Source organism: Chlorocebus sabaeus, chromosome 20 (assembly GCF_047675955.1).
Source record: "Chlorocebus sabaeus isolate Y175 chromosome 20, mChlSab1.0.hap1, whole genome shotgun sequence".
NCBI classification, from domain to species: domain Eukaryota; kingdom Metazoa; phylum Chordata; class Mammalia; order Primates; family Cercopithecidae; genus Chlorocebus; species Chlorocebus sabaeus.
In genome coordinates this window covers 24,299,467-24,371,555 of record NC_132923.1, presented here as the reverse complement: position 1 = coordinate 24,371,555, position 72,089 = coordinate 24,299,467, and positions in this window count along the sequence as shown.

Below are 72,089 nucleotides of genomic sequence, written 5' to 3'. Positions count from 1 at the left end.
TGGGACACACACTCAGGGAGGTGCTCTCACATACAGAACCACTTGCTTTCCTGCTCCACAGTGGAGGAGAAGGGCCCAGAGCTGTGGTGCTGAGCAACACAGGTGGTTACTTGCTACCCAGAGGCCTGTGGCTTTGGTTTGGGGGAGTGGGAACAGCGGGAGAGAGAACAGCCCCAAGCGCTCATTCTGAGCAGGGAGCAGAGACTCCCTCTCCCAGAGCCGATATGTCCGGTCTATTTATTCATTCAACAGGATGTCGGCAGCCCCTATCATGGTCAGGCACTAGGGATACAGCCATAAACAAAACAAATGTAAATCCCATGCCCTTATGAAATAAAATGTTCTATTGGAAGAAGGGTGAAGAACAAATAAAAAGCAAAATGAGTAGGTAAAATATAAAGTGTGCAACATAGTGATAATCACAAGGAAAATAAAACAAAGAAGGGAAATAAGTGTACCAGGAGGTATGTTACTAAACTGGAGGTAGAGGGTAGAGAAGAACTCACTGAGAAAGCGGCATTCGAGCACAGAGCTGAAGGAGGCAAAGGAGGGTGCGATGCAGGTGTGTAGAGGAAGAGCATTTCAGGCAAAGGGAAAGCCTATGCACAGAGCTGGAGGTGGAAGCGTGCCTGGCATGATGGATGCACAAAGAAGGGACCAGTGTGACTAGGCGGAGTGAGAGAGAAGGAACTAGAGATAACAGGATCAGAGAAATAATGGGTGTGGCTGGGAGGCACATTTTACCTTTGGCCACATAGAAAGGGAAATGGGTTGTCACTGAAGAGTTTGGGGCACAGAAATGACATGACCTGACATGCATTTTAAAAAGCTCACCATAGGCCAGGCGCGGTGGCTCACACCTGTAATCCCAGCACTTTGGGATCCCGAGGCGGGTGGATCACCAAGTCAGGAGATCGAGACCATCCTGGCTAACACGGTGAAACCCTGTCTCTACTGAAAATACAAAAAATTAGCTGGGCGTGGTGGCACGCGCCTGTGATCTCATCTACTCGGGAGACTGAGGCAGGAGAATCCCTTGAACCTGGGGGGCGGAGGTTGCAGTGAGCCGAGATGGCGCTACTGCACTCCAGCCTGGGCGACAGAGTGAGACTTAGTCTCAAAAAAAAAAAAAAAAAAAAAAAAAAAAACACCTCACCCTGGCTGCTGGAACTGACTTGACTGTAGGGGGCGTGACTGATGCTAGGAGACTATTATAGTAACCCAGGCAGAGATAATGGTGGCTTCCACCAGAGTGAAACAGTGGTAAGATTTGGAGCATGTTTTGAAATAGAGCCAAAATGATTTAATAATGAATGGAATGTGGATTGATAGAAAGAAAAGTGTCCAGAATGATTACAAGATTTCGAGCCTGAGCAATAGGAATGCGAGAATTATCATCAACTCAGATAAGGACTACCACGAAAGGCCGGTTTGGGAGATGGGGAAACAGTAGAGGAAAACCCACTGACACGGGTAGGGTTCTGTGCCTACATTGAGAGGAATCACTGCACAAGATGGATGAATGGGGTACTCTGGTTGGCCAGTCTGTGTCAAGTGCCCTCCAATGTAGCAGGCAAAGCCTCATGTTTGACAGCCCCATGGGATGGGAAATCTGTAATTCCTCAAAGGAAAAGTATACCTTTCACGCAGATAGAGAAGCCACAGATAGAAGCTAGGTGGCTTGTCCAGAGTCACACAATTTCTAGGAAATAGGAAATTTCTCTCCTGCCTCTCTTTACCCACATGCACAAAATCTGACTGACTGCAGGCTGAGTCCCATCACCTGATATCAGTAAAAGCCTGTGTGGTACACATTAGAATGAGCTCAAGTTGGCAAAATACACCCACAGGCACTAAACAGGGCCACCACCCATCAGAAGCAACAGCCGTGTCTGAATCCTCAGGGTCTGGCACAGTGGTAGACACATAGTAGGTGCTCCAGAAACATTTACAAATGAATGAACAAAGCGATGGAAGCCCCACCGGGCTAGCCACTGGAAAAGAGTTTCTTTCACTCAACTTCTTCCTAGGCTACAAAGAGATATATGCTATGGCCCTACGCTGGCCCCTCCCCTGCCCACTCCCTGGCAAAATTCTCTTTGAGCAAAATCTGTAGACATATAGAACCGCTTGCTTTCCTGCTCCATAGTGGAGGAGAAGGGCCCAGAGCTGTGGTGCTGAGCAACACAGGTGGTTACTTGCTACCCAGAGGCCTGTGGCTTTGGTTTGGGGGAGTGGGAAGCTGAGCAGAGAGCCTGACCACTCAGGCTGCCACACACTCTGGCTTGTGGCAACTTCCCACCCCTGGCTCAGAAGCTACCCCTGGCTCTGGGCTGGTCCAGGGCTGGCCTAACAGCCAAGGTTCTTTCAGTGGGTCAGAAGAAGGGAAAGGAAGGCTGGGAAGGAGGAGATGAGAGAAGCAGTGCCTGGGTGCCCAGAGTCAGAGGGACAAGTGAGGCCTGTAAAATTTGGAGTCTAAATGGAGGGCAAGAGAAAAGAAGAGCAAGAAGGAAGGAGGGAAAAAGGAAGGGAGAGGGAGAGATTGATTCCTCCAAATCAGGCCAAGTCCCCAGGCTCTGGCTGCTCCTAGAATCGTCCTCCAGCAGAGGAGAAGTGAAAGGCCTCCTGCCAGTGGTCAGTGGACGTGGACAGGAGAGACAGAAAGGACCATATCCTGACCCCTCTCCCCATCCTTTCTCCACCCTTCAGGCCCCAAGAGGCTGACACCAGAGGACTGTGTCACCAGTCTCCCTTGCTGTGCATCCAGTAGAGTTTGTGGGGGAGCGGAGGGGTGGGGGGCGGCAAAGCAGGAACAGCTGCCAGAGTTCAGAATATGGGAGGAGAGAAGTCAGGGCATTTCTTCCCCATGCCCTGCCTGTTTCAGGGCCACATCTCTGGCTCTATCCCTGCATGGCTGTAGCTTCTGCAGGGTGGCCTCCTTTTCACACTTGCTCCAGGGCGCCATTCTCTACCTCACTTCAGTCCCATCTCTCCAGCCTTAGGGATAGTGCAGCTTGTCTCTGGGTGTCTCGCCATTTCCTGTTTTCCCTCCATGCTGCCCGCACTTCTGTAAATCACCCCTTCGTTAAGTCCTCTTCATTTCAACCATCTGAGATGAACCATCTGGGATGAACCTATTTTCTTTTGGCGACTGTGGCTAACGCAGGCCCCAAGCCTCCCTGAGAAATCCTGAGCACCAAACAGTGACGAAGGGGCAAATTCGCTCATCTAGAACATGGTTGCTAAAGGTCTGCTCTGGGCCAGACACAGTGAAAGGCCCAGAAATGATTCCGATTTGGCGTCCACTGTCCGGGAGCACATTGTCTAGCCAGCGCTGAGGCTGCAGAGACTTGGGATCCCCAGCTGCCTGGGGACTCCTTAGCACACCCAGCCCCTCACTGCAACCGAAGGCTGGGGCTGCTGTCTCCCTGCCCACACCCACCTCAGGCTGCTGCTGTGTGATCACTTTCCCCGTCAAGGTTGCCCTGGATCTTTGATTCTCCTTGACTTCTGGAAAAGGATGGAGTTGGGTTGAGGGTACAGGAGAGAGGAGAGGTCCCCAGTGGGCTTTGTGTTGCTTCCATGCCTCTTAACGCTTAGGCCAGGGCCAGCACAGGGTGTGTAGCCAAAATGCACTTATCAAAGAAGCAAATGCTCCTTCTGAGTAGAGGGGCAAGCATGCAAGGTCCCTGCAAGGTGCAGCACTGGGCTGCACACAGGGAGAAGGAAAAGCCAAGGCCCTGGTCCTGCACGGCTCCATCTTCAATCCAACAGCTGCCTTCAGACAGAAATGCTAAGTGCAGAGTAAAACAGCCAAGCAAGGGACCCCAGCTGAAGGGTCACACCCAACAGAATACACCACCAAAGGAGAGCAAGAAACTTGTGCCCTGAGTGATACAAAGCTGCGGAAGACTTTATTTAAGCATGATTAAGAACACAGACTCTGGAATCACACTGCCCAAGTTCAAATCCCACTTCTGCCGCTTACTTGCTGCATGACCTTGAAGTTACTCAACGGCTCTGTGCTTCACTTTCCTCACCTGTAAATTCTGTACATTGAGGATGATGATAGTATCTATCTCATGAGTTTGTGGTGGAGACTAAGTTAGTTATGAAGCTAGTACGTTATAAAGCAAGTGCTCTTAGAACAGTCAGCCACAGGCACATAACAAGTGCTATATATGTGTTTGCTATTAGTATTTGCTATTACAAAAGAACAAAGCTGCATGGGCACAAGGGCAGACTACAAGCTGTGGAGACATGATAGTATGGAAAATTATCAGCCAAGTGACACCAAAGCACTTTTTACTTTTTGTATTTTCTACATGACAAAAGTTTTTTGACTTTTCTTGTACCATGCAACTTTGAAGCACAACCACACCTTATGCTTCAAAGTTGCACAGCTAATTTCATCTTCTTTTGAAGATGGTTTTATAATGTTTCTGATACAATTTTCTTCACTTCTCTGAAGTGGAGGGGCACCTGCCAGTCCAATCCAAGAAAAGAGGAATCACAGTTTTGCCTGGAGTTGGATCTAAAGGGAGCCCTTGCCTCCCAAATGAAGACCAAATGGCAGGTGCAGAGAAGTGGTGCCCTGCAGAAATAAAGAACAGGGATTCTGGCGTTGCATTGGAGTTCAAATCCCAAATAGACCACTGACAAGCTGCGTGACCTTGGGAAAGTGGCAACCTCCCCAAGCTTCAGTTTCTTCACCCATAGTTTGGAGAGATCGCTGCCTCTTCCAGGAGCTGTAAAAAGATCAATTAAGTAAATCAAGGTCTACAGGATGCCAAATACCAAGTCTGCTTTGGCATAGGTGCCCATCGCACTTTCCACTTTCTTTTTTCCTGGAGAAATGGCCCTATTACCCACAGGCTGCCTGGGCTCAAGGAAACGACAGCAGGTGGCCAGGCCCTCCTGATGTGGTCTCACGCCAGGGAGCTCTGCCTGAAGGATAGGCTGCTGGTTTGATCCCAGCTGCTCAGAGGCCCCCCTGAGCTGATCCCATTTCCAGAATTGGCTGAGGGCTCCTCAAATAAACAAATGCCTCTAGGAGAATGAAAGGAAGGCTCATGCAAAGCTTTGAAGCCTGCAATAATGCTGGACCAGCTCCTCCTCCCTGCTCAGGACATCTCCTGAAGGAGGAGATACAAAGAGAATCTGTGATGAGCAAATGAGGGACAGCCGAGGGCCAGGATTTGTATCAACAGCTTAAGTCTCTGCTTTCTTGTCAGCCCTGATGGCTGGCAGCGAGGATAATTCTAAATGAAGAATGGTTTTCAAGGAGGAGCAAGAGTCTCTCATCTGAAACAATTTGTTGTCTAAAATTGTACTGCAGAAGTTGTTTAGAAGGTGCAGATTAAGTTGTGCATAAAAATATAGTCAGCTCTTGATTATCCACATTGATGGATAATCCAAAAACAACACATATCTCAAAGTGATTTCTCTTTGGTTTCATAACACAGGATTATTTTTCCTTCAACATTTTTAGCTTTCTTCATTTAACTGTCTTCAGGATATAACCAAGGAGATAGGGGATCTATAACCTTCTGTTAATTATAAAATAACCGAGGTTTCAGCACCATGCCCTCCAAGGCGGGAGTTGCCTAGATGGAATTTGTAGATAAAAATACTATTTAGGAAAATGGTGAAAAAGAAGAAAAACTATTCAACATTTGTACTTTCTACACATAGACAAAGAAGAGGCAATTAAGAGCATAGACTCTGGAGTCAGACTGCCCAAATTCAAATCCCAGCTCTATCTTTGAGTACTTTATTTAACCTCTGGTGGCCTCGGTTTTCTCATCTGTAAACTGGGGTTAATAACAATAGCAATATTAGAAGGCTGTTGTGAGGATTAAATGAGATCATCTATGTAATATGTTTAGCATGGGGCCTGGCACACAAGAAGTATTCAATGGACGTAAATTAATACCAGTAAATGTTAGTTACAACCAGCTCTCAGCAAACTGGGCAGCTCATCTCCTGAAATTGCGCTCAGTAATGTCTTGTGGAATTCACTGAAGGACCCCAGGGACTGTGGACCGTTTGCCACCCCTCCCCCAATCCCTCAGGATGGGGGAATGATGCCAGGTTTCATGGGGAGAGAAGCAGCTGCAGCTGTGGACAGATACGGGGTTCTCTGGAGAGCCAGCACAGCTGTTGATTCCTGTGTGTGCTGAGCAAACGGCCCACCATCCTATCTTAATTATCCTGCCTAATGGGGTAAGGCGATTATGATTCATGGAAAATTGGCTATTGGCAGCTTGGCTTAGGAAAGCAGACAGCCCTCAATGGCACAGCACAAACAGCAGGTCAGGAGAAAGACTCAAGTGAGCCCAGCGCGAGGCAGCTGCCATGTGTGAAAGTGGAGGTCAGAAGGCCTTCAGCCCACTCAGATATGGCTCTGAGAGATGGGGACGTGGAAGTAGGGGGTATAGAACTACCCGAGTAGAGTTGAGTGCAGACACCAGGAGAACTGCTCTGAAGCTCAAAGGTCCAGAGTTCGTCTCAATCCTCGCCCTTCCTCTAAGGAACCCAAAAGAGCTCATGCCGAGGTGAAGTTACAGAATAGCACTTACCTGGAGTAAGGTGGCCTGAATTCTAGGTCTGGCTCTGCTAGGAACTTCATAATAATAATAGTAGTAGTAGCAGTAGTATTAACAGACTCTTATTATAGAATGGGATACTGTGCTAAGCTCTTTACATAGATGATCCATTTAATCCTCACAACAGCTTTATGAGGAGGATATTAGTCTTGTCCTCATTTTTCAGATGAGAGGATGAGTCTCCAATTATAAAAAAAATCGCCTTAAGTCACCCAGCTAATAAGTGTGTGATCTGGGATTCACACCAAAGTCCCTGTGACTCCCAAGTCCCTGCTTTTAACCAATCCCCTGAGACACTCATTTCAGTGGGACAAGCTCAGTTGCTTCATCTGTAAAGGGATATCCAGCCCAAAATTTTGAAGGAAACCCCAGAACGAAAACTGTCAGAGATAGGAGCTGCTGCCTTCTGCATTCAGCCTAAGGGCATGGGGCCAACATGCTGGAGGGAGAGAGAAGGGCTCAGGAGTCCAGGCTTGAAGGTTAACAATGGTGATTTTCTTTTCCCATAGTTTATAGCAAGGGCTGTGAAGTGTCTCCCAGTGTTTTCACACACACCCTTTGAGGCCCCTCCAGACCAGGCGTTGGATCATAGAAAGCCAAGTGTCCACAGATGCCTTGGGTCAGGTGCACCACTGACACTAGGCTCAAGCCCATCCCGCAGCCTCTGCTCGGCCTCTGCCTCTGAACCTAGTCTCTGTCTGCCTCAGGCTGCCCTGCCACAGGCCGCCCATGGACAATCAGTAGGCTTTATGTCTGGAGCCCGCTTGAAGCTGCCCTAGACCCCAAAAGAAGAAGGACACTGAGGTACTGCTTCTGAAAGGGTTTCTGACTCTCCTCCTGTCCTTTTCTCGACCCTCACTCCCCACAGCACATCCAGATCCAGGAGCATGAGCTGGAGAGGGACAGCTCAGACAGCTCTGCCTGGGTCTGAATGAAGCTGGGCCTCCTCTTCTAGTTTGAGAGATCTAGCACCGGGCTGATCGGCACTCAGGTCACAATGGGACTCACCACCCTTCCCCTGCTGTCCTCTCAGCCCTCCAAGAGCCTCAGCTGCAGAGCCAGCATCACGCGCTCAGCAGACTGTTTTTTCTGAGTCGGTGCACAGTCCTCAACCCTCAATCCATGATCTCTACCACATCTAGCCCATCTCTTCGTACTCTCTGTCTCCGATTTCTCTCTGCATTTACCCTGGCTGTCAACCACCAGGCTGTCCTCCATCCCCTCCCATGTGGCAAAGAGTTGGAGAGAAGGGTGTCTGTGATGGAAGGGACCTTACAGATTGTGTGGTGCAAACCTTTCATTTTATAGGTGAGGAACTGAGGCCAGAAGGCCAGCTGGACCAACGTCGTGTGGTTGGTTCGAGGCAAAACTCTGGCTGGACCCAGGGCTCTTGCATTCCTATCAAGGGATGCCTGTCAAGTTCTGGGAGCAAGTACCAAGCCCAGTGCCCAGGGCAGGGCTGGGCACCCAGGAGCCTCTCAACAAGGGGCTAACGGGCAGGCTGTCTTGTCTCTCCACTTGCTCTCCCTCTGGCTTGGCAGGAGGGAAATGGATTAAACAATGACTGCTGGCCTCATTGAGCCCTGCGATCCAGCGATCGCTTCTACTCAGTCTCTCCCCAATATAAAGAAATGCTCGTGAGACGCAAGTATAGATCAGGAGATGGGCTTTGTAGCCAGTGAAGAACTTTAGCCCAAAGAAACAGGTCATATGTAATTAGCCGCAGTTCCCAGAGACTGCTTCATCACCCCCTCTCCTACCTCCACTTCCACCCCTACCCCCACTCTTACCCGCCGCCCCCACCCTCAGCTCTCTGGCCTTGGCTGTCTGAGCATTTGGATCTCTGAGCCAAGAATTTGCTTCTCAGAGAGTAATTGCCCCTGGCTCCCCCTCACTTCTAATCAACAAGCCAAGGTATTAGTTCCTGGGAGCATGATTGATTTTCAGGGACTTGGAACTTAATTACATTTTAGCAAAAGTCTGTTTGGAATCCTCAGAGAAGCGAGACACTTTCAGTTCTTTGAACTTGCCATGTAGGAGGGCTTCCAGCATCTCAAATATTCAATTCATCCTTCCTGGGGCCAAAGGAGGGGCATTCTATGGCTGTCAGTTTTAATTTTTTCTTACCCAAGATCTCCACCCTCTAGAGCCTGGCCAGAGGAACTTGGCTGTCTCATGCTGAAGAATTCCTCACGTGGTCCTCCCCACACTAGCAGCCTCCCCATCATGCCCAGGGAACCATGAATCCCATCTGGGATCCAGGTCTGTGTGCTGCTTCCTGGTCTGCAGGCAAAACCAGCAACCCACCAGCTGCATCAAGCTGGTCCCAGCCTCTGGCTCCCATCTCAACCTCAGGAGGTATTCTTTTTATTATTCTAACCATCGCCATCTTCATCATTATTAAAAAATACCATGATTGAGCACGCACTGTGAGCTGGGCACTGTAAGATACTTTACATACACCAGCTTGTTCCATAAAGCCCAATGAAGTAGATGTTAATCTGTTTGCTTACCAGTGAGGAAATAATGGCTCAGAGAGGTTTAGCACTTTATTCAAGATCACAGAGCTGGAATTGGACATGTTGATCTTTCAGTGATCCCATCCCTCTGGAAAATTGCCTCAGTGGCCAGTTCAGCACATTTTCTGCTACTCTGCTGACCTGCCCTGTCCCCTGTCTCTCCAGGACCACTTTGCCTCTGATCACATGACCCTTCCACCCCCCAAACACCTCCCTCCTTTATAAAATAGTGTAGACCAATGGGTGAGTTCAAATCTAGTTGCTGAGTATCCATGTCAGTGAAAAATGCTGTTTCATGAAAAGAGAGAGATAGTGTGGACCGCCTTGAGGATGCACAATTTGGGGAGAAGTGTGGACACTGCCATATAAATGGGCCAGCCTGTGACCTCTTCCACCCGTTTCCTGAGCCTGGGCCTGAGAGTTAGAGTGTTGCCCTTGGCTTTCAAGAGTACCTAATAACATCATGAAACAAATGGGTCAAAATGAAAACAACTGGTAAATCTAGGTACAGGCTAAACAGGAGTTCTTTGTGGCATTCTTGTAACTTTTCTGTAAGTATGAAATATCAAAATTAAAAGCCTTAAAAAATAGAGTTCTGGTTCAATTTATGGATCTATTTATAGTTGTTTTTGCAATCCCAGTCTATACTGGGCATTTCACATTAATGATTTAAAGCTCAAGAACAATTTTAATAACATCTATACAATAAAGCCACATGAGATTGCTTTTGAGATGACAGAGTGTTATAAATAAATAAATACTGTAAGAAACAACTTAGGGAAATATACTTGATGACAACCACATGCTTGTCTGGCCTCCAAGAATCACATGAGCTGGATTCCTTGTCCTTGCGTGAAACCCACCTCTCAGGAGGCCTCTCACTGGAGCTGTCCCCTCCCTTGCCCTACACCCTCACCCATGCGGACTTCTGGATGAAGCCACGGCTTCCTGCCTCCGGTACTTACTCACAGCAGCTGTTTCCTCCAGATGTGCCCCTCCCCACAAATGGGTCTAGTTCAGTGTCTGCCCAAGCCTACAGGGTCGCACTATGTCCCAAGATGTGGCTCAAGCCCTGAACCATTGAGAGTAGCTCAGACCTGGACCCAGGCAAATCTACTGTCTTGCCCCATTGCACTCTGCCTTCCTTCACCGGCCCAGATCTGTATTACCAAACAAGATGCCAGTTCATTTGGAGGTTCTTGTTTGCAGACTCAGATTTTTGACCCTTGGATGGATTTTAGTGGTGTTTCAAATCTGGGAGCTTCCCAGGGGTTGTGGATCTGGTTAGATTGGCACAACTCTTGAGGACATATTGGGGAAGAAGCCTAATGTTTTTAGAAATAAATTTACAAACTCAGATCTTTATAGAATAGTGCAGACCAATGGGTGAGTTCAAATCTAGTTCCTGAGTATCCATGTCAGTGAAACATGCTGTTTCATTAAACAAAAAAAAACAAAAAGCAAAGATAGTGCAGACAGCCCTGAGGATGTTTGCATATCTAAGCAGCACAATCTGGGGAGAAGTGTGGACACTGCCATATAAATGGGCCAGGCTGTGACCTCCTCCACCCATTTCCATAGCCAGTGTAGACACAGTGCCAAACAAGAACCCTCTGTCTTCAGATATTCCCAAAGGACTGGTAAGCCAGCTTCCAAGAGCTTGATTCACCATCATGCAAATATGTTGCTCCACCCCAGCCCTGCACAGGGCACCCCTGCCTCTTCCCCTGACCCTGGCTGGGATCCAAGTCAAAGCACACATCAGGGGGTACCCTGGCTCACCAACATCCGGAGTCCCTGCAAGAGCATACTCTAGAGATCGTAAGATGCCAAACTCCTCTAGCTGTAGGCATCCCTGAAGACATTTGTTCTTTTGAGAGCCACCAAGTCATTGCTGGAAGTGGAGGAACAGAGAGGAAATGACAACGAAGAAAGCAAGCTGAGGACTGAGGTGGAAAAGGGAGGAGAATCCATGACTGTGGAATTTCCAAACCTTTCAGTGAGGGTAAGGGAGAGCCACCTTCTTATCTCATCCCCGCCCTCCCTGCCGGCCACTTGCCACCCCCATTTACATGGACCCATTTGTCAAATGGCCCAGAAATGTCCACAGACAGCCAGATCTGACCTTCCCCAGAGAGCAGTGAAGGTCAGGCCTGCTCAAAAGCAAAGCCCAGCTCCAATCACCCCAGGTATAAAAGTGAAGAAGGGAAATAGCACATGGCACAAGAATGTGGCAGAGAGAAGTGAGCCTCTGAGCCTACGCCCAAGAGGGAAATCACATAAAGAGATTTTCAGGAAATCACATAAAGAGAGCACAGCCAGGGCCACCTTGAAGCCCCGCTGTGGGAGATAATGATGAAGGCCTGGTGCTTGGAGCCAGACACTCTGCAGGACGAGTACCCTTGGAAAATATGAAAGCGAGGTCAATTCCTAGCAAGACAGAAGTCAGAGCAATTTACAATATTAGGAGCAAAACTTACTGGAAGGAGGTGGGGGCTGGCAGAGGCACCCCCAAAAGGAAAGGGTATGGGAAGAAGAGACCTTGGAATCGGGCCCAGTTGCTTTGCACTGTCCAGAGATTGGGTCTGGCTGTTCTCTCATCACTCTGTTCTCTATGATCCTTTTCTGTTTCAATGCTTAGCTGCAGATTCTGATAGCTTTTTCTTATTTCCAAGTAACTGAGCAACAGTGCTTACCATCTTTACCATACCCTCTCTCTATCGCATACACACACATACTCATTTCAAAACAGTGACTCTGGGCCTCTCCTTCCTTTTGAATAAGCTGATCTTTTTCTCTATCTTGCCGCTGTCCACAGAGCCCAGCCTTCCCCCTTCACTCTTGAGACCTCTTCCTCCTAACCTTCTTCCCAGGAGGTCTTCCTGTAACTGGGAACTGGAAACTACCGGAAAGAGACTAGGAAACAAAAGACTGTGGAGGAAACCCATGAGTTTGAGCTCAGGAGCTGCAGGCTTTCTATGACTGGCCTGAAATGACAAAGAAGACAACCCAGCAGCTGCTGCAAATGAAGCCCAGCCCCAAAGCTGAGGAAAGGGCCAGGGACAAGTGAGAGGGAGTGAGCTGATATGACAAATATCATCATCATTAAAAATACTCCCTCTTTGGTATTTACTATGTGCTAGGTACATGGCTAAACTCCCTATCCCATTTAACCTTCAAACAGCCTTTAGGTAGGAATTTTCTCCATTTACAAGTGCAAAATCCAACTTAGATAGTGATGTAATTTGCCCAAGGCCACAACACAAATAAGACCAAGATTAGAGAAATCTGAAGCTAAGATTGTCATTGTCTGGTCCCAGTGACAATCTTAGCTTCACTACTCGTCTCCCACCTCTCACCAGCAGGCGAGAGAAGATAGGTGTGGAGGAGGAGCTGTGCAGAAACCTCGAAAGGACTCCGTCCCCTGACTCCATCACCAACTGAGGTAAGGGCTCCTCCCCAGTCCTGTGTCTGGGTCCAGGCTCCTCACCTGACAGCACCTGAGATCAATTCCAGGTATATTTTTAACTTTTCCACAGCACAGATGGCCCCCTGGGCTGAGACTCAGGAACCCACCTCAACATCTGGTTCTTCTCACTGCCTCTTACCGTGATTTTTTTTTTCTTCTCCTGGCCTCATTTTATCCACCATAAAGTGGCTGACAGTTACAAGCTTTTCCTTCTGTTCTACAGAACTACCTGAGAAAGCATCGAAGATTAAAAAGAAAAGATTGACTCTCTTAAGAAGAATGATGTTAGTTGTTGTTGATATTAATATTTTACCTGAACAATAGGAGATTCCTATCCAGATCCCCTGCCCCCTCAGCTGTGGGAGTGCCATGGGGAAGACTGAGAATCAATCAAGGAGCTCAAAAGTTGTAGGACTCAGAAATGGGTCAGGTGCCCTGAAAGAGCACAACCCGAGAGTGCTTTTTTCCACTAGAGCAGGTCAAGACGCCAAAGGTCTGTCCAAAGCCAAGTGCAGGCAGAGGAGGTCTGTCATTTGGTAGAAAAATAAAAAGAATAAAATACAGAGGAGGAAGGGAGAAAGGATCTTGTTTCCTATATCTAAAAATGCACCGAAATGATCAAGCTTAAAAAGCTGTGTGAGCTGTTCAAAACAGACAAAAACTGCCTAGCCGTGTTGGGCTGGGCTGGGCTAAGAAGACACATTTCTAAAACATCAAAAGGAACATACCAGTAACTGCTCACAGCCCTCAGACCCACCTTCTCTAGGAATGTCTTTCTAGGGGGTATTTCTAGGGTCTCAGGCATGGGAAAGCCAGGGTTGGAGATTCACTTGGTCAACCACCCTAGTTACCTCAATAACTAATTATCATCACCCCTGAGGGAGGTAGGAAGGATTGAGAGCCTCGGAGACGAGAGGTTTTAATTAGCCAGCTATATGTTTTTGCACATATACAATGATGAACATCCAATCCTTCAACTAATATTTATTAATTACTTTGTACCAGACGTTGCTCTATACTTCTGTGTGGGTGAGAGGTGGTTAATATGTGGTCCCTGTTCCCCAGGAATTCTTGACGAGTTGAAGAGACAGACGCACTAACAACTAGCCACAAGTGCACATGATGCTGAGTGCAGTCATGGAGAGATGAAAAAAGTGCTAGAGGAACATACAGGCAGGATCCAAGGAGTCTTCACAGAAGATATGACATTTGATCTGGTTATCAAAGGATGAGTAAGAATTCTCCAAGGAGACAAGAAGTATGAGAATCTTCTAGCAGAGAGAACAGCTGCAGCCAATGCAAAATGATATAAACAAGTATGAGTGATTTGGTTTGATGGGAATGTGGAATACATAGGGCCTGGTGTGGTGGGTGATGAGAAAGCATCATGAAAAAACATTTATTGGGCACTGGGCATGGGGCAGAAGGACCATTATGCTCTGTCCCTAGGGACAAACAAAATGTCCCTAATCACAGCCCCTCCAGAGGGTAGTCATGTTGGAAAGAGTACCCAGTGTTTCACTGGATTCCTAAAAGGATCATTGGGATATTTTACCAAAGTTTCCACTTCCTTCCTGAAGCTATTCTAAAATCAGAGAGATTTTACTAGCATTTGAGCAAAAAAGATCCCGGACTCCTTCCCCAATCCCTGAACTGAGGCTGTGCTGGTACTGGACCTGTTTACCCTCAGATACATTCCTCACCCTTCCTTTGCTCTATTCTGTGTTATGGTGAGAACAGGGGAAACTGGGCCATGCAAGTTACATCTCCCAGATTTCTGGCTGGATTCAGCCAGTGGGAGGTACTTTCAGAGGGCTAGAGGTGAGGACGAAAGCAGAAGTCAGGGTATTTCTTCCTCTCCCTCTTTGTTTCAACTAGCGCCTCTTCAGCAGCTGTGACTCCTCCATGTCCCACTAGGCACATCTACCCTGGTTCAAGTTCACACTGAACACTTCCGCCATGGTTCCAGTTTCCACCTAATGACCTCAACCTCTGGGCTCTGGTAACATCTCTCTCTCCCTTTGTCTCCCCAACCTAAGGTGGTAGCATCTTCCAATGGTTGCCGATTTCTGCATTCCCATACCATTTCCTGTTTGGCTTCCCAAATCTTCTATTACTAGTTTCTTATATTAAATTCTCTCTGTTATAAATACTTAAAGTGATCTCTGTCTTCTGATTTTTACCCTGATTAACACAGAAACTGCATTTTAGTGGTCTTTGGGTCTTCCACAGCACCTAATACAGTGATTTTATGTGCTAATTTGTTAGATGAATGGATGGGTGGGTGGGTGGATAGATGATGGATGGATGGATGGATGGATGGATGGATGGATGGATGGATGGACAGGTGGATAAACAGATGGTTAATTAAATAGATGAGCAGTGGTATGACTGGATGGATGAGAGTTGAATGGATATTCATAATTTAATGAGGATGTTTTAATTTCATAAAAATAAAGGAGTGAATTCTAAAAGAACTATGCAGAAAGTGATTCCGAGACATACAAAAATGGCCAGAAATTTAGAACAGCTGTGCTGCCACAAGTCAAGCCCAAAAAGAATCCAGCTGCTGGAAAAGCACAAGAAGAGAAGGAGACTTTGTGAAATTTATTTCTTGTTGCATCTGAATTGAGTCACTCATTTCTTCATTCTTTTTCTGGATCTCTTCCTATAATGGCAGAGGGTGGCAGGGGGAAGGTGTGTTTATGGCAAATAGTCCTAATTTTCATCTGGCAGACGTTTCCATCCCATTTATTATGGCTAAGCCTCTGCAAAATGAAGGAGATTTAATGGAAAGAACCTCATCACCATTGATTCGTAGTCATGTACACTTGAAGAAGATGCCAAATGGCTACAGTCCTGAGCTGGAAAGAACCTGATTGGCCAGACAACTATAGTCTGTAGGGTTCTTAGGGACTTTTAACAATTACATTCTCAGAATCCTGCATCCTTTTTCTGAGTATATTGCCTTGAATAATTAACAACATAGAGACCAAGCCCTTCTAAAGCCATTTTGTTCATTCTCCTCATTAGCAGGGTTGTACTGAAAGATATTCAATAAAAGATGTTTCTATCTTAGCCACTGACACTGGCATATGAGAGCATTGAGCATCCAAGTTCCTGGATCTGCCACTTATCTGCTGAGTACCACAGCAAAGGCAGCACCTTTCCATGAGCTTAAGATTCTTTGCCCTCTCCTTCACCAAATGTTTATGAATACCAGATAAGATGATTGTGAAAGACAGTTGAAAACCATAAAACTCAATACCATGATGTCATCTGTTTTATGGTCAATCAGTTGCCTACACAGATCTAACCTATTAATAAAAGCCTCTAGTTGAACTGTAATCCCAGGTCATCTTGTTATGTCATCTAGAATGGATCTTCCTACTGACAAATCAGAAAACAATAGGTCATATTAAGAGTAAGAAAGAAACAAAAGTTTACTTAATAAAAGGGACTCCCACCAATCAGATTTGTATTGATAAAAAATTACCGAAATCAGTGGAGTGTGCCTTGGCTTCCTCACCTCCTGGTACTCTCCTCCTTACCCCAAGAAAAATTCCTCATCTAAGGTTCCCTCCAAAGACCACTGCTCTGAGTCTACCAAATGCTGTTCATTCTTCTCATTTCCCTGCATCAGCCTCGTCCTCTTCCAGTGCTGCTGATCTCCTCTCATTGTCATAATTCAAAAGTGTTCATTGGGGCCGGGTGTGGTCTCACACCTGTAATTCCAGCACTTTGGGAGGTTGAGGCGGGCTGGATCACCTGAGATCGGGAGTTCGAGACCAGCCTGGCCAACGTGGTGAAACCCAGTCTCTACTAAAAATAAAAATAAAAATAAAAATAAAAAAATAGCCGCGCGTAGTGGCAGGCACCTGTAATCCTAGCTACTCAGGAGGCTGAAGCAGGAGAAATGCTTGAACCCGGGAGGCAATGGTTGCAGTGAGCCGAGATCACGCCATTGCACTCCAGCCTGGGTGACAGCAAGGCTCCATCTCAAAAAAAAAAAAAAAAGGTTGCCAGTCAGGTCAAATCACACTAAGATATAGTACAATGCAGTGATACTTCTGCACTCCTCTCATGTGTGGAGCCCTAACCTTCTAAAGGCTGAACATTAGTCACAATGTCTTCAGATAATGTTTCAGACAGAGCAGAGGAGATATTTGGAGAGTGGAAAGTGGAAGCGAAGGCCTTTAAGAAAGCCCCAGTTACACTTCTAGGAACAAATTATTCAGACTCAAAGTAAGCCCAAGTGGTACTGAGGAGAATCTTTCCTTCCTTCTACTCTCCTTTCTCCCAGCCCAATTCAAAGTTGTAAGTCAGAAGTAAATTTCTCTAGAAGATTTTCACCCTCTCATATCTAAGGGGGTACAGATGTAGGTTCTTTGTGTTGACAGCTCTTGGAAGGGGAGCAATTTCCTCCCTATCCAAGACCAGTTTGTAGTCAACTCCCAGGCGTTCTCATGAGGACGAACCATTTTATAAAACTTCTCTGAGTTCATGCCAGGCTGGCCTCCCCTGTCATATTGGCTGTGCCCTTGCTTCCTCTCTGCACCATGGGTTAGTGATTGTTCAGAGCATAAAACTACTTTTCGGATTAGCTACAACAAGGCATGAGGAAATAAGGATGTCTGTTGGCACTGACTCATACAATGTATTGCAGAGCCAATTTAAATGATCAAGTCAATCAATAGTTACTTATTGAGCATCAGCCAGCTATTCTTTGCTCAGAATATGCACTCCTCACTTCCCCTTCACAGCCCTTTTTGAGACCCTCCCCTTACTGACCCCACCACCACCATTATCACTATCACTAATAATCAATTTGACACCCCTCCAGGAGCTGCCCAGAATTTCAGCACTGCATGTAAAACTAAGTGGGGGTGAGGGTGGGGGTTAACTGGCTTCCTTTTTCTCCCTTCGCCAGAAGCAGATGGGAAAGGTGGGAGGAAAGGGATTGCTTATTTTCTAATCTTGCCCAAAGCCATCTCTATTTTGAGGGTCAGTTCCCTCCATCCTCATCCCAGGCCCAACATTAACTTGACTGACAGTGGCCCCCATCTCAGCATAGTTCCAAGAGGCTCTAACTGACCTTGTTTACATTGCATGGAAATGCCTCTGCACTGCAGAACTTTCAGTTTCAGGATTTTGCAAATTTTATGAGAATTTTCAGACAAGCTGATTTTTAGCTCCCCCTTTCCCCTCCAGCTAAAATCAAGATCTTTCATCCAGCTCTGATCTCAGAGGGACTTTTTTCTCAGCACTTAGGACATGATTAAATAACAGGCACGCGTGCACATACCAGCCCAAAACCCTTTTATTTCCCAGATCTTTCTTCAGTAACGAAGCCTGAAATGGAAAACTACTGTGCAAAGAAACTGTAGCTGCAAGAGGAAGAGGAATAATCAACATGCCAGCCCGGCTCCTTCTGGAGAGCGAGGTGAGAAGTTTGCTCCCGAAACAAGGGCAAATAAAATGTATGTATCAAATGAAAGCCTTTCCAAGGAGAACTTTGGGAGGTTTAGTGATTACTAGTTGGGGGTCTATTAGCTGTAGATAAGGGGGAGTCAGGAAACATCTATCTTCCATACTCTCCAGAGAGCCTGAAAGGGTAAGAAGAGCACTGGCTGCCAGGAGCATTGTTTTCATTGTCCAGTTGATGTGATCATTAACTCTTCCAATTATGGCAATATAAAGAAATCATTAAAATGCAATTATTACAGTTGTATAAGTTTATAGCTGCGTAACTACATCAAAAGGCCACCTTTGCAGGTCTTTATGTGCTCCATAAACCTGAATAAATTGCAGCAAAGAGAAAAAGATTACTTCAATATGAATCAAAAAGCAAATTCAAAAGTTTTGTGCTACTCTGTGGAGATAGCAGCAATGAATGGCTTGGGTCCTTCATGACCCCTGGCCTGCTAGGTGCCTACAAGAGTTTTCTCTTTGCTCTAGGTTTGCATCTGCCATGACCTGTCTTTGGTCAACCTGAGCCAAACAAATGAAAGCCAATTAAGTGCTTTAAAAAAAAGTTATCACTACCTCATACATTTATATAATGTTGTATAGTTCTCACATTTAACAACTTCATGGCACGATAAGATAATTAGCCCCATTAAATAAATTTAAAGCTAATAATCAAATAATTTTTAAGGAATTTGTCTAAGGTCACATGGTGGGCTGGATACCGTCAGTTTGTCCCCCACTACCCCATCCCAGATCCACTCTCCGCCCTTCTCCACCCTGCTCTGTGCCCTAGGAGGCTGACTTCTAGGGAGTGCATCCATAGGTCCCCTACCCTCTGATTTATAGTTGGATTAGGCCAGTGGGAGGCAATAGCAAGAAAACAGAGAGTGGGAGAAGGGAGAAATTGGGATTTTTACTCCCCTCACCCCTCCTTGTGGGGTCGTAGTCGGGCAGTGACCATGCTCCTCTGTCTACAGCCTCAGGGGCTGTCAGGCAGCCCTCTCTCAGTGATAGCCAGGGGCCTCTCCAGGTTCTGACCATCGGTTCCTCCCTTTGTTCCTGCAGGCCTAGAGATGGTAGCAGTGTCCCTGATATTGCTGGTCCCAGAGAGCATCACCATTCCTGGTTGATTTCCCTTCCCCCCGATGCATATCCCTTCTTCAAACCCTCTTCATTGTTTCTTTTGAATGTGCTCATTGTTTCCTGCGAGGTCTCTGACTGCGACACACAACTAATGAGTGCTGGGACCTGGACTAGAACCCAAATCATCAAAAACCCTAGGAGTCCAGGCCTCAATAATTTAGAAAATTTAATTTGCTCCAGACTCAGACATGCTAATTGTCATCACCATCAAAGTTCTACTTATTTTACTTGGCACTGTGCTGGGCCACTTACAGAGAGAATTATAAGAAGAAAAACCCTGCCATCCAGGAATCTTCATGCTGAGTCAAGCACACTGAGATAAACGACTACGTATAGTACATGCGTGGGACAGAGACATCCCAAACTACTGCCTGGGTAGACAGTGATGGGTTGAGAGGTCATTGTGTGGAGTGAGGGTAAATGCATTGAGAGTCGAGGACTGAATATCTAGAAAAGCAATGTTCTGTTTCCAAACTGGGTAGACGAGAGCAATTGGTCAGATCATTCAAAATTGCAAATGATCCTGAAACATTTCTATTTGGCCTAGACACGTATAATTAGACAATATGTCATTGATTTGTTTGGGGATTTCTGCTGCAGATATGCCTACCTAATTAATTTTTATTAGACTAATAGTGAAGAGAGTTAATATTCTTGAAGTTCACACACACCACTGCCACCTGGGAGGTAGAAACAAAGGAATTTGGCCTCCAGTGCTCCTGAAAGTGGGCTAAAGAGCAGATTACCGGTACATAGCCCACCATAGTCCACTGCCCACTTTTACGTAGGCCTGACGACATTTTCACTCTGTAAGACCTGAGATCACGGGTTGTGGAATGCAGTTCAGCTTCTCAGGACACAGCAGGCCTTTGCTGATCTACATGGCTCTGTACTCCTTCCTCTGAGGATTCAAATGCCTCAGAATAGCAACTTGGATCATAGACAGAGGCAGCAGTAAAAACCTGGTGTGGCTGGAGGTCAGAAGACCCTGGTTCTTGTCCATCTAAGTTAGGTCTCTCTGAGGAAGTCTCTAAGTTTTGCTGAATTTTAGTGTTCTATGTTTTAAGATGGAGAAAATAATACTTACATCAAGAGTTCAAGTGAGACACTGTGCCTGGCCTTTAGAGCACTCGCAATGATGAGCAAATGCTTTGTAAATGCTAACTTCTATATGTCAGCAATATTAGTATAGACTTTTAGTGTTGGAATCAGTCTTGCTCAGTTTGCGGGTAAGTTATACTGAATTCCAGCCATTGTAAGTTAATAGTGCTCTGATTTTTTCTTTTACAAATAATGACAGCTAATAGTTCTATGGTGCTTACTATCCACCAGACTATATTCTAAGCACTTTACAAAGATAAAACCATTTAATCCTTGCAATTACCCTCACAAAATAGGTACTATAATGGTCTCCATTCTAGAGATGAAAAACCCAGACTCAGAGAGGTCACATAGCTAATAAGTAGCAGTGCTGGGTTTCAAATTCTGGGTCTGGTTCCAGAATCTGTGCTCTTTACCACAGTACCCTCCTGCCACAAGAATTGCTGGGCAGCAAGGGAAAACCTAGTGTGCCAGAAAAATAATACAAATTATATGGTATCAGAGAGCTTTCTGGCTGAAGTGATGGAAGAAATTGTGCACAGAGAGATGAGATGGAAGAGGAACAGAGTAAGCAAAGGCATAGAGGTGGGAAGCTGCAGGATATATATTAAAAAAAAAACAGCAAGTAGTTCCATCTGGGGTCATGAAGAGGCTCATGAGAGACAAGATGTAACGTTTTGAAGATGGGTTACAGTGAGGCAACCCCAGAATTTTCGGCTAAGCTACATAGATTTTTTTCCTCCCTAGAGGGAATGGGGAGCTGCTAAAAGTGTTTGGGCAAGAGTTCAACAGGATCAGAATTGTGTCCGAGAAAGAGTTAATGTGACAGCTGTGTGTAGGATGGTGCCAAAGGCAGAGACTGCAGGCAGGCAGACCACGTGTCCCAACCATCTAATGGGCTGCTCTCCACCCACTGAGATAAATAAAGACTTGTTGACTGACTGACAGATAGGCTGATTGACACACTGCCTCCAAATCATAAACCATCACCATCAGAGAACCCCTCCTTCATCATCAACCCACAATGGCAGCTCTGCCTGAAAGTAGGCAAGGACTCTGAGGCTAAAGTGATTGGACAGAGCCACAATGCCGTATTTGTAAACGGAGAAGGGCCAAAAACTAGGAGACTCATTCCCCACCAAAGACACCTCGAAGGAGGGAGACCGATAGCAAGAGAAACACCCCCCAGTGAACGGAACGTAACCCCAATTCTTTTTCCTTTTTTCTTGTATTCCTCCATCATGAAGGGAAAATGCACGGCAGCTGCGTAAAAAATGATGGTTTTATTTCCACATGTGAGGTTGTCAGGGAATTTGGCTATAACCTTTTATTAGACATTAATAATTTAGAAAAGGAAGAAGCATTCCCCAGTCAAATCTAATCTCGCACAAATAAATACTTTGCAGGGGAACGAAAGCGTCACATTCATCCTGGGATGAGCAGGTGATTATCAAGCCTCCGCACGTTGCCGGCATCCATCAGCTAGGCCATTCACTCTGGTTAATGGCAATTGCATTACTTTCCTTGGGTCTGTTTTCAGCAGTTAGATTCGTAGTTCTGGGTGAATCTCTCCTATACTGACTCTCCAAGGCTTCCTCTATGTGTCTGTGAGGATCTATGTTCTCTGTGTGTTTGTGTGCCGCAATAGTTATATAGAGGAAATAGTCTGGAGGGCTTGATGTTCATCAAGGCTAACGTCCAGCATTAACCTAAGAGGCCCCCTGCAGCTTCATGGTCAATTAAGGCCAAAACATTCACTTTAGAGTGCAGAAGCAACTTTCACTTCATGCTCACAAGGAGGGGCACCAGTGTGCAAAAAGCCCTGGTTGACTAGATGCATTTGAGTATTTGCTTCACGAATTAGGCATTTTTTGTCCCACGGTTCACATTTACAACTGGACATGAGTCAGCTCTTTGCAGCACTGTGCATATTGTCAGCTATTAGCCTGCTCTTACATGTTAGTCATAACATTTTAGACATTCTTATATTGAGGTTTCTGATTGCAAAGGCACCCCTTCCCTTAGTAAAAGAAAGTGGGCATTAAAGAAGCAAGGATGCAGTAGATAATATAACCAAGAGAGGAATGTGTTGACTAGCAAGTATAACTGAGCTAATTTTTTCACTGTAAACAAACGTAGTCACTGTGATACATTTTCCCACTGTCCTGGGTCCATGGACCAGATAAGAAGCTTGGCCACAGCTCTGCCTCACTTGGCAGAATGAAGGTTTATTCTCATTCACTTTTCTACTACTCTCTTAATGTCAACCTTCCCACCCTCAGGTGAAGCAATTCTCCTCAACCAGGCCAGGTCCCTGGACAAAGCCATAAGGATCTCAGGCAGCTACCACTCTCCCTACAAAGTGCCCAAAAATGAGGATAGCTCAGTAACCTACTGGTAAACCAGTTCTCCAAGTGGGCAGGAAACACAAACGCTGAGTTACAGTATTTGCCCATTTCCATGATGTAAATACGCCCACTACAGCCAATTTCAAGGAATCAACAGTTTAACAGCCAGCTTTTAACATTCCTGAACATTTAACAATCCGCCAGTGAGAGTCAACTTCAGCACAGCACTACCAGATATCCATGCCCCGCATTGTCCCTGAAGGCCTCCGGGCTTAGACAGGTGGTGGGATGCCCTATGCACTTGTTGTTCAGCCCCTGCAGTTTGTGCAACAGCAGAACCCAACATGCTTCCTAATCAACATCTTGTTCAGAAAGTGTCACTTGCCATAAATATAGGCTTTTAACCTGTCTCCTTGGCAGCCACCTCTGGGAGTAGGGACAGGGAATTCATCATAAATTTCAGAGCTGGTAGATTTCAAGGGAGCAGGAGAGGCTCTTCATCCACAGGAACTGTGGAGGGAGCATGTCTCCCAATCCCCATCACAGAGGAGAAGGACAACTATCCAGCCTTTTCAGTGTCTGTCACTGTTCTGAGAGTCCAGGCCAGAGAGAAAAACAGCCTGGATTTTGTTTACATAAAGTACAAGAGGGAGAGTAAGGGAATACTGACCTCAGTGGTTTGGAGATTGGAGATCTGCACGGGTTCAGAGTTGGAAACCCATCAACAGTTATTAAGAGGATTACAGGAAACATTTTGTAAGCATAAAAGCTGTTGCCAGAGGCTAGAGAGAGGAAACAAACAAAACACAGAAACAGGGAGCTGGGAACTGAGACAGGGTCAGAGACAGAAATGAAAGGGGAGAGAGACAGGAACAGATGGATAGAGATGGTACTGAACCAGAGCCTGTTAAACTTAAAAAGCCTGAGATGGACATATTTCTTTATTGATTCCAAGCTCTTGGGTGCAGTTCAAACCCCATTCAACCGATGCTCCCTATCGCCTACCTCAATTCATGGTTTAATTTTTCATCAGATCTGACAACATACCCTCCACTTTGTTCAGACTCATAGGCCCTAACAAAATGCTCTAACCCGACTCTGTGGCTTTCTGTAGGGCATTTCCCTTCTAGAAACATTGTCTTCCCTTCCAAATGACTTTATCTTTCCCCAAACTCATTCTAACCCTCACTTCGTCCAGACTTTCCTGGTTAACTGCCCTGGCTTTGAGCACTTTATTTCTCTCTTGCTCCCTTACCACTTAGGTGCTCAGTTTGGACGAACCTTTATCCTGGTGATCGAATACAATCCTGCAACTATTCAGTGATGTGACTGACCTTAGACAAGTCGGGTCCCTCCTTGTACCTCCATCTCTTCAGCTGTTTGAGGAAATATCTGACTGGATGACTCAGTTTCTTTGCAGCTCTGACATTTATCAACTGTAAGCGACAGGGTCCACAAAGAACAAGATCAACGAATGGAGAAATGTGCCAATGAGAGAGGGACAGATTTATTTATGGGTGGCCAAACGAGGTCTGAGAGGGATTGATGGCAACAGTGTGTCCATGATGTCTAGTTGTCCCAGTAGCCTCTCTTCTCCTCTCCCACAATAACAGCTGTCTACCCAGAGTAAAGGCTATATATCCCAGCTTAATTTAATGTACTTGACTAAGTACTGGCCTAACAGACACAAACAAAAATGATTCATAGCAGCTTCTAGGACCCTGTCTTATAAAATAGCTCATGCTCATCCTTTGTTCCCCTTTCTTCTTTAGTCCTTTCTCCATCTTGCTGTCTGGAATGTGGATGCGATGGCTGGGGCACTAGCCTCCCTCTTGGTCTATTAGGATGAGAACTACAAGGAGTTGGAAGGATCCTGCATCTGGGAAGACGTCACAGAACAGAACCTCCCTTCCAGTTCCAAACTAGATCCCTCTGGACTTTTCCTGAGAAAGCGATAAACTTTCTTGTTTAAGCCACAGTTATTTGGGGTGTCTGCTACTTAAAGCACAATGTAATCTTAAATGATTCAAAGGGCATTCTAAGGTTGAGGAGGAATTACCAAGAAGCCCAGTCAGATGGTGAAAGGTGACTGGTGTCTGTGGTTAATGGACCACAGATTACAAGAAACAGGGTAAGAGCTGGCAACAAGGGCAGTGTAATCTCCTAGTTTCTTCACTACCAGTCTCAGACATTTGTGAGCAGTTTACAAGGCCCATCTTTAAAGCCTGTCTCCAGCAAACCTCTTTTTGTCCAGCCCAGCACCTTCAGGACTTCCTGTCCTCAGAGCTCCTGGGACACTCTATATTACTTATTTGGCACTTGCCAACATGCCTGATACTGTCTTTTTGAGTGTTTCCAACTTCCAATCCCAGCTAGATTATATGCTCCTTGAGAAAAGAGATTTTTCTTGCTTTTCCCCACAGACGCAATGATGACATCTCAAGTTCTCTGGGCAGACTAGATTTCAAATATTCTGTCCTGGTGCTCCCTAAATTTAAAAAAACATCAATGTTTAAACTACATCTGCAAAACAATCTTTTTTAACCTAATACCAGAATTAAAATCCCAATTTGGGACTCAGAAAATCTGATTCCCATATTCACAGACCTTCCTAGATGCTAAGTTAAAAAAAAAAAAAAATCATTGATTTTTTTTTCCCCTTGATGGATTGAAAGTGTCTTGACAAGGGCCCAAGGGCATCTAAGTGGAGAGAATGATGTACAGGAATAGGGAAGGTTATGAAGCATGACGGGTGGAGGGAGTGTGATTGACAGGGTATCATCAGGACTGGGAGAAGATTCTGGGCCTAGACAGTGACCAATGGGCCATCACACAGGGAGAATAGCAGCTTTCCTGATAACGCATAAAGCCTGTGCTAGGCATCTGGGGCCTTGCTTAGTGGGAAACTGGGAAGGGTCTTTTTTTAAGCGATAAAATTCAATGGCCAGACTTCCTGTTAAAGGTAGTGAACTGAAGACACACATCTAATTTCACTCCCTCCCCAAGCCTCACTAAAATTACAGCAAAGGGATTGTTTACAAAGGTGTAAACCCACAAGGACAAGGCAAAATGGGAAAGGAGAAAATAGCAATAAAACTTTGGAAGCTGCAAAGTGGATGGGCAAAGGATAATGAACTTGACAGATTTGAGAAATCTAAGTGAGGAAAGCTGAAAGTCAACCTGATGTATACCACAGAATCCTCAAAATGCCCTGGCATTGGCAGCACAAAATATTTCTGGAAGTAGAGGTGAAGAGAAGTTGTCAAAATAAGGAGAACAGGTAGAAAGCTGTTTCAGCAGCAGCAGCTCTCAAACCTCCTCCATTCCAGCACCGGGCAGCGCCCATCCCCCATGCTGGCAAGAGACTGCAAGTTTACTGTCTGCAGGGGGTGAACCCGGGGGCTCCTAGGTGCCACTGTGGCAGGTTCACTCTACCAGAACAGAGAGGCCAAACTCTGGCTTTCCAAGTGCTTTTCCAACATTATGAGACATTGAACAACAGCTCATGTAAGAATTAGAAAATAGAGACCAAAAGAAAGAGAACAAAGCAACTAAAAATGTCTGAAGCTATGAAGAAGACCACTTTATAACTAGACCTCATTAGAAAGTGCCAGCAGTTCACATCCTTGGCTCCATCGGCCCTTCACTTGCCTCTCTGTGCCTGGGAAAACCAACAGCACACAGCCATGAATGTCAGTTTGAGGGGCCTTACACCATGTCTGTCCAATTGTTCTCACACTTAGCTCTGGGGAACCTGGGCTTCCAAGAGCCCTTCAAGGGCCATGGTAAGGGGAGGAGAGAGGCTGAGCAGGCAGGACTCTGGCTCCTGTCCTGCTTCAACCAATACAGCTTTTTTTGACTGGTTTTAAAACCAGAGTTTCTCGTAAATTCTTGTTTAAAAGGTAGTTCTCTTGTTTTTAAAAAAATTATTTTAAATGCTATAAGTGACAGATCAAATTCAGGCCCTATTTTTGGAGATGAGGAAACCTAGGAGCTTGTTATGAGTCAGCCTCCTGCCAGAGTTAATGCTGGCTGTGCAGTGGCCCCAGCAGATGCCAGGGCTGTCAGATAGCCAAACAAAGTCTCTGGGGCCCAGACCATGAGCTCTCTCTCCCTGGAGACCAATGACCCTTCAGCCTGGTGGCTGGCCTCCTGCTGTCCTCTTCCTCCTGTTGATGCTCTAGGGAAGTCCCCCCAGCCCTGAGGCCTGACAGCCCTACTGCTCTGCCCATTCTGCCAGAGACACTCCCCTGTACCCCTGACAAAACCTGAGTCTGGCTGGTGCTGGAATATAAGACACTGGGCAGTCTGGTCGCGGTGGCTCACGCCTGTAATTCCAGCACTTTGGGAGGCCAAGGTGGGCGAATCACCTGAGGTCGGGAGTTCAAGACCAGCCTGACCCACACGGAGAAACCCCATCTCTACTAAAAGTACAAAATTAGCTGGGCTTGGTGGTGCATGCCTACAATCCCAGCTACTTGGGAAGGCTGAGGCAGGAGAATCGCTTGAAGCTGGGAGGTGGAGGTTGCAGTGAGCCGAGATCGTGCCACTGCACTCCAGCCTGGGCAACAAGAGCAAAACTCCATCTCAAAAAAACAAACAAACAAACAAAAACACTGGACATACCAGTTTTCCTGAAAAGGCAGAGAAAGGAAACCCAAGATCACTCAGAAATGTTCTCCTTTCTAATAGGTTTGAGTCCCTGACACCGTCTGTGTCTTCACTGGACTCATGCCCCAGGACATATGGATTCCCCTCCCCTCTTCCACCTTTCTGATCTTTCTTCTCCCCATTTTGAAAGCACTCTAGAGACTGGGTGATACTGCTTGTTGGCTCTCCCTGAGGGATAATGCAAACTCAGCAGCCCTTATCTTGACAATTCAGTCCAAGAACTGACTCGGCAGAGGATGCGTGTGACATGCTTGCAGAAACTGGAGTAATTTTTGATGTGCTTGTACAAACTGGAGTAATTGGCCATATTGCCACCCAGTCCCATCCTCCCCCAGCAGGCTTTGAGTACAGGGAGGGCAACCTTGTTGGTTAAATAATGTCTGTTTGGCATCATCGCCCAAGCCTCACACAACCCGGCAGAGATACAGGGGTATTTGATGATAAGACAGACACTTGGCTTGCTCTCTGATGTACTCTCCACCTCAGGTCAGCAATAAAGTCTTTGGATCTCCTGCCTTGTTTCTGCCCTCTGGAAAAGAAAACACAATACACGTACTGTTTAAGTCATTCTACAACTAAAACGTAAGCTCATTGAGGGTCCGTTTTCTTGTGTTTTGTTCATGGTTATATCCCCAGTGCCTAAGATAGAGCCTGGCATGAACTGGGTATTCAATATATGTGGATGAGATGAATGAACCAACCTTTCTGCCATGGTTTCAATGTATGTGTCCCTCCAAAATCCATATTTTGGAACCTAATACCCGATTGATAGTATTAATAGGTTGGGTGTTTAAAAGGTGATTAAGTCATGAAGGGGAATCCTCAGAAATTAGATTGATGCCCTTATAGAAGATGTTGAAGGGAGTACCCTACTCCCTTTTTGCCCCTTCTGCCATGTGAGAGGAAGCAACAAGAAAGCATACGTCCTCACCAGACACTAAATCTGCTGGCGCCTTGATCTTGGACTTTACAGCCTCCAGAACTGTGAAAAATAGATTTCTTTTCTTTTCACCAAATATATTCCGAGACTTTAAGAAGAGAGAAGTAAATTTCCTTTATTTATGAATTACCCAATTTGTGGTAATTTGTTAAAGCAGCAGGAACAAACTAAGACACTTTCTCTCTCACTCTCTCCTCCTGAAAGCCTTCCCCATGAAAGTCCTGGCCCACTCTCAGAGTGAAGTCCAAGTCATGGAGCACTCTTTAAGTGTCTTAAAAGAGTGTCTTAAAGGACAGAGAATCCTGCAATCTAAGTGGAGCAGGGAAGGAGAGAAGAGAGCGCTCCCCAAGATCCCTCCAGGCTTTGTGATTAATGACTCCACCAAAGCAGCTCCCTTTAAGTCCCAGGACCATTTGCTAAGGGTGAATGACAATATGGTAATTTAGAAAGAAAATAAAATGATCAGAACCTTCGAGAGAGTTCCGGAGGGAGCTGAAGCAAGAGAATCCAAGCCTACCTCATAAATCAACCTCAGCTTCAGAGTATGTGGCCTCCGAACTGGAGTCTGCCATGGTCTCCACAGATCTCTGCTATTCTCAGATGCTTTACCAAGCAACTGAGCACTGTGAGAGTAACCTCCAACATGCCAGCAGAAGTCTGTGAGGACACAGAGGTAGTGGTGGCCATTAGCAGGGAGGGGCACTGGCTCTTCCTAGCCACCTTCTTCCAGGCCCCATCACATGAGCTGACTTGCTCAGGAGGCAGTTCTCCGCATCACCTCTGCCCAACCACACTGGCAGAGCTCCTCGTGGGTCCCCACCCAAGCCCTTGGATCTATGCTGCATGGGAAGGTACACAACATCCCCAGGGCACAGAGAGTCCATGCAGTCCACGGAGCACCCTGCAACTCTTACCACTCACCTGGCTGTATGCCCAGAAAGTTGTCTGATTACCACTTTTCCTTTCCTTTCTTTCATTTAAACACTTAAAAAATAAAATAAAACAGTTTAATTCTGTCAAATTCCTGAGGTTTGCCTTGCGGTAACAACAACAAAAAGCCCAATGAGGACAAAAGACAGTATTTCTTATATCCAAGTGATCCAGATCATTTGGTGGTTGGCAAGGAATCGGGGGAGGATGGGAGGGAGTGGGCTGAAATGGGGCAGAGGAGCAGCAGTGGACACAATGCAGAGTGAGAGAGAGCCACCTGGACCATATCTTCCAGGAAGAGATCTGCAGTGTTTCAGAAGCAGCATAGGAAGCCTGTGCTCCTTCACATCTTCCATCTCCCCAGTAAAACCAGTAGGTCACCTCCCATGCCCCAGCCAGATGTTCCTGAGGTGTGAAACTTTTCTATGTTGTGAGTATGGATGATCCTGGAAAAAGCCTTACCTTTAACAGGGACCAGCCAACACCAAGATTATCAGTTAACACTTAAGCAGAAATGTATTAACAGTCAGCAGCTAAGCACAGAGGACAGAGACGACATCAGAAGAAAAGAAATGCATACAGGTAAGGGGTGTGAAAGATCACCAGGGACAAGCTGTCTCTTTTCAGAAGTTTGGCAGCACCTGATGTGTCACCTTTGGAGGATGTTATGGTTTCATTCCATCCATCCTCTACACACATTCACTACTGTCTGCTATATGCCAGGTGCTTTACTGAGCATTGGAATGACGGAGATGAGAAGATCTGTCCTTACCCTCAGAAAGCCATGATCAAGGAAGGAGGAGCACCACTGTAAACCACTAACTAAATAATAAAACAAAGTCAGTGCCAAAGGCTGTGAGAACAAGGAGTAAAGAAATGATGAATTTTTAATGAAGTTTCAAATAACTTCACCATGAGGTAGCATTTGAGCTGAAACTTTAGAGAAAAGAAAGTTTTACAGGATATTATGGGCTGAGAACTGGGGAGCAAAGGGGCATTCAAAATGGTATGTTGGTTTCCTGGGGCTGCTGTAACAAATTATGTCAAGCTGCGTGGCTTAAGACAACAGAAATTTATTCTCTCACATTTTAGAAGGCCAGAATCCAAAATCATGGTGTCAGTAGAGTTGATTTCTTCTGAAGGATAGGAGGAAGAACTGTCTCATGCCTCTCTCCTGGCTTCTGGTGGTTGTTGGCAGTCCTTGATGTTCCCTGGCTTGTAGATGCATCATCACTCCAATCTCCGCCTCCGTCTTCTCATCATTCTCATCACCTTCTCTGTGTGTCTCTCTGTGTCCCCTCCTCTTCTTAGAAAGATGTCTCTTCTGATTAGTCCCGCCCTAAATCCAGGATGATTTCATCTTAAGATCCTGAACTAATTACATCTGCAAAGATCCTTTTCCAAATAAGGTCACAGCTAGAGGTTCTAGGTGGATATGAATTTTGGAGGGACACATTTAACTACTGCAGGTGGCAAGTAGATGTAGAAGAAATGGCTTGGCTTCTCATGAGGCATGTCATATTCAATTACACAAATGTTTTCTTCACCCATTGAGGAAATATGGATCTGTTTCTGGATTCTGGCTGGACAAGGGCTGAAAGGTAGTCCACCTTTTGACTGGACTTGTAGATGCCACCTTCAGGTGAAGGAAAGACCGAGGTCAAATCTCCAGGCAAGCCAGTGAATGAAAACTCCTCCTAAAGTCCTCAGGTTTCTGTTCATTCAAAGTTCAAGCTTCAATTTTAACATTTTTCAGTTTGCTAAGAAAACAAGTGATGCTTTCTCAAGTCTCTCCCCTCCCCTCTTCTCTCCTTACAACTGGGTACAGTGTGTTCTGAACAGAGAGGAGGCTTCAGTGAGGTATGAAATGAAACAAATCCACAGGCAAACAGCAAAGAAAGCTGGTGTATTTTTAATATGCAGGCACCATTTTGGGGATTGTGGAGAAAATTTTGCTTCTTCATATTGAAAACCCAATGCGCTGGAAAGGGAGCCAGAGGTGGGGGAGGAACTATACAGCTCTCTCCCTTCAGCACAGCCACTTCTTAAAGAAGCAATTGATTAAAGAGAAAGTGTGGGGAACCAACTGTTCACACTTGCCAAATATTTCTAAAGGCTTCAAAATCACTCAAGGTGGTGGATTTTTTTCCCATAAAGTGTCTACAAAATCTGTCACCTCGACACCCAGTGTTTAAACAGGGCAGTGTCTTGAAAAATGACTTTGTTCTCTGGATCACTCATGGTGCTGGCCTGACACTGCTTCTATTTTCTGCATCAGTGTGAAACCTGCTGCAAAAACAGCTGCACAAGAGCTCAACTCAACAACTGCCAGGAGCCAGGAAGAGCAGCCTTCACCCCCTCAGGCTGTCACCTTGAGCACCCCCTCTGTCCCCCACCCCCTGGTGCTCTATGACTAGAAGCGGTCCAGGGGCACATTGCCTCTTAGTTGGAACAATGTGAGCTAGAACTGTCTACTTCACAGAAGCCAAAGGGGAGCAGCAGAGACTCAGAAGAACAGATCTGGGAGCAACTTGAGTGACCATCTAGTTCAAACCCTTCTTTCTACAGAGGAGGAAACTGAGGAACAGAGAAGGCAATAATTTGCTCAAGGGCTAATGGGCATCTACCATTTGCTTGGACTGTTCAGCAATTCAGCTCCTTCCTTTGAGTAATTCTGCACCTTAGGAGTCTTGGTGGGAAACCCATCTCCAACTATGAAAGCCAGAAATGCCAGGTATTCACTTTCCATGCTATTTTTTTTCTCCAGGGCAAACTCACTGGACCTAACCTCTTGCCATCCAGACACTCCTGTCCCATGTTGTGACTGGTAGATGATAACTCAATGAAAAGTGAGTAGAGGAAGATTTTATCTCAAGGGTCTTAATTTTGGATGCTGTTCCTTCCTGGTTCGGTAAGCTACCCAGTATCCTTTTAATCAATCTTTTGTTTTTCTCCACGGTCTATTTATGTTGCTTGCAAATAAAAACCATGGCTAATGCCAAAATATTACCAAGAGTTGGGTAGAAATAGACCCTCCAGAAATTAACAGGAATCTGAGATGGTTTGTTTCACATGCTTAGGGCTACATACAGTAAAAATTCAGCTTGGAGTAAAATATGAGACTCTGCCAAAACATGGTAAATAGTGGCAAACCATTAGGTTTCTACCTGTAGTCACCTGGAATGAAATACCTATTAAAGTCAAGGTGTAGGGTATGAAACAGTAGCCACCATAGAACAATATTAAAAGCATGAAAAAATCAAGGACTATGGGATAAACTGCTTGCTTCCAATAGTGCTAGGTGGATTTTTTAAAACAAAGAATGAAAACACACAAATTCTTAAGTTCTCAAGTCAAGACACAAACTAAAAACCAAATATTTTCTACCTGTTGCTTGAAGAATCTCTTATGTCTTATAGCCACAATCCTGAAATAGACAAAAATCAGAGAGAAAATTTGATCCTGCAGGTTGCTGAATTAGAAGATTAGTTTTGTTTTTGTTTTTGTTTTTTGAGATAGAGTCTCCTCTGTTGCCCAGGCTGGAGTACAGTGGTGCAATCTTGGCTCACTGCAACCTCCACCTCCTGGGTTCAAGTAATTCTCTTGCCTTAGCCTCCTGAGTAGCTGGGATTATAGGCACGCACCACCGCACCTGGCTAATTTTTGTAATTTTAGTAGAGATGTGGTTTCATCATGCTGGCCAAGTTGGTCTCACATTCCTGACCGCCAGTGATCTGCCCACCCCAAAGTGCTGAAATTATAGGTATGAGCCACCACACCTAGCCTAGAAGATTAGTTTAATATGGAGCCTTGCAAATTTTTGCTTAGGTGAAAATTAGAGCATAGAATGGGAAAGAGGTAGACCTAAGAATTGGAACAAAGATTTATGGGAGGATTCAGATGACTCAGAGCATTGAATTTCTAAACTTTATTGATTCCTATCTCTCTTGTTAGCCAAATCAACTCCTCTTCCCTTCCTATGCATGTATTCCCATCTTGCCTAAAAATCTTGCAATGATCTAACCTGAGGGTATTACCTTGCAAGGGGAAGTTCATTCTCTTCGTGTTCCACCTGCTCTACTCCTCATCGCCTCCTATAACTAGGGTTAGATCTCAACATGTTCCTGGGGCAGAGTAGGGTATAGGATGAAGCTCATCCATATACAATATCTTAAGGGAAAAGCTTACAGACAAAAGTTTATGACTCTGATCATTGTATTAGTAGAGACATCAGAAACACGTGAGGGAGTAGATTCTGAGGGTATTAGACCAACAAGGGAAAAACATAATTTTAGATCAGGTTGAGTTTATTGATATGCTGATATGTGCAGTAATTCTGTATTTGATGCACTAGCTTGAGCATCTAGTTGTTTTAATTGTTTGCTGGGTGAGTTGACAGAAACCTGGACTCATTAGTGCTCCATAGTACAGTATGTTAGTGCTCCAATGCAGCTGAGATGCCAGAAATTACAAGCCATAATTTAGACAAAGTAAATTTAAAGACCTAGGGAGATAGCAATGTTAGAATGGATTTATTACAAGTACTTCCCCACCTCCTATATCCCCCAAGAGGACCCAAAACACACTACCTTCATTAAGGTAATGGTAAATACATTAGTGACAGGAGTGCCAACATCTTCATAAAAAGCATGGCTATTCTCTGTAAGCCAAGGATGCTAGTAGAGAGAAGATGTAGCTGGAAATGAGATGCATGATTTAAATTGGTTTGGGAAAATCACAGGCCTGGGAAGAGCAATAATTACCAGAGCTTGGCTACCAGAAGAGGCAGCCGACCAGCCTGATAATCAGAATGGGCTAACTCTGTGGTTAATTTTAGACATCAAGTTGACTAAGGAATACCTAGAAATCTGGTAAGACATTATTTTGGGGTGTGTCGGTGAGAGTATTTCCAGAGGAAGTTAGCACGTGAGTCCAAGTGGACTAGGTGGGGAAGATCTGCACTCAATTTGTGCAGGTACCAGCCAATCTGCTGGGGACACAGAACAAAAACAGGTGGGAAAAAAGGTGAATATGTCAATCTATCTACTGAAGCCAGGATATACTCTTCCTCTCCTGGACCTGGACAACAACTCAAGGCTCCCTGGCTATTGGACTCCAGGACTTACATCAGCGACCTCCTGGGTTCTCAGGCCTTTGGTTTCATACTGAGAATGGTGAGAGTTACACCATTGCCTTCCTGGTTCTGAGGCCTTCAGATTTGGGCTGAGCAATGCTACTAGAATCCCAGAGTCTTCAGTTTGCAGATGGGCTGTCATAGGACTTCTCAGTCTCCATAATCATGTGAGTTAATTTCTCTAATAACATCCCTTCTCATATATCTATAGATATATCCTATTGGTTCTGCCTCTTCAGAGAACACTGACTAATACAAGCCCATACAGATCTTTGGCATGGCAGCTCATGGGGTCCCAAGGGTAAAAGAGATGGACAAGCCGGGCGCGGTGGCTCAAGCCTATAATCCCAGCACTTTGGGAGGCCAAGATGGGCGGATCACGAGGTCAGGAGATCGAGACCATCCTGGCTAACATGGTGAAACCCCATCTCTACTAAAAAATGCAAAATACTAGCCGGGCATGGTGGTGGGCACCTGTAGTCCCAGCTACTCAGGAGGCTGAGGCAGGATAATAGCGTAAATCCTGGAGGAGGATCTTGCAGTGAGCTGAGATCTGGCCACTGCACTCCAGCCTGGGCAACAGAGCGAGACTCCATCTCAAAAAAAAAAAAGAAAAAGAAAAAAGAGATAGACATATGAGTAAAGTCTTTATTTTGATTTAACAGGCCTGATGAATAGAGTCCTGACTTGTGTCATCATGACTGAGAGTTGCAGTTGATAGCAGACCTTGTTCACTTATCATCCAATAAATTGCTCACCAATACTTCTTCCTCCTTTCTAACAGAAGTCCAGTTGAGACTTCCAGGAGGGAAGCCCTCCAAAACACAGACTCTAAGGAAGGAACAGTCTCTCATATGTTGGACATAATCTAACTGCATGTGGTCCCCACAGCTAGGGTGGAAGCCCACTTGCAACCACAGAGGAAAGCAAACCAAGACACTGGGAAGGGCAGAGCAAAGAAATATAAGGAGCCAGGTCCTCAGTGATATTTTTGAGCTTTTGGATTAACCAGCCCTTGTACTTCTTAGTCTGCATGCATTTCTTTATGCAATATACATTTTCCTTAATTTTCAAGCCAGTTGAGTCAAGATTTTCTGTTACTGAAGCTTAAAATGTCCTACTGATACTTGGCTCTTCATTCAATCCCTGTACCTCAGTTCATTCAGATTCAGTTCTCCATGAAGGAAGAGGAAGGTGAGTACCCTTCAGTAGGAACCCTGCAATTACATGGCAGCTATACCTTTAATCTTTCTCCCAGAAGTCCCCCAAAGAGTCCTACAGCCTTTTACCAGACTATCTGTGTCCTGGGGGAAAGTAAATACCCAGTGTCTTTCTGAAAATGTCGAACACTGGCTATAAGAAAATAGCAAAATCTGAAGACCCAGAACACTACTGTGGTGTGAGTGGGTACTAAAGAGAGACAAGCAATAAATGAGGTTTTACCTAAGTCCACCTCATGGTAGGCACAGTTGGACCACAAGCCCAATCAGCGGGTGAGGTCCAATGGTGGAGATCAATCTCTCTAAAGTAAGACAACTTTCTGTACCTCTTACAATGAAGAGAAATGGCATAACACTGCAAGGATCTTCTTGGGCTTTGGAGATAATGTACACCATATTTTGTTTACTGATCCAGTTCCTTTTCCCTGAGGCCAGCAAGGTTAACAACTTTGAGCAAAATTCAGAGCTAGAGAGGGCTCTCCAACTGGTTCAGGCTGTCATATAAGCACCTCTTCACTTGGCCCTACTGATCCAAAAGATCCAATGATATTTCAAGTGCCTGTGGCAGCTCAGGGTACTATATGGAGTATGAAGCAAGGTTGAATAGGAAAATCATAGAATATGCCTCCTAAGGTTTTGGAGAAAGCCAGGTCTTCTTCAGTAAGTTACTATTGCATACATGTATCAAAATTGTCCCCCATAAATACATACAATTATTATATGTCAATTTAAAAATAATGATTTCAAAATAAATAGCTGTTAGCTTGCTACTAGGCCCTGGTTGAGAGTGAATGAGTGATCATCAGACACTAGATAATCATGCATCCTGGACTACTCATCCTGAACAGGATATTATCGATCCACCTACTTATAAAATCAGACAGGCTTAGCAGCACATCATTACCTATGGAAATGATACAAGCAGGACCAGGCTCAAGTAAGTCCTAATAGTACAAGTGAATTTCATGAGCTTATATTCCCAGTATGCCTGTTCCAAATGTGTTGTTACTCCTCACTCAACCCATTTCCATGGCTGAGGCACACTGTCTTGAAGAATGAATTATATTCTTTGAATCATCAATAATGCTGTTTCTATTGAACTCATGGAGGTAGAGAGTAGGAGGATGGTTATGAGAGGCTGGGAAGGGTAGTGGCAGGGGTTGGAGGGAAAGTGGGGAATGCTTAACAGATACAAAAAAATACAAAGAATGAATAAAACCTAGTATTTGGTAGCACAACATGGTGAATATTGTCAATAATAATTTAATTGTACATTTAAAAATCGCTAAAAGAATGTATATAATTGGATTGTTTCTAACACAAAGGATAAATGCTTGAGGGGATGGATACTCCATTTACCATGATGTGATTATTATGTATTGCATTCCTGTAACAAAGTATCTCATGTGCCCCATAAATACATACACATAGGTACCTACAAAAATTAAAAATTAAAAACAATAATAATGCTGTTTTTTACCTAGCCAGAAATCATGACTCCAGAACCCAAAGGGTGAAAGTGGGATGATACATCTAACTATTACACTAAATGATGCATTAGTAAAGCTTTGGCTTCCAATCCTTATATTGCAGGCTTAGAAATTTTAGCATCCAAGGAAGAAGGCTTCTACTAGGAAACACAACAATTAGTTCATTGAATTGCAAGCTGAGACTCCACCCTAACCATTTATGGCTCCTATTTCCACTGAATGAATAGGCCCTCCCCCCAGAAAAGGATTACTGGAGCAATTGCTGTAAATCATCAAAGGGAAATAGGATTGCTGCAATACACTGGGGCCACAAAAGAGTACGGATTAAACTCTTCATTCAATCCCTGTGCCTCAGTTCATTCAGGTACAGGGTGACCAGCCTCCACTTCCAGTGGTAATAGACTGATGGAAAACCATTGCAACCCCACATAGATAAAACTACTAAGAGATCAAATCCCTCAAAAATGAATGTTGCATCAACCCACCAATTATAAAAACTTGAACTGAGTACTGAGTGAAAATAAAGGAAACATGGACAAGTTAATCAAGAAGGAAATCTTAAATACCAACTGTAGCAAAAATATATCTATATTTCAACTAAGTGAAAACAAGGACAGGAGGATGTATGTGAATTATTTTCTATGTTGTATTATATAAATGTTTACGTATTTCAACAAATGTTATGCTCCATTTTTTCCCTTTGCCTCATTTTTTCATGTAGGATATGTTCGTTGTGATTAGGTTCACAATTTATTCTATAAATTACAGAATATAAATGTAAATACATGCCAGAGCTAGAGGATAAATAGGTATCAACCACAGATCCTAAACTTGAAGCTAGATGCAGTATCTGATAAGAATCTAGAGAAAAGATGTGCTGGTTTTGATTAAGCAGGAGATAACTGAATCTATTAGCAAGAAAATTTTCTTTCAGAAATATGAATACGGAAAGAATGGGGTGCATTGATATTGATTTGGAAAAGGGGTGGACTATAGAGAACATTGGTCATTCTTTTTTGGCTTGCTTTGTACATTTGGAAAAATCACCGTCTTACAAGTTTGCCTCCCATTATAACAGCTTGAAATGACAGATACTTTCCTAGATTCCCTTGTAGCTAGGATGCAGACACTTGACCTACAGTTGTCCAATCAGAAGCACCACCCTGGATGCTTTGAATCAGAAGCTAGTGATGCAAAGAAGCAAGGATAGTAAGGGATTCTCTGTCACTCCGGCATCACGACTGAACACAATTGAACTTGTGGCATAACTATGGAGGGATGCTGATGGCGGCAAATTTAGGAACATGTTTCCGTCTGAGTAGCTCTGATCATGGCATTTCAGCCTTTCTGATGATTCAATATCCTTTAGATAAATTACTATACAGACCCAATTAGCAAAAGCTGATCTTGTTTTGCTTAACATCCAGAACTGTGATTGATACACAAGGTCACAGGGTAAGTTAGTGACTGTGCTCTCATGAATCGATTATCTATTGCTGCATAATGAACCACCCCGAAACTAGTGACTTAAAAACAGTAACAATTATTGTCCCTCATTATTCTGTGGGTTAGACAGAGGGTTCTTCCAGTCTTGCCTGAGTTCACTGTGGCTTCATTAACCTGATGGGTTGGCTGGGTCCCTCTCTCCATGTGTTCTTCCATCCTCGAGGGGACTAGATCAGGCTTCTTTACAGCATTATGGTCTCAGGGTGCCCAGTGGATGATACCTGATGCTTCAGGGCCTTTTGAAATGAAAGCTTAGAAGCCAGCTGTGTGAGTTCCACCACATTTTATTGGTCAAATCAAGTCACAGAGCCATCCCAGATTCAAGAGGAGGGAAAATTGACTCTATTTGTCCGTAGAAGGAGACAAAAATCTCATTGCAAAAGAGCATGCAGACAGAGATGGGAGAAAATACTGGGGTCATCTTTGCAAACAATCTGTTACTTGTGGAATCATATAACTGAAACACACAGAATCCACAATAGCAGAATCCGAGTGCTCCAACATTGTCAGAATTGTCTCTCTATTTATCTCCACACTTGACCAGACAGTGACCAGCAGCTCTGACCTGGATGACAGGGCCCTTACTGACAATGACGGTGGACTAGCTTCATCAAAACCTCATGGAAGGAGTTCCCCACAGGAAAGAGGGATTCTGTTTACCCAAAGAAGGAGAAAGGGGTGCTGGAGAGACAGTGTCAGAGGCAAGCTTAGAATTCAGATGTCATGTCTCCTGGGCCTGGTCTCTTTCCACTCCAGTGGTTATCATCAACTGTTTCACATTTCCAGATGAAAAGAAAAAAAAAAATGGATGTGGGGAGTTAGTTTTCTTCATATCCTGGAAATTCTGCCCCAACTGCTTGGCATTGAAAGGATTTGCCCTCCTCTATTTAGGGGAGTGTCCCATCATAAGAGAACCTGGAAGGCAAAACCTTGGAAAGTCAAGTTGGACTGGTGATGTATTTCCCCCGGCAAGTCATTCATATCCTCTAGGTAGTCTGTTTTCTCCTCTATACAGAAAGTCTATAGACTGGGCAATTGGAAGGAAGACACTCCTACCTGCATTACTTATATCAACTTGGAGTTAGCCTCTTGAAACACTGAGACAAAGTTTGAGCATCTACGCTTCTCCTCTCTGAACTCATGCTTTGGAGATAGGCAAATTTAGGTGTAATCCAACTCTCCATTTACTTGACTTGATAACCTTAAGCAAGCCACTCCATCCCTTTGAGCCTCAGCACACTCATCTGTAAGATGAGTTGACACTCCTTACCTCATAGGGGAATTGTGAGGATGAACTGAGAAAACATATGCATATTGCCTATCACAGAGCAGGTCACTAGCAGGTATTTATTTGTTCCCTCTCCCCGTTACTGGAGCAAAACCTCTGAACTTCCCATGCTGTCTACTTCAAACACACATTCAAATCTTTCTATCCATTCATGTCTCTTCCATTTTTTGTAGCATTTCCACCCTGCCTGCCCTTGGAAAGCTGTCTCTGAACAGATTCTGCCCCCATGACACGTGTGCCCTGTATCCCCATCACCTTCACACTCTCGGCTTATGCTCTGTCCTCTCATATGCAGTGTCCTTCTTTCATTCCCTCTATATGGGTTCTGTGTTAATTCTTCCTCCTTGGAACCTGCTGTATAGTTCCCCACACAACACAGAATGGAAGACAGAAGAGGAGGGAGAGGATGAGCTCCTCAGGTCTCCATGGAGACAGTGCCCTGGATGCAGGTAGAGCCCTCGGACTCTTAGGTCCAGCTGCAGCCTGCACAATAGACCATCTCCATGCCTCTCAGACTTCAGCTGTCTCAAATGCCTCACAAAAACTTTGGGCAGTGAAAGGCGATCTTCTGCCTACTTCTCAACAAGGCTTTATTCCATGTTGTATTACATAAATAGTGCCTCCAGATGCTTCATTTGAGCTGAGCTTTCCCCAGCCAGTGGGTAATCTTAGCCTCCATTAAATTATGTTCCTGATCCCTCTGTAGCCATGTTAATTAATTAAACACAAAAGTTGTCATCACGTTCTCAACCCGGCCTCCTTCACAGGCACTGTGGACCAAGAGTTCTTCCCATGTGCCAACAGGCTTTGTTCTGTCCTATTTAAATCATTTTAACTGCATGTTGGTCAGAGCCCAGACACAACTCACTCCATCCTTCCCTGTCCAAGGCAGAGATGGTCTCTCTATGCCCTTCCAATGTCACTTTCTCAGGAAGAGTTGACGAAATGATGAGCACACACCCAGTGATATACAAAGGATTCATTCATTCACTCATCAACAAAGGCTTTTTGAGTAAGACTTCCTATATGCCAGGTACCTTTATTAGTGCTGTGAACATAGCAGTGAACAAAAGAGACCAAGTCCCTACTCTTGTAAAAATAACATTCCACTGTGGTCTTAGTTAAGACCAGTGGTTTTTCAACCTTGGCTGTACATTAGAAATACCGGGGAGCCCAATACTCAAGAGTTTGTATTAAATAAGAATTTCTAGTAGTTTTTAAAGGTTTCCAAATTACTTCTATGTGAGACTGTAAATATTTCCTTTGATCACTCCACCTTGTCCACTACTTTAAAAAAAAAAAAAAAAAAATCATCTTTCTCTGAAGAACACTCTCTAAAAAGGAGACACAACCATTGCCCTTGGAGTTGTGAGGTTGGCATTTCAAGTTCTGAAGAAACCCTCCCTTAAAAGAAAAGAAGAGCTCGATAGGTTCAGCTCCTCTCTCATCTGAAGGCCTGTTGGCAAGCAAAGGAGCTGACCTGGAACAGGTCACATCATCCCTGCATGACCAGGATCTCCAGGTCATCTTGGACCACTACTATTACCACCCTGTTCCTACAAAATTGACCAGAGAACAAGCCCCCAAGCTGACAAATGGGCTAACCCAGCAGTCGCCAACCTTTTTGGCACCAAGGGACTGGTTTTGTGGAAGGCAATGTTTCCACAAACAGCGGGGGCCAGATGGGGGATGGTTCAGGATAAAACTCTTTCACCTTAGATCATCAGGCATTCGATTCTCACAAGGAGCACAGCCTAGATCCCTCACATGTGCAGTTCACGGTAGGGTTCCTGCTCCTATGAGAATCTAAAGCCACAGCTGATCTGACAGGAGGTGGAGCTCAGAGAGTGATGCTCGCTTGCCCACCGCTCACTTCCTGCTGGTTCCTAACAGGCTTCTAGCTGGTTCCAGCTCCTAACAGGCCATGGACTGGCACTGGTCCGTGGCCCAGGGATTGGAGACCCCTGGCCTAACCCCACTAGTTCACTTCTTTTCTCTTCTGTATTCAGACATGATGAAGGGCCTTCAGCTAAGAGCAAACTTGTCCTCAGGGTCAGTCAGGGCCTGGGGCCAGGAGATCCTTAAATTGGTGACAGAAGCCTAAGGAGCTCTTCCTTAGAATCAGGTGGCTCCCTTTGCTCAGCAAAGACTGGGTCTGATTCCTAGACCAAGAGCTCCTTATCCAAGGAAAAATGCTTCTTAGAAGGAAGGGAGGTGCAAGGGTTGTTCCTTCTCCCTGGGGTTGTCTTGAAACCAACTCTGAACTTTGGAGGGGATGACAGCAAGAGAGAAAGCTGTCTCTGGATCCCAGCATACTCAGTACTCCCAACAGAAAGTAGAGGTGTGAGAGGCAACGTAACTGACGGCTCAACTGGGCTTCAAGAGCTCTTGGTTCTAGTGTCAGTCCTGTCACCAATTAGCTGAATTAACCTTGGGAAAGCCTCATCCTCTCTCTGGGGGCATCTTCCTTTTCTGTAAAATTAAAGGATAGTCTAAAAGGTATCTGAGATGCCTTCTAGATTTGGTTGGCTATTAGTCCAGGATTCTAAGAGGATGAGAGCAATTGCCCACCCAACTGGCCAAGAGCACCCAGGGGGATAAATAAGAGGCTGAAGGGGTAGGGCATGGTGGCTCACACCTGTAATCCCAGCACTCTGGGAGGTAAGGCGTGTGGATCACCTGAGGTCAGGAGTTTGGGAGCAGCCTGGCCAACATGGTGAAACCCCATCTCTACTAAAAATACAAAATTATCTGGTTGTGGTGGCACACACCTGTAATCCCAGCTACTTGGGAGGCTGAGGCAGGAGAATCACTTGAACCCAGGAGGCAGAGGTTGCAGTGAGCCAAGATCACACCATTGCACTCCAGCATGGGCAAAAAGAGCGAAACTCTGTCTCAAAAAAAAAAAAAAAAAAAGGCTGCAGTATGCCCTGCCCAGGTGGAGTGGGTGAAGATGTTGATTCAAGGTCAGATTTCTCACTCTCCAGGCCAGGGAATATTAAGCCATTTGCCTAGTGAGGAAGTGAAGAGGGGTAAGTGGCTGCAGACTCATCTGCCGTTTTCATGTACCTGCAAAGACATGGCAGAGCATGCCCTCAGACCCTGGGGATTCTTCCCTGGGCCTGGAGGCAGAGTGAAGCAGTGAAGGACCCCACAGGTCTCAAAGCTGAGTTTGATTCCTATTTAAAGCTGTCAGAACAACAGGCTAAATTCTGAGTGGTCTTGGTCTCAGGGGGCGTAAGGCTCCTCCTGGCTGCCTGAGGAAATTATTCATCTGGGTAAACCGAAATTAGACTACAGAAAGTAATAGCACATTTCTCTTTGTCCTCCTGATGTCTGGAGAGTTTCTCCACTGCATCACCCTTCCACACATACCTTCCTCCTTCTTCCTTCAACCCCCTCAAGTTACAAGCCTAGAAAATTCTCAGACCTCTGCCATCTCCAGAGTTTGTCAGAGACATTGGAGGATCCACTGAAGTCCAGCAGTGCTAGAGCTGGTTGTGTGAGATTCATTCATAGGCATGGTTGGCATGGAAAAAAAGAAACCCACGGGCCTTCCAAATAAAGGCCAGACTGCTCTACACCTAGGAAGATTCAGTGCAGACATTAGGAAACCTTCTCTGACTTCCTACCTGCCAGCTGCACCTACTCTTGATGAAGTGTCCTCCCTTCCTAGTTGCACTCTGGAAAAAAAGGAAAGGAAAGAAAAAGGAAGGGAGAAATGGAGGCTGATTATAGGATTCACAGAGATTTCTCATTGGCCATACCCACCACCCTCCTATTCCTTGCCCATGCCCGGTTGGTGAAGGGATAGAGACACCTGACTCAATCTGGGCCAATCTGGTTCTTCATCCTAGGAAGCAGAAGACACGAGTGCAGTCACACAGAGACTAGGCAGTCGGAGCTTACAGCATTCATTGTCTTAGAGACAAAATCCAAGAGGACTTACCAATAGTGGTGACCCTGGCGCTGCCTGGTTATTCAGGTTTCCCATTGAAACTGTGGACAAACATGATGTCCTTCATCTTGACCTAGCTGGAATCAGTTCAATTGTTTGCCTCTAAAGAAACTTAATTGGTAAAAACTCTAAGCCCCTATTCCTTCTCTCACTTAGTACGTACACATTATTGAAGTCATTACTTTCTCTTTGTCCAACTCTTTCCCTAGACCAGAAGCTCTTTGGTGTCCTGACCATGGATTGGTCTTGCCTTCACCTCCCACCCACTCTTCACGTGGCTGACTCTCACTCTTCCCTCAGCTCCCTGGTGAGACAGCAGGAGCCTTCCTTGACCACCACCTCCTGCATTTCTTGCCTGGGTTAAGTGCCCCTGGAATGTGTTTCCATTGCACCAGGCACTTCCCTGTGGTAATGTGTTATGTAGTTATCTATCTCCCACAAGGCTGTAACTTGAGTCAGGAGCTGTAGCCTATCCGATGTTCTATTTTCAGCACAAGTATAGTGCCTAGGACTTGGTAAACACTCAGTAAATATTTGTGAAATGAATAAATGAATAACTAAAGACATATACTAATCTCCCTCCTTCTCACAGTAAGATAATAGAAATTAATTACCTGGTTCAAATTATTATTCATCTCAGAATACAATCAGTCAGTCAACAAATTAGTACTAATTGATATGCCAAAAACTGTATTAGGCACTATACAACTGCTATAAAGTTGCAAATATAGACAAATAGGGGAGGAGAAGTTTGTCTCATGAAAATCTAATATAATCTGTAACTAGGAACTCTAAGTTCCATTTTGCCTGTTCTGAAGCAATCTATGCCTCCATGTTCTGTATCTTAAAACTGGATGTGTAGGAATTACCATTAATGATTTATTGGGTTTGCAACAGGCTCGTGAATCAATGGACAGAAATTTCCAGAACAGTGCTAGGTTCAAATGAGGCAAAAACCTTTGAGCAAAATTCTGCATCCAGACTGGTTAATGCTTTGGGCCCCAAATCACTTCATTTCTGGCTCCTGCCAGGCTCAGAAGAGCCACTGTACAAGACTGTGGGCTGAAAGACTACAGGACAGGTGGACAGGGGAGGGGTCTCTGAACCTCTGTTTTCAAAGGAGCCTGTCCCTATCATCCCTGCTAATCTGGCAGATGTTGAATTGAGAGAGGGACCTCTTCCCCTGCCCCCAGGCTAGCAATTACAGAAACCAAATTGTTTCCTGCAAGAGGCATTGTCACCCTGGTGTCATTTCAGCATAAAATAAATTGCACTGCCCATCAGCCTGATGGAGGCCAGCACTTGCTGGCAGCTCCCACAGGCCCCCAGAAAGAGTCTACTCAGATGTGAAGACAAGTCAGCCAGCTGCAGCCAGCACTGAAAGTAACCCAGGGAGCATGATTCTGTCACGCAAGAACCCAGCGTGTCTAAAAGGGCACAGCTTCAGCCTGGCACTGATGACAACTCTGCCAGGCTGATCTCCTGTTTGTCAAGTCCCAGCAGAGATCAGGGCAAACAATTCAGAGAGATACAGGGTAACCATGCCATACATGTGCTGTCTGTTGTTCTAGATGTGTGTTTGCATGCATGTGGAGTGGTGTGTGTGTGTGTGTGAATCTCTTACACTGTCTAGTTCCAGTCTTCATCACCTCCTGCCTAGACTGTCTTGATAACCTCCTAATGGGTCTTCTGACTCCATTCCTGACTCCATGTTCTCACTCCTTAGCAGTCCTCTCCCATGTCTTAAAAGTCATATTTCACCATCATTCTGAGCAAACTATCTCAAGGACAGAAAACCAAACACCGCATGTTCTCACTCATAGGTGGGAATTGAACAATGAGAACACTTGGACACAGGGCAGAGAACATCATACACCGGGGCCTGTCATGGAGTGGGGCCTGGGGGAAGCATAGCATTAGGAGAAATACCTAATGTAAATGACGAGGTAATGGGTGCAGCAAACCAATACGGCACATGTATACATATGTAGCAAACTGGCATGTTGTGCACATGTACCCTAGAACTTAAAGTATAATAAAAAAAATTTATGTTTCAAAATCATAGATCTAATTATGTTAAATCATGGGGAATAAAGTCTAGTATTCATCACCTTCCTTGGCCCCAAATTATCTTGTCAAATGCATGTCAAACTTTCTAGCATCCTGTACTCCTGCCAAACTGGACACATCTCTGCTGTAACATGCACCCCCATTTCAAATATTTAGATCGTATCGGAACTTTAAGATCCAGACCAAATATCCTTTCCTTCATGACACTCTTCCTTTTACCTTCACTCTGCCACTCCAGAAACTGGAAGCTAACTCTTCTCCCCTCCAAAGAATAAAAGACAACCAGCATATATTGAGTGCCTTTTATGTGCTTTACATTCTATGCACATCATGTCAACACTATTATTATCTTCATTCTATAGATGAAAAGGCTGAGGTTTAGATGGTTTGCCCAAAACCACAGAACTCCTAAATTGCATAGCCAGAACTTGAACCCAGAACTACTGGCTTCACAATTTATGCCCTTAATTACTATGCAGCACTCGCTCTTAAGCTCTAAGGGGTAAGTAGGGTGGATTACCTGTAATTTCCATCACCATCCCAAATAAATTTATAATCTAAGCAGTGATCAATTTATTTTGATGCCAATAAAGCTTTAAATGTCAAGGACCCTCATTTCAGAGACCCCTTCTAACGTTCCAGGAGAGGCACCTGGCAATGTATGCAAAGGCTCTTACGACGTTTTTGTAAAACTTTCTAAAGTAATACACTTTAACCAGCATTTGTTAAAGCAGGTAGTCTGTTTCCATCTCAGCCTCCCTTCATCATGCTTCCGTTCACGTCAGCAGTGCCCAAGTGTCCGTGGATGTTTAGCTAATAGGGATCTAGCTAATAGGAAGCTGAATTGGGAAAGCTGTTAATTGGGCTTGTTATATTTTGTTTGGAGTATAGTTAAGTTATTGCTAGCTGTCTCAATGTATAAATGACTCTGGGAGTACACTTAACACCAACTGTACCAACTTACTTGGCATCATGACAAAAAGGTCCAGGGCCAGAGGTTGTATTGCACTGTGAACACGCCCACGCTATATGGGCATGCTCCATGCCTATGGAAACATTCCATGTTCTGATAAATTCCTCATGCTGGAGTTTATCAGAATTCCTAAGTGGCTGGGCACAAGCCCGTGGCATAATCACAAAAGCATGTACATCTGTATGTGGGGTCTCATGATTTATGAATCCTATCAATAATACAAAAACAAATTTTGATCAACTGTGCTAGAAAGAAGACAGAACTCTCTTCCTAGTCTCTCTTTAGAAAATAATATGCCAAAATTATTGTCATATGAAGAAGCATTAAAGAGTATGCAACTAAAAAATGTAGGAAGAAAGTGTTATAGAAGTATGTCAGTCAGCTAGTTAGCATTTAAATGCCATTATTATTCTGGATTTTGTGATGTTTGTGGTATTGTCAGCTTTTAGAATGCATAATTTACAATGATATATTTTATTATTTAAAATAAATATTCAATTTTACATCAAATCCTGTCTTCACAATTTTGTTTTCTTTTTCTTAAGTAACCTCCCTTCCAATTAATAAGCATCAGGTCACCCCCAAGAAAACTGGATCTGCTTTGAATTTCAGTAAGAACAGTACTCTTGCTATGCAAACACCACTTTGAGTGTCCTTGCCCCTCTTTCTGTCCAGTTATGACTCACCAATGTCGTTTTGTGTGGGCGTCCCAGGCCACAGCTGCAGCTTCTCATACCCCTCTCACAGCACTCATCACTGTCTACTTACATTATACTTATTCACATTCCTGTTTTATTTCTTTCCAGCAACCATCTCAGGGTTGCACATAATAAATGAAAGGCCTCGTGGAGCTAGAAGACAAAGAGTAGACCAAGTGGAGGGGCATGAGGCAGCCCTTCACTCCTGGGCCTGCACCCTAGTCATGGCACAATATGTCTCTGATGTTTATCTTTTGTATACTCAAATTGCATGGGTAAAAGTTTTCCTTCTCTCTTTCCTTCTATCTCAATTCCTTAGTCTCTTTTTGTCTCTCTACTTTCTATTCATTTTAGACCGTTTCATGTTGCTACAACAGAATACCTGAGGCTGGGTAATTTAAAGAAAAGAGTTTTATTTTATCTTCTGGTTCTGCAGGCTGGGAAGTTCAAGGACATGGCCTTGGCTTCTGATGAAGATTTTCATTCTGCATTATAACAAAGTGAAGGAAGTCAAAGAAGTGGATATGTGTGAAGAAGAACAGCAAGCCCTAGGGGTATCCTGCTTTTATAACAACTCACTCTCAAGGGAATATTGCTGTGAGAACTAACCCAGTCTAGTGAGAGCAAGAATTCATTCACTATCTAGAGAATACCAGGCCGTTCATAAGGAATTCCTGTCTGTGACCCAAACACTTCCCACTAAGCCCCACCTCCCAAAACATTGGATCAAATTTCAACATGAGTTTAGGTGGGAACAAACTTAAATTGTAACACTATCTTTCTCTCCTCTTTCTGTCCCTGATGCTAATAGGGCTAATACGGCAATCTTTGAAAGGAGCAGGACCAGAACACAGGAGACAATCATAGCCCCAAATCTTCCCATCCCAGGCAGAGAATTCAGGGAAGGAACCTGAAGTTGGGCAGCATTTCAGGGAGGGGATAATTCTGACTGATGCCATGTGTTTCTCCATCAGCATGGCTTGAATGAGAAACAATCCAATGCACCAAGGTTTCCTGAAAGCAGGGGCCAGTCTTGTCGGTGACAAGTGAGGTTGGAGGTCTTCCATTGGAGGGAAGCTGAGCAATGAAATCCATTTCAAAGACCACAAGGTGTGGCCCCCACCCAGGAAATGAGTCTTCCATCCAACTAGATGAGAATGAAAAGGAAAAGTATTCAAATTGCACAATTATTGTCTGGCTAAATTAATTGTTGCATTCATCTAAATGGATTAGACACTTTAATTAGAAGGGTCTGGTTATTTGCTGAAATGGAATTTTTGGCATGTGGGTGTTATGTGCACATGTGTGTTTGTTCTAGCAGAGCCCGCGCTGGAGCAAATCTACAATGATTCCTTTCTCCCTAGAAAAAAAAAAAGAAAAAGAATGACAGTCAGTTAGGAAACAGCCTTCTCTCCACCGACTCCCACCCCCAGGGAAAAGGGGGATAGAGATTCCCCCATCCTGGAAGGAAAACCATGGCATTCTCACCTGGCCATCACAAGAGGCTTTGCAGATGTGAAAAACATCTGTGGGCTCAGGAGCAGCTGTGAGAGGAGAAAGGGGGTGTGGAGGAAAGAAGGGAAAGTGTGTAATGGAAGAATGTTAAATTCAAAGCTTTCCTTTGGTTTACACTAGGTATGGAATCTCCCAAATTAGCCTATAGAATGTGCACCCCCAGGGGGCAGCAGAGCACCAACCCTTGAGAAGCCAGCAGCCTAGTTACTCCATTTGGCCAGAGATGAGCTGTGGTTAAAAGGGGTATTTAGTGGCAGGAGGAAGAGCAATCTGAACAGGAGCACAAATATTTGAACCACCCTGGGCCCTTGGGAGGCCAGTGTCAAGAGGGTGGGCAGAAGAGCCAAACAGAGAGAGGAAAAGAAGGAATTGGGCAGATAAGGGCTAAAAGCAGGTTGTCATCAGTCTCAGGAGACAAAATGGGAGTTAGAATTCTTGAGCAAACCCAGCAAGGTGCAAGACCTGTAGTCTGAACAGAACCAAGGATGGAGCAGCCAGGCCACCACCTCAAATGTCATCTATAAAGAGAATCAAAATATCCCTGGAGATGCAGGAAGCTGGAAAGTGCTTGCCAGGATTCCTCTCAAGAAGAGGACTGTAGGAGTTGGTGGGGTACTTTGCTATGCCTCACTGAGACCGGGGGGAGGGCTGGGGGTTGTTGGAGAATAAGAAGAGAACTCCAAAGAGGCAAAAGCAGAGAATGCCCTGATGTAGATGCTTACTAGACCATCCCCCCTTTCCTGTGGGGCTTTTATTTCACTAGATAACATATGCAAGTTTGGGGCCAGCACTGAATTGCTGGGGATAAGAGAAGAGAGGCAGGACTAGCCACCAGAAGTTCCTGCTCCACCCTTCCCCTCAAAGCGCTCAGTCTTGCCTATAAATAATTAAGCCAACTGGAAGGGAACCAAATCATGATTCTGCATGGGTCCCCTATCTAAATCTGACCCTGCTTATAGCAGGCTGTGTCCATAGAGTCCTAGTGCAGGTGGGGCCCTCCTTCTGTTTTTTGTCCCATTTACCTACTTTAGGGCCTGGAATAGTAGAGATCTGAGCGTCTTTTTGAAAAGCTGAGGGAAACTTTTCCTTTGTCTTCCCCACACTGGGTTGGAGAAAGAGCTTTCAGCCTGGAGGCAGAGAGAAAGAAGGCTTTGATTCTGTGATTCATTTCACCTCAGAGTTTGCAACTGAGTTTGAACAGCAACTGTGCACTCATCTCCTAAGGTTTGTTTCACATCTGTTATAAGTGATGGCAATAACCGCTGCTCATGGTTATGTGGCTGATGGAGCGGAGGCAATGAGATTATCTCTGGGCAGGGAGAAGATAATCTCATTTGCTCTGTCTCTTTGATCATGGGAGCAGGTAGGAAAATGGAATTTCATGCAGGTTATCCCTTTCTGCTGCAACTGATGGTAATGGTTATTTAACTTTTCCTGAGTGCCAAAAAGCTGCTAGGCATTGACGAACCTCTCCCTAGCTTAGAAACTGAATTCAGCAGACAGGCGTGAAACTGTTTCAGTGAAAGGCAAACTTATCAAGTTCATTTTACTCAGGACTTATGCCTTTAGATAAGAGTATGCATAAATATTCCGGAAAAGAAGGGGTGTGGCCAAGTCTTACATTTCTCCTGCTGGTCATTTTGGAACACAGCTTGCACTCAGTGAATTCTCTCTTTAGCATCAGTCCCCACTCCACCCGAACTACTGTTGGCTTTCAGCCCATTTCTTCTTGATATTTGAAGTGAGTAGGGAGTGGTGCTAGGCAGCTAGGACAATTGAATCTGACCCTCTCAAATGAGAAGACTCTAAAAACCCTTCTGCCCCACCATTCCTGTGCCCTTTTCCAACACACCCCACCAAAATCCTCCTGTAAGGATAAAGGAAGCTAACAGGCTGAGTGTACTTGAATAAAGATTCCTTTCTCTGGTCTCAGTTTCCTTACTCATAAAATGACAAAGTCAGACCAGACGATATTTAAGATCTCTATGGCGCTGACTTCAGATGAACTCTCAAAGGGAAGCAGCCCAAGGAGAAGGCATAGATCAGCTCCCAAGCTGTTGGATAAGCCTCAGCTGTGGCTGCAGGTTAAGGAGGGCATGGAAGAAGAGGAGAAAGAGAGGGTTGAAGGAAACTATCTTAAAAGTCTTTAGAGTGTATGAGGTTATTTCTTCTGAGCCCTCCACTGAAAGCAACTTGAAACAGAAAGTCTGAGTGCCTTGGGTGGGAAAAGCCAGGGTCTTCTTGGAGTTCATGTGGCACTTTATGAGGTCCCAGCAGAGCCCTGCCCTGGGACAGTGTTTGCTGACCCCCATGGTCAGCCATGAAGAGCCCAGGGTCCAGGTCAAAGCACCACAACTCATTCCACTCAGAGGTGCAGTGAGGCATGAGGGCTGCGAAGGTCTGAGGACCTTTCTCTCTAGTGCCAGCAGACAGAAGGATGATCTGGCAGACTCTAAAAGCATTAAAGCCAGGCGACAGTGTCGGGGGAAAATGGAAGATGTGGTGCGTGTAGGAGATTTTATGGAGTGATGGTAATAACCCCTCCATTTATACAGAGCTTTCCAGTTTATAAAGTCCTCTCATATCCATTACCTCATTTGAGCCTCTGTGAAGCTCTAAGAGGCAGGCAGAGCGAATGTTCTTTTCTTCTGTTTTATAGGTAAGGAAGCAGGAGGGTAGATGAGTTAAGTCACCTGCCCAAGGTCACAATGACAGCTCATGACAGAGCAGGATGATTCCAGCCACCTGGGAGGTAATGCCAGACTAGCAGGCAGACGGACCCAGGACCCATCCCTGCTCTGCCCCGAGGCCATTTGCTTCTCTGAGCAGTAAAGCTCTAAGCGTTACTGTTTGGATCTGCAAAACTGGATAATAGTAACAACTTGGGCAATTAAGGCAGATGATGTGTGTACAGGGCCCGACCCAAGTAGCCAGTCAGCATGTCTACTCTTCTCTTTTCCTCTGCTAGCATTTAAGAATCTTCCTTCAATGGGGTAAATAGGGAATGAGGTCATTATGACTCTAGATAGGAGTATGCATCTGGGGGTCAAACAGACATGGTTTCAAATACTCCTTGCCACTTCTGGTTGTGTGATCCTGGGGCAACTTACTACAGTCTTTGACAGTTTACTTCTCTGGTAAAGGAGGACCATAATGCCCACCCCAGGAAGATATTTATATTCTGCACTAGCAACATGTCTGTCTTAATAAATGCAATTTTCCCCCTTTTTCCTTCTTACCACTATAGCACTGAGAAAGTCACCTTTCTGGAGCCTGCTGACAAATCCCAGAAAGCTAGACAGTTTCCAGGCTCTTGTTGTGCCATGCCCCCACAACCTGGAATTAATAATAATAACTATTGCTGCAGTGTTTTGTTTCATTTTGTTTTTTTGAGACGGAGTCTCGCTCTGTCTCCCAGACTGGTGTGCAGTGGCACAATCTCCGCTCACTGCAACCTCTGCCTCCCAGGTTCCAGCGATTCTCCCACCTCAGTCTCCAGAGTAGCTGAGATTACAGGCACGCACCCCATGCCCAGCTAATTTTTTGCATTTTTAGTGGAGATAAGGTTTCACCATGTTGGCCAGGCTGGTCTCGAACTCCCAAACTGAAGTGATCCACCCACCTTGGCCTCTCAAAGTGCTGGGATTACAGGCATGAGCCACCACACTGGGCGGCTGCAGTTATTATTATTTATCGAGTGCTTACTCTGGCTCAGACACCATGTTTAGTGCTTTACCTGTATTGGCTTACTTAATTCTTACAATACCGAAGAACTATTAGCCATATTTTGCTGATGAAATAACTGAAGCACAAAGAATTTAGGAACTTACCCAAGGCTTTACAGATAATAATGACAGAGCTGGGACTGAGCTTTAAAGCCAGCGCTCTTAACCTAACTAACCTCTAACTAACCCTGTGCCTATTTCTCCCTACGGACTTGGGAGCAAAGGCCCTTGCTCTTCATCATGCCTGCAATGACACTTCCCTGAGGATGGAGGGACTGAGCAAGCTGAGAAGCACCCTGGCCAAACTGAAAAAGCCAGATATATTCACTTATGCAAATGCCAGGACTCTATTTGTTGAAGAGGTTCCAGGTTGAGTTACATTTGAGAAGCTGGAGAATGTGGATGATCCTGGAAAGTCGATTAGCATACGAAGAGATATTATCCCCTGCCCAAAAAGCCAGGCAGGCAATGAGGATATGGAGAAAACTTACTCTGTGTGCAAACTATTCAATTATAGAATCAGCCAGTGGGATGAGTAGTAGGAATGAATGTGAGGTGTAGAGTCCCCCTTTGCAATCTGGAGAGGAAAGACTTTAGTGTGAGACCTCCTTCCAGAGCAACTCATGGGTCATGGCAGACGAAGTGTCTCATAAAGGTCTGTATCCCCATTGCCCAACATAGAGCCCTGCCCTTTGTCAATGTTCAAGAAGGATAGCTGGTATAATGAATAAATCAACAAAATAATTACCTTGCCAAAAGGTAACAAAGAATCTGGAATGTTTCCCAATATCCCATATCTTAGGAGATTCTGAGAGAACCCCAGTCCTTAGGAGAGACTTGAAAAAAGAACTTCTTGACTGTGTAAAATAAGAAATAGCTGAATGAAGAACGAGGGAGCATATGCCAGCTCTAAGAAAGTGGCTCCTAAATGTCAGGCCAGGCCCAGAGGATCACCTTTCCTAGAGGGAGGGAGATGAATAGAATGGCATCTGCCATCTGAATCCTAAAACAATGAGAGAAATTTAACAGCAAAGTGTCGATCTAAGTGGAATATAAGATGTTAGCACTTGATTTTCTAACCTACTTAACCAGATGCTGAAGTATTAGAAAAATCAGGGTGGCCCACCCCCATCATTCTCCTGCTCCCCCACCCCAACCCCATCCCAAATGTCAGTAGTTTCTCATCAAGTGACAATTCTACAGGACCTACCCTGAAGCAAAGTCCACACTGGTTATACCTGTGGGACCATTCTCATCAGGATGTGTCTGTTCTCCAGCTCTGGGCCCATATTTGTAAAAGTGCTTCTCTTCTTAGAGCTGACGGCCACTTTAGAAAGCAGCGAAAATAGCTACAATTCAGAGGGTGCTCACTAAACGCCAGAAGCCAGGCCGAGCGCTCACACAATTATCCCATTTTATCCTCAGAATAAGCCAATGAGATTTGGTATGTAACTAGCCCCATTTTACTTAGAAAAACCCTAAAATTCAAAGAGGTTAAGAATTTGACCTAGATCACATGATTAATAAATGAAGGGTCTAGAATTGGGAAACTCCAAGGTACTGCAATTTCCCCCAAATATAATGCAAAAGACAAACCAAACTAGATCATAAAGTGAATGTAAAGAAATCCGCAAAGTTCTTGTTTTCCCCATGATTGTTTTAAATAAAATGTTTTTAAATACTTCATTAACTGTCGAGTCATGTACCAGGATACAAATTCAGTTCTGTCTATTCCAGGCCTGAGTTCTTAACCCCTATCTTTCATTAGTAAGGGAACTTTGCTTTTCCCCAGCATCCAGAGCCTCCAAGCCCTTACAAGAGGCCCATACATTTGATTTTTCTCAGAAGAGTTAACAAAGTAGATACTACAAGGGGTTGGGGCTGATGGGGAGGGTGACTGAGGTTGCTTGAGCTCAAATCTTAGGAGATTATAGAAAATCTGCTGGTTCACCAGCCACTTGGACGCCTTATCTGAGCCAAAGTAATCACTTGCAGAAGGGCAAACCCATCCATCGCTGCAGCCAGTGTGGGAAGATGCTTTTCTTTATCTTCGCCAGAGCTGAAGAGCTTTTGCCTTTGTAATCAGCTTCTGTGAAGGAGCTGACACTCAGGCTTGGCTAGGGGGGCCCAGCAAGGGCTGGGGCCCACAGGATCCTGTCAAGGTGGAGAATCGAGGGGTGTTCTGGTGTTGCCTTCCTCACACTGGACAAGCTAAGTTCAGCTCCAATTTGAGGGCCAGACTTCATGAATCCCATGACACTGTGATCCCCAACTGGGATGTACAAGTCCAAAGTAATGAGATGAAGAGCTCAGGTGAAATGACATGGGGATATCAAATATGCCAGACTTCCTTCTTCATTCTGTATTTAGTGTAGGAAGCACTTCCTGTTGAACTTGCCTTGCCCCCACCACTCCTCCACCACCACAGGCCACCCATTTAAGGATCAGCCCTCTCACTCAAAGAGGAGCACTCATGTGCCTGTGTTTATGGAGTGTGACCCTGTCCCCTGTCAGCAGCTGATGGACCAGAGTGAACACTTAACCTCAGCTGTGCCAATTATGCTTGTCTTCTATAGATGTGGACATGAAGAACTGGAATATGGGTTGGTGCCACTGGAGCTTAGAGAGAGGATTAATGCCAGGGAAAGGCTGACCTATTCTGCCATATATACAAAAGAGCAGACAAAACTTGTCTGCCAAAAAAGAGGAAAATGAAGCAGGTGCACAGGGGAAAAGAGATGAGACCATGTAGCTTGGACAGTAGCTGTCCCAGTTGCTGATAACTTTCGAACTCCTGGCTCTTGACCCTAATGAAGTTGAGCCTATGTCCTGCCCTTAGGTCTAGGCTCATCTCCACCCCATAGAGTTTCCTTCTTCCTTTAAGTTCCTCTGAGTCTGTTTCTATTATTTGCAATCAAAAAAGGAGTCTTGAAAAGCAATTAACATTATCATTCTGATTAGAAGTCTACTAATGGTTACTGAATGCCTATTTTGTGCCAGGTACAGTTCCAGAAACATTGCCAGTGATTTATCTCACTTATCATCTTCATCAGCAACATCATAAACATTAGCATCCAAAAGTGTTTACGAAGAGCCTGCTTTTGTGTAACACTCAGCTAGACACAGAAACAGTGACACCAGTGAGGTCCACGTCCCCTGACCACTTTCTAGATGGGTGCGTTGATGTCAAGACAAATGTACAGGGCATTAAATTAAGACACAAAGAGACAGTGAGACATTCGCCCCGTTATCAAGAGCTAGGTAAGGACAAGGAAACAGCTGATAAGGAAACAGCTGGGGGTATTCTAAGTTGAGGGTGAGGGGCTGAATCCCAGGTAAGAGAAAGCTTCAGGCTTGCTCAATTTGGACAAGGAAATATATAGAAAGGAACATAAAAGAGGCTGCAGGACTGAGTTAGTTACAGGGGTCATCTTTACCCATCAGGAGCACCTATTTGGTCTCTGAATCCAGGAAGAATTGAGGGGAGACAGAAGCAGGCGCAGGGCTGGAAAGCCTGAGAGAAGAAGGACCAAAAGAAACCTTCAGTGTTGGTATTGATCCCCCTGGCAGATCTCAATAAGCATCTGAGATGCAAGCAATGGAGTCAGCAGACAGCTGGTAGGAAAGAAAGGCTGGAATAGATAAACACGCAAAGGAGAAAAGTAGAGACTGGAAAAGAAAAGTGACCTAAAGATAAAGGAAAGAGGCTGAAGAAGAAAAATGAGACAAGAACAGAGGGTGCAGGGTGGGATCAGAGGCAGGGAAGGCCACGGACTAAAAAATGTAAAGAGGGACAAAGAAAAACAAAAACTGAATTATAGAGGGTCAGAGATAGAAGCAAAGAAAGCAGGGCTGAGAGGTACATGGGACAGAGAGTGCACAGAAGGAAAAGACAGAGGAACATTAGTCTAAGTTTTGGAGAGGCAGAATGGGAGACCAGCAGAACCTTTGAGAAACGGGGTGCTCTCCTGGCAGAACTTATCATCGCCCTTGGAGACATTTCCATTCTCTTCATCTTTCTGGCTGGAAATCTTTAAGAGTTTTTTTTCTCTCCTCCATTCTATATATGGACAGCTAGGCACTGTGCTTTGTCATTCTTCCAAACATCTCTGACATTCTCCACCCTCACATCACTCTGGATGATGGATGCTGAGCTTGGCCCTGCCTCTGTACTCTCTAAATGCTCTTTATCCCATTACCAATAACAATACTCTCTCCCACTTACCTACTGTTTTACAAAGAACTTACAAAGTGACCCTGATCCTATAAACTGCTCTGTGAGCTAACATTATACCCATTTGAAAATCCATTCATTCATTTAAAAAAAAAAAAAAATACGTCTTGAGAACACTTCCCAGTCCCATGCTCTGTGCCAGGAATTGGACACTGAACATGATGGATATAGAACTTTCTTTTGTGGAACTTACAGACCCACAGCAAAGATAGATACTATACAACTAATTACAACTGTGACAAGTACCACAAGAAAGTAGTGGGTGCCTTAAAGAAGTATGACAGAAAAACCTGATTTAATCAGAATAACAGGGCAATAAAGTTTCAGCTGAGCTCTGAAGCAATGGAGAAGACTTATCCAGGGTCTAGAAGCTTCAGATCTGGGCTCAGGACTGTCCTCTTCTGACTGTTAGTACAGTGCTCTGCCCTCCTTGTATCTGTGCCCTTGGGGTAGGCCATCTTGACATATACAGGAGAGAATCCCCTGTTCCAGAACTTCAGTGGCTCTCTCCATGCCTATCACATCAACCCAAACTCCTCTGCTGGATCCCCAGGCCCCCATAATTTAGCCACACCTCGCTCATTCACCCTTCTTCTCCACCATTCTGCAGTACGGGGCCTGCATACAAGTTGATCCATCTCCCACTGTCCCTGGACATGGGACATTCTTGATTCCATTTGTATATGTATTCATTCAACCAACACTCTTAACCTCTACCGTGTGCCAGGCAGGCATCCTGTTCATGCTATTTCTTCTACCCGAAATTACATTCTCTTTACTTTTCACTAATGGAAATCCTGCTTACCATGAGTCTTATCTCCTCTTCTTTAAATCCTTGACATTTTGTAATGAAACAAAGAACCCAAAGTCAGAACACTTGTGTTCAAGTCCATGTATAGCTTAAATTTTCTCAACCTCAATTTTTCCATCTTTAAAATGGTGAAATAATAACTGCCCACAATAGAAATATTGGCATAAGACTCAAAACTCCAAAATAAGACACACTTCTGTATGAAAGCACTTTGTCAACTGTGGCACAAATTTAAGGAATGAGAGATTAATTCACACCTGGCTCACTGGAGCTCTCTCTTCTCCACACTCCTGTGCATGCAAACTCAACATCAAGCACTTATGTTTTCTCCACTTGAATCAGAGTGTTGGTTTTCCCTCCTCAACTAGATTACAAAGAGTTTAAGGGACAGAGAAACACCATACTCTTTTACATCCTCCATGGTGCCTAGGGGAATGATAGGCACTTAGTAAGTATTATCTGGGTTTGTTAATTGAGTTCTCCTGAAGTGTAAGCAGGCTGTCTAGAGAGTATCTGTCCCAATATAACATGGAAAGGGAAAGGGCAGACAGATGAACTCACACTTCAACTTAGTCAGCAACTGTCCAGAGCTAACATCTTCCAGGCTGTAAAGAAAAGAGCATTCCAGTTCTTCATGCCATCTGACCTCAGGCTACCCATGACCCAGAGTTGCCAGGAGCCCTGATGCCACCACACCTTGGAGATAAGAACCACCAGCCATCAGATTGAGATAAGAACCACCAGCCACCAGATTGATTTAGGGACGTAACTTGTTTTTTCTAGCAATTGCTGGAGTTTCTGTTCCCTTTGCTAGCCTAGCTGAAGCCTTTCTATAGCCCTAGGATTCTAGCAATAAATTTCCATTTAGCCATGACAAATGACTGCTGCTCCTGTCTCCCTCCTCTCACCCACACCACCTTGTTCTGAAGTCTCCCTCTCAGAGGTAGCTCAAGGGACTTTCCTTTATGTGGCACTGGCAGGTTCTGCCATTTACAACCCCCCAGAGATGGTCTCATTCCAGAACAGACTGATTGTGACCCAGAGGGGAAGAGAGGCTGGGATGGGAGACAGATGAAGAGAATAGGAAGAGAAGAGCTGGGTTGCAAAGAAGAGCCTTCCCTAGGTAAAGCCCTTGATGACACACAGCACAAGCAGGAAGAGGAAATTTGAATAATAAGAGGCTGATGGCAGAGGGGGAGGGCAGAGGGGAAAGGAGGAAGAGGCAAAAGTTGTTCATTAGTTGCATTGATTCAAGGGGAAAGACAAGTGATTAAATAATTCGCCCCCAAGGAAGAGGCTCCTGTTCCTGCTTTCCTTCCTTGGCAGGAAGCAGAGATAATTTCCTAGCTGAGTGGTTCTGCCTTGCTCCATCTGAGCTGGGGTTCATAAGGGGAGGGGAAGCAGGGCCCAGGAGTGGGACTCCACAGCCAGCTCTCAGCAGTGCATACTAATGAGGGAACAGCTGTGGGGTCAGCGTCCAAAGTGGATGATCCCCAAATCGCCTCTCTCCCTCTCTCTGGGATTTATTACGTGGAGCATAGGTATGCTGAGCTCAGTTAAGCCTAACCTTAATACGTGGCCTAACATAAAAGCCTCTATTCCCAGAGGCTAGGCCATGTGACTGAGGGAAGTGGGAGGAAAGAAAGATGGACAGCTAGAAAGCCAACAGGGGCCAGAAAGTTTCACTTCTGCAAAGTAAGCAATCTTCATTCTCAAAGGCAAAAGTTAATGTGACAATACACAGAAGGGAGGGAAGTTAGGCATTTATGTTGTGCCTACTATTGTTGATTATTGATGGACTAACCAATGTGTATTGTCCCCCTGTTATTGGCCAGGCACAGAAGTGCAGGACCAGGAAGACACAGTCCCTCAAGGGTCTCTCAGTCTATCTAGAGGGACAAAGTGTCAACACGCAATTTTCTTCCAATATAGTAAGGGCTGAGATGAGGGGATGTACAGTGAGTGAAAGGGTGGGCCAAGACTGAGGCTTTCTGGAAGGTTTCCAGAGAAGGAGTGTGCTGGGGCCTCTTTGTGTGGCTGACTTTGTCAGACGGAGTTGATTCAGAAGTTGCCCCTGATCTGCTGTCCCCATATGTTCTAGCCGAAGCTCCTCAGCCAGTTCACAAATGCATGGAAGGAATCTGTGAATGTGTGTGGGCACACACAGGTGTGCACTTGTGCGGGGCAGCTACTTCGAGCAGCTGCTTCTTAACTGTACTTTGGCTGTCTTCCCACCTACTTCCTTTTTCGACCCTGTGATTTGCTCACACCCCAGGCCCTACCTGCTAGCACAAGGTGTACTCAAGGCACTTTACAAGAGAACATGGCAATCTTAATTAGAGCCCTCCTCAACACAGATTTCCACAACAGAACTTTGGCCTGCCAACTCAGTACCACGTTTTTGGCAGGTAACAGGCAACTTTTAGAGGCATTCTTTTTCAATGCACTCCTTAATATATAGAGTCTTAGAATAAAGTACAAATCCAGCCTGGGTAGACAAGAGGGCCCAGCTGCCCCTGGGATGTTTCCGCCCTCAGAGAGAAGTAGAAGGTGGGCTCCTCCCCAGCCTTCTTCCCCCACATTCTTCTCTCATTATTGGCCAGGTGCATCCACTTCCTTTACCAAGAATTTGGTAGCAGCTAATTCAAAGAGTAGGAGCAAATCTTTTCTCTGTAAAAAGTATTCCAGAGGGAACTGAAAATTAGTAACTCCCAAGTGAGCTGAAAAAGAAGTTAGGAGGTCAGATAATTTATCATGAATTTCCAGAATGACTTCATGCTCTCCCTCTTCCAGTCTGGTGATTTCAACTCCTGTTTTCCAGGTAAGCATTTCACCTGTGGGGTCTCACAACAATTCCTGAAGAGTTTTGCCTTGACTCTGCTTCTTCCCTCTGTGGGTATGTACTTGGTGGGCAAACCCCAGTTGTCTAGGATGGAGAGGACACCAGCAATGTCCCTCTCTGCCCTAATTTTTCCACTCAACTTCCAGAACTGAGCCAGACTTCATTTCTCCATTTTCTCAGATGAAGCATATGGTTTGACCACTCCCTCCACCACACCCCACACACTAACGTACCAAGGTCCCTAGAAGGCCATCCAACAGGTTGGTCAAATTCAACCAACTTCAGAAAGTTTAAACAAGAAGCTCTGGATATTTACAAATGGTAGCCTCTTCCCTCCCAACAGTTGCAGTCAAAGGTGCCAATGGCCATTTAACAAACTGGACTTTTCCCAAAGTAGCTGCCTCGCACACATGCACAAACAAGTGTGCACACGCATATTCACGGAATCCTTCCTTGACTTGAGCGAGAGTTAGCACAGGAAAGGAGGCATGCTGAGTGTGGCCAGCAGGGGCACAGCCATGGTTAGGAGTAGAGATATAGACTGGCCCTTGCAACTGAGGGTTTCTTACATCATTTAGTCTACACTTTTTGGCTGAAAACAATTTAAAATAGCTGCCAAGTTCTAAATTTGGGATCCAAGTGTTAGGAGTTGGGGAGCGTTGCAAGGTCTCCCTTTTCTTGACGCTCACTTTCTCTAAGAATTGAAGTGTACAAGGGACCTGAGATATCGCCTAAGCCAAGCTCCTGAGGCCCAAAGACTTTAACCAAGTCAAAGTTAGCGTAAAACCTAAAGCAGACCTCCAGGTTCTGGCTCCCAGAACCAGGCTTTTGTACCATCACACAGCTACCAGTTCTTCCAAATTAGGGATGGCAGAGAGGAAAAGAAAGATAAAGACTGACAGAAAGACATTCACAATAATAATCAGAAGGGCTATTTTGGAACCCACCCCCAAGCACTGTTGCAGAAATCAATCACAAAGCATTTATTGATCAGCTACTATGCACTTAATGCTTTTCAAGGCATTATGGAGAGTGCAGAAGAGAAATAAAAACAGGGAAGCACCCAGTACAGTCTCTGGTCCTGAGTCACATCACAGGCACTCATTAAATGATTGTTGTCCTCCGTTAAGCCATGATAATGTTGACCAATATTTATTATCTGCTTACTGTGTGCCAGGGACCCTGTTCTAAGCTCCTGACATGCATTTATTTATCTCATTCCATCCCTTCCACAACTTTAGAGGTAGGTATTCTTCCTACCATTTTTCAGATAATGAAACTAAAGTGCAGAGAGGTGAAGCCCAAGGCCATACACCTAGCAAGTGGTAAAAAGACTGTGCATTCGACAACCAGATTATGGAAGATGTGAGACACCCACATTCTACATCTCTGAATCTCATTTGAAAATTGGGTAGAATACTGACTACCTCACACTGCTGCTGCAAGGATTCATCAGATCCTGCCTAGTGGGCTTCAACACTCACTCTGTACGTTGTATAACACACCCCCTTCCCTCTGAGAGCCCAGCGTAGGGGAAGAGAACTAAGGCACACACACACACACACACACAACCAAAAGAGAACAGGGCCTCCATTCCTTGCCAGCAAAATGAGGAAAATGCTATTATTTACCTCACAGGGCTATTGTGAGAACAGACTGCATAAGACAAAAGAGCACTTAAAAGAGAGCTTGGCACAAAGTATGCACTTACTAAATGTTAGCTATTCTCATCATTATCCTCACTATATCATCATCATCATCATCATTATTGGTTATGGAAATTTACTACGACTAGACTTCAGGAAACTGGGCTGGAGTACTGGAATCACTTTATGAAGGAATGCATGGTGAATCATTGCTAAGAATCATAGGGGCACTGAGAAGAGATGGTGCCTTGGATGAAAAGGAGCCAGGGATACAGGACTCCAGCCTCCCCGTGGGCGGGGGAAGATTTGTCTAGGACTGGAAGAACTTGCACTGCTTTCCCCTCAAACTGTGGGCAATGGAACCTGTGGCACATTCTTCCTGGTGGCCTCGGCTTGGGACCACTAGCCCTGGGGAGGGTGATTGAGCTTCCTGAGAAGGGATCAAACCAGCTGGACCCTAGGCTCTTGGAGAAGCAAGGAATCTGGATCCTGGGAGCCTCACAGAGCCACTCCATGCTGCAGCTCCTGCAAAGGGCATGATGCAGCACAGTTCCCCAGATGGGGACGTAATGGCACTTCTGTTCCCTCTCCCCAACCTCCCCTCAGCCCCGGCCACACTGGCAGCTGTTGCTGGTTGGATGTGAGATTTGTATGCTGTTTACAGTGCTGCCTTTTTATTCTTGAACCTGAAAGCTTTACTGGGAATTAAATTCCAGCATCAGACTGCTATTTGTGCTCCCGGGTGAAAGAAAGAGAAAGAGAGCTTTAATGCTGTCAAAAAGTGGGACCTGAATCATTTATGAACGGGCATCACAGGAAGCCCAGAGCCGGTATTCGGACAGGAGTTGCTTCCAGAAGGAAAATGTTTACCGTGGAAGGTCCAGCTCTGCCCTCACCCATCAATCCCTAAGCCCTTGTTAGCAGGATTACATGAATTGTTCCTTTCATTATTAAAGAACATCCTGGTGGTGGAGGATGTTGTGAGAGGAGGCTGCCGACTACATTAGGACGGAGCCAGCTCCAGCATTTATCTTTCTGTGATAAGAGAGGAGCTCTGCTCTGGCTGCCGCAGCTTGTTTAGCTTTAGCTTTGTTCTTGTTGGAATTCTTTAAGACCACCTGTGACTCTCCAGGGGCTGGCTGAGCGACCGGCGGGTGGGCTGCTTCAGTGAATCAAACCCAGGTGGATTGTGGAGCTCAGCCACTTTCCCCAGCCCCAACCTCAGGTGAGGAAGGTGCAGATTCAGAGTCAAACAGCTCCTAGGATGTGTTTTTTTCCTTGGAGCCACTAACTCAATCCCTTCATTAGAAAGGCTATCATCAGAAAGCAGAATGTTTCATTTAGAATCACGAAATTGCAGTGCTGAAAGGAACAGGAGAAAAACAGAACAAGAGCTAGCACTGTGAGCATCTGGGGTAGGTCCTTTTCCAGACCCAAACCACCCCTCTCCTACTGCATCCCCAAGCATGTCTATAACTGTTTAGAATAAAAATGCAACTTTCGTTCCTCTGCACACCTGGAAGGACTTTGTAATTCCCAGCTACCACGAACTAGCCACCCACTTCTTATGTGTACCCTTGGAGTAGCTGAGACACTGAAGTCCAGAACAGACAGGCTATCCCCAGAAAGGTCTTGGCAGTGCTGGTCTCCAGCACAGGTTGGTGTCTGCCAGGTCCCTCAGTACCCCTCTAAGGAATACTGCAAACGCAAGGAGGACCAAGAAGCCTGATATCAGAGCACTGGGCAGGACTCTTTCTACCTCTGGGAAAATAGGGTGATTGGTGCTTTCCCTGTCTGGCTGACCTGGCAGAGCTGTTGGGGAGCTCATGGTGGCCATGTTGGTGATGGCACCTCACATCCCAGAAAGCAAGGGCAATGGCTCGTGCTCCAGCTCTGTCACTAACAGACTATGGGACTTGGGGAAACTTTATCTTCCTGCCCTTGTGTTTCCTCCTCCTAAACGAAAGAGTGATGTCTCCTAAGAACTCCTCCACTCTGTGATTCTGGGTGACCCTCTGCCCTGGGCCCTAAGGCTCCTGGGCCTGGGTGGAGACTGGTGGGACCTGAAGGCGTGGGGAAAGGGGGAGCAGCAGAAGTATCTGTCTGGCCTGCCCTGAGGCCCATGTCCTCACCCTTAGCAGGAGCCTCATGCCAACAGCTGGATGCTAAGGACAATTACCCACAGATTCTTCACAAGCTGGAGTGAGTTTCTGGCAGGAAATGAACTATTCCAGCAGCAAGAACATCAACAACCTCCCCTCAGGCTCTGGGGTCAGGCTGGAGGAGAGTCTGATGCACCAAAGTGCCATTCTTGCATGGTAACTGGTTTACCTCTCAGAAGGAAAAGCTACCCTCCCCACTCTCCCTACTTTTTTAGGCTGGAGACTCCCTCCTAAAAAGCCCTGAGGAGAGATCAAAACCATCCTGGCTAACACGGTGAAACCCCGTCTCTACTAAAAATACAACAACAACAACAAAATTAGTCAGGTGTGGTGGCGGGCGCCTGTAGTCCCAGCTACTTGGGAGGCTGAGGCAGGAGAATGGCATGAACCCCGGAGGCAGAGCTTGCAATAAGCCGAGATCGTGCCACTGCACAACAGCCTGGGCAACAGAACGAGACTCTATCTCAAAAAAAAAAAAAAAAAAGGTCCTGAGGAATGTTCACCAAATGCCAAATCCAAGTCAATTTGGAGCTCTAGTGATGTTCAGTGGAGCCTCTGGTAGGCAAAGTGAATGCAGAGAGAGGGCTGAGCATTCCAGGGGCTGGGAGAGCAAGAGCACAGTGCGCCTGGCCAAGGGCAAAGAGCATGGCCCAGGGGTGAGTCCTGCATCCTAGGATGGCCCAAGATGGGAAGCCAAGGGGGCTTACGAGGCACAAAAGTCTGATGTGCAGAGTGAGGGAGCGTCTGGGCAGAAATATAAGGCTGGCAACAAGAAGATTCTTTTAGCAGGAAGCAGAGCAATGCACAGAAAACTGTGCCCTGGGAGCTACAACTGAATAGCCGTCTGCCAGCTTGCCCCACATTAGGCCCTCAGTTCATCCTCTGAGAGTACAGCAGGTCAAGAGAACCCCCAGGAGGCTGAGCCGCACATCACAGAGTTATTTCCAGCCAAGGTGCACAGAATGCTGACAAATAACCTACTCCTCTGGAGGGAGCGCAGTGGAGAGAAGAAGAGGGAGCTGCTGCTTTCAGGTTTGGAGGAAAACATCTATTGAGGGATCCGAGAGTCTCTTCCTGTTTCTGGGCCTGAGTTTCCGCCACTGTCAAATAAAGGAGTTGGATTTGAGAGTTCCTAAAGTTCCTTCCAGCTCTGACATTTAGAGAGTCTATGATTATTATAAATAAATAAATGAGATTATGCAGTAATTTGTCTTTTGGCATCAGGCTTGTTTCACTTAGCACAACGTCATCCAGATTCATCCATGTTGTCACAAATGACAAGATTTTCTCCTTCTTTTTAGGGCTAAATAATATTCCATTGCATACATAGATCACATTTTTTTTATCCATTCATCTGTTGATGGACACTTAGGTTGATTCCATACCTTGGCTACTGTGAATAAGACTGCAGTGAACGTGGGAGTACAGATATCTCTTCAACAAACTAATTTCATTTCCTTTGGATATCTACCCAGTAGTGGGATTGCTGGATCACATATTTTTAAATTTTTTCTACTTTTTAATTTTTCGAGGAACCTCTATACTGCTTTCCATAATAACTGTACTAATTTATATTTCCACCAACAATGTACAAGAATTACCTTTTCTTCACATACTTGCCTCTAAAAAAGTCAAACTCACAGAAGCAGAGAGTAGAATGGTGGTTGCCAGGGGTTGGAAGTGGTGGGGGGCTGGGGGGAATGCAGCGATGTTAGTTAAATGGTACAAAGTTTCAGTTAGGCAGAATGAACAAATTCTAGGGGTCTGTTTTACAGCATAGTGACTAAAGTTAATAATCATGTATTATATACTTGAAAATTGCTAAAAGATTCTATCTTAAATGTTCTCATCACAAAAAAAGTGGTATGTGAGGTGACGTACATGTTAACTTGCTTGATTTAACCATTTCATCATTTATACATATGTCAAAACATCGCATTGTACCTAATAAATATATACCATTTTTACTTGTCAATTGTACCTTAACAAAATTTAAAACAATAAGAAAAAAAACAGAGAGAAGACACAAAAAGAGGAAGGTAAGAAAGAAAAGTTTGAGGGGAAAAAAACAGTAAGATAGCAGAGGAGTGGGGAGAATTGGTCACTTTTTAAGGCAGATGAGTTTTGGAGAGGGGGATAGTGCCCTTGGTTGCACTAAGAGGAATTAATCTTTCAAGGCCTAAAATTTCTCTGTAAAGCCTCAGCCCCAGTTGCAAGAGGCCCCACGTTGATTAGAGCCCTTCGACTCTAAGCCTAGTGATTACTTTGGAAGCATTGAGCAGACCCAGATTTCTACCCTGGAGAACTCAAGTCTAAGAACAGAGGATTCTTGAGCTCTAATTACACTGTCCGCAGAAAGAAGCCTGAGTGGTTCCTGAGCCTGTGGCCACAGCGCAAGTCCATAGCTCATGCCTAAGTGGGGCAGGGCTAGCCCAGGCGGGAGGATTAATGACAGTGATTGAATATTTTATAAGTGGAATATTGTGTATTTTCCAAAACCAAATGGAATGTCATTTTTTTCCCCCAAGAGAGATGGGGGATGTCACTGTCCTCGTTTCCCATTCAAACCGCATATTCGATGGCAAATAAGATGAATGGGACTTGGAGTTTCCAGGGAAGAGGGCAAGACAGAAAGGGAGGAAAAAAATTCTTTTTCACTTTTTCCTCCCCCTGCCAGCCTGTCCTCACATTGCTGCTTTCCTCGTCACCCAGTATGTGAACCCACTGTCCCCTGGACCACTCCAGCTGCCAACCAGGGATTACATCCCCTTCCGTGACCCCTGAATGCCCTCTGTCCATAAGGAGATTAAGTCACAAGGTCACCTAATCCATCCTGTTTCCAAGAAACACAGGGTATCAGACACGAAAAACTTGCCTACAGATCGTCCTTCATGTTCTTAGCCCAAGGTCTTATTTTCTTTCTGTATAACTTCCTTTGGTCTAACTGAAGTCCATCTCATTGCAGATGAAGGTCGTGCCCTCTAAATGTTGACTTTTGTGGAGAATGAAATATAACTGGCCTCCCTCCTTAGGGTGGAAGCTCTGCCTATTCTTCATGTGAAAGTCTTGGGATTCAAGTGCTTCAGAAACCCTGGATCTAGCATTACCTCCAACTCACCCTCTTGAATGCATTACTGGCCTGTGCAAATGCAACTATTTGATTAGTGCTGGAATGGTGAGAGGCCCCTTCCCTTCTCAACACCCTATTATATGCTCCAAGGCCACCCACATGCTCCGCTGCTTTGCATTTGCCCTGCAATCTTTCATGCCAGTTGACTTTTCATCTCCAAATCCCTTTTCACATTAAACACAAACCCACACACTCTGTCCCATTTTCCTTTGAAATAAATCATAAGCCCATGCCAGAAACGACTCAGGGTGTTCTCTGGAATTTGTAAACAGCATTAAAGTCTTGTGGGAAATGTCACAGAGTGTTGGTCTGAATTTATTAAGTAATTTCTCAGCTTAAAATATATCTTTCCAGCCTGCTGTCTGACAACATTTACCTCTAATGGAATTTTATCCACTCTTGATCACTAAACTAAGCACACTCCTATCCCACAGTGCAGATTCCTGAGCTCTTCCTGTTCGGCTCTCAGTTAGGTAGGTTTCAGACACATGAGCCGTGCCCCTGCCTTTCAAAACCACTTGGAGCTCTAAGTGCCCAGCTATTCTCTACTTCCGAGGGTGCTAGTACGCCATTATACCACATGTACATGGATGCCACTGAACTTACAAACATGTTAGTAACATCCACATTCAGCACTCGCCAGTGGCAGAACCAGGAAATGTCTCAGAGAAGGTTCTTTATTCCTCCCAAATCTCCATCAGCTCCCAAGCTACCCCAAATAAACATACTGTTTAAAACGAAACCATAGTGGACTGTACAAAGTAGCTACAAGACCAGTCCCCTAGCCTGCCTCCTCTTTTTTCAACCAATTGTCATCTGTAAGCCCCTCCTTTGGAGAAATGTTGGCACTGTCCTTGGGTGATTTTGAATTCTAGTTTCAGTCAGTCAGTTAAACAACACGTCTATAAACAGCAGCTGTTTTGTACAAAGTAGAAATGAAGTGAGGGAATGAAGAGGCTGTCGGCTGATGTCTTTCCCAGATCCACCCTCTTTCTGTGGCCTGGGGCCTAGTTGGTTCCAGGACTCATCCTAACCAGGGCAAGAAGCGTTTCAGCAACATGAGCCCAGCACTTGTTGGGGCCTGGCATGGGTCATGATACTCTAAGCCCAGAGTCCAGGTTCATTAATCCCAGACCTTGTTACGACTCTGAATGTCAGTGTTCCCTACCCTGTAATACACAGAAGATAGTATAACACACTGGTCAAAACATCTGCACCGTGGAACCAGACAGGGTTGGAATCCAAGTTCTGCTGCTTACTAGCTGTGCAGCCTTGGAAAGCTTGCTTAACTACTCTCTGCTTCAGTTTCCTTATCTCTATAATGATGATAATATTATACCTACCTCATAGGCTTATTTTAAGAAATAAGATTCTAGATGTAAAAATGCATAAAATAATGTCTAGATGTTCTTAAATAATGAATCATTAACATAATTAACAAAAAGTCATTGTTAGTTATCATTACTAAAATGCTTGCTGCCACTTTATTGTCTGGCTGGCAGTGTACCCTTAGCTTCTTGTCTTCTAATTAGACATAGCAGTCCCTCAGTGTCTGTAAACCACTTACTGCCTGGTGACTGGAGAGAGGCTCAGGAAGTGGCTGCCCAGGCTAGGTACGCCCAACACCTGCCTCCGAATATGGCTCTTCTCCTGGCACGGCTTTGAGGATGCAAGAACACATTCAGCTCTCAGAGGTCTGCATTTCTGGAACTGAAGGTAAAACTGCCCACACTGCCTTCTTCCTGAAAGACTGCCAGGAGCCCCCTCTTCGTGGCTAGGCCAGCAGCTCCCTAGTGGCAAGTGTGGAACCAGGGCAAAAGGAGTTGAAGGCCTTAGTGGAAGGTGAAACTGCTTTCAATAGCCAGTCTTAGAATAGAAGTTTAAAGCCACAGTTCATCAGAATAATCACAAAAGTGCCACACACACAAAAAAAAATAGTAAGAAACAAGAAATCTGAGACAAAATATAAGTGAATGAAAGCCCATCAGGCCAGGTTAAGAAGCCAAGTATAGAACTGAAACTTTGAGAGTATTCCTATTAGAAATGTTGTCTTGTTCTGGAACATATGTTCTGTTTGAACATACCCCTTCTCTGTTCTAAGAATATACCGACGAACTAGATGGAAATCGCAGGTGCATGTGCTGGCAAATGTTTATTGGTGTTCCTTTTTATCTGGACTCAAGACAGTACCCAACCTTCTGTTTGACAACATCACCTCAAACATGTTACAATTAATTATACCACTTTTCTTCACATCACATTTTAATTTGGAAAGACGTGGGAGACATCTTTGTTTCTTAAGGAGATTTGCAAATTAATCTAAACTCACTGAAAATACATTTACAAACTCACAGTGGGTTAGCTATGTGTATTCTAACCTCGTTCTCATTTTTCAACTTCAAAGGATGGTTTTCTAACTGTGTGTCTGAAGTCTGAGGATATTTTGAGTCGTTTGAGAGATGAAATGAACTATACATTTATTTGTTTACTTTATACTTTGGATTTTAAATAAGCGGAAAGAATATGACAATTTAAAACATTTCTTCTGTGTCTTAAACCCTGATGAAAGCAATGGAGTGAAAGAATGTTCTTACATGTCAAGACAAGCACTCAGGCAGTGGGCGGAAGGCAGGACTGTGTGCTAGGCAAGTCAGTGAGCAAGCCTGACCTGGGAGTCCGCCTTAGGGCTATCAAATCCAACAGTTAATGAGTAAAACTACAGAAACAACAGAGAGCATGAGGACAGGTAAGAAGGTCAAATGCAAACTGGTCAGAGCCGAAAATAAACCTAGGATTAATTATAAGTGAATTAAGCCTACCAGCGCAAATGAAGTAGCCAATTTTGCATTTGACATGCATATTTGTTAGTATCAGTTTTATATGTGTGTGTGCAAAGAGAACTTATTCTATTTGTACTTTTTCAATATTCATTAGGAAACTTCTTATTCTTTAAAAAACAAAAAACAAACAAACAAAAAAAACAGTATTTTAAAAATGCATGTGATGTTTCCTGTCAGTAGGGTTGGTTTTGCAAGTCATGCCCCTGGGAAGTTGTTTTCAAATCTTGATCTGCATCAGAATTACTGGGAGTCTCTGAGGCAGGAGGGCCAGGTATCTGCATTTTGTACACATTTCTCAGTTGAGTCTGAGGACCAGTAACGCTTGAAACCCATCACCCTACAAAACAGCTCTGTCTTTACAGCACGTGAGCTACGTGAGTAATTGCTACTTAGTGCTTTTATTCTCTCACTTCTCTCTTTCATTTCTACTAAGGAACTCATTAGAATATAAGGAAAGTCACCTGGTTATTAGGAAGAACCTCCTTGAGATGTTATCCCTACCTCCCAATTACTTACCAGGAGAACCTAGTAGGAAGACAAAGCATAGGCACAGAAGGTCATTACTAATATAAGCAACCTGGGATGAGGTAAGGGTGGGAATGTCCTGTTGGCACATATCTAGAAGTTTAGACAAGCAAAAGATAGGGGTACTGTGACTGGAGATGGCTTTGTAATAAAAATGAGTTTGGGGAGTTCCAAAGGATGGGTAGGGTGTACAGAGACAAGTACTTAGAGGGGTGCTGCCAGGTGAGAGAAGGCTGCAGCTTGAGGTTGCCGAGCAATTATCAGGGTTCCTCTTTGCTGTGATAATATGCTAATTAAAATTGCCTTCGGCTTCCACAGGCACTATCTAGTTAATGCTCAAAAAGGAGGAATTTTTAAAAAATGAGTCCATAAAATTTAGTACCAACTTAATTTTTATTCATTGTGAATCAATGCAGAAACCAGAATAGACCTAACACATCATTGTTGAGTGTGTTTTGGAATCACGACACATTCTTGGCTGGAATCAGAAAGGTGTTAAAACTAAAGAGAAGGTCCCAGGTCTGCAGTTCCACTTGGGCTTGCACTTTTGCCCTTGGCATCTTCTAATAGGAACATCTCCAGGAACAGGAAGTCAACAAAACCCATTAATGGGTATAGGGTAAATCTATAGGGTGTATATACAGTACCACCCTGGACCTGGGTAACCAGGACCTCTGCCCTTGGTTCCACAGTTTAGAGACCTCTGTGGTCCACCCCTCTTCCCTCTTATCCCCTTCTCAAGGGTGACGAGTCCACAGGTGAAAAGACATGCCCTCCAGGAGCCTATGACCTCCCTTGTAGATGACACTCTGGGTACTTGGGACACTGGAATTCCCTGCCCTTCACAAGCCACTTCTGCAGGTCCATATTCCCAAGGGTGGTCAGTGCCACAAATGTGTGCACCCCTTATACCCACTTGTACAAACAGAGCTTGGACAAGTGGGTAAAGGCCTTAAAGGATGGATGGGTGAGAGTTGAAGTCAGCAAGGGAAAGAGCTAGGAGATGGGCTTGAGGGGCCTCAATTTCTACCCTTCCCTGGACCGTAGTAAAAATATTAAGGAGGTCACCAAAAATCCCAACCCGTTGGGATTTGTGACAGCCCCTTTCTATTTTGTGTCCAAAA